At 42.2% G+C, this 60,948-nt stretch overlaps 3 protein-coding genes across 3 annotated transcripts; all 3 read left to right on the top strand.

Moving 5' to 3' along the window:
* The first annotated feature begins 4,283 nt into the window (after positions 1 to 4,283).
* LOC143988201 (receptor-transporting protein 3-like) lies at positions 4,284 to 15,149 on the top strand. Its single transcript, XM_077487582.1, has 2 exons — positions 4,284 to 4,566; positions 8,292 to 15,149. Exons 1-2 carry the CDS (start codon positions 4,412 to 4,414, stop codon positions 8,881 to 8,883), a joined length of 747 nt encoding a protein of 248 aa, XP_077343708.1. The 5' UTR covers positions 4,284 to 4,411; the 3' UTR covers positions 8,884 to 15,149.
* Positions 15,150 to 26,836: 11,687 nt separating this feature from the next.
* LOC143988200 (receptor-transporting protein 3-like) lies at positions 26,837 to 32,170 on the top strand. Its single transcript, XM_077487581.1, has 2 exons — positions 26,837 to 27,271; positions 31,660 to 32,170. The coding sequence occupies exons 1-2, from the start codon at positions 27,132 to 27,134 to the stop codon at positions 32,135 to 32,137; spliced, it is 618 nt and encodes a 205-aa protein (XP_077343707.1). The 5' UTR covers positions 26,837 to 27,131; the 3' UTR covers positions 32,138 to 32,170.
* A 13,857-nt stretch (positions 32,171 to 46,027) lies between these two features.
* Positions 46,028 to 54,942, top strand: LOC143988199 (receptor-transporting protein 3-like). The gene is made up of 3 exons (XM_077487580.1): positions 46,028 to 46,171; positions 51,213 to 51,389; positions 53,550 to 54,942. The coding sequence occupies exons 2-3, from the start codon at positions 51,250 to 51,252 to the stop codon at positions 53,899 to 53,901; spliced, it is 492 nt and encodes a 163-aa protein (XP_077343706.1). The 5' UTR covers positions 46,028 to 46,171; positions 51,213 to 51,249; the 3' UTR covers positions 53,902 to 54,942.
* Positions 54,943 to 60,948: the final 6,006 nt, after the last annotated feature.

Raw genomic sequence — 60,948 nt, 5'->3', positions numbered from 1 at the left:
AATTCGGATGAAAATGCATTCGGACAAAAATGAATGCACATGTCTAGCATGCATTAAAACGGGGATCAACTCCAGAGATAAAATGATAATTCTCCCATTCTACAAGACTCTGGTCCAGCCGTACCTAGAGTATGCTGTCCACTTCTGGGCACCAGTCCTCAGGAAGGATGTGCTGGAAATGGAGCAAGTACAAAGAAGGGAAACAAAGTTAATAAAGGGGCTGGAGGATATTAGTTATGAAGAAAGGATGCGAGCACTGAACTTAAACTCTCTGGAGAAGAGACGCTTGAGAGGGGATATGATTTCAATTTACAAATACCATACTGGTGACCCCACAATAGGGATAAAACTTTTTTGTGGAAGGGAGTTTAACAAGACACGTGGCCACTCATTAAAATTAGAAGAAACGAGGTTTAACCTTAAACTACGTAGAGGGTTCTTTACTATAAGAGCGGCAAGGATGTTGAATTCTTAAGGACAATTTAATGCTAATGCTGAATCTGAAAGACTATGCCTATCAACAAGACTTGTGAAACGTTTTGCCTGAGACTCTCCTGTCATTGATTAATGCAAACCTGCTATGAATACATGTGGTTTGAGGTTGGGGAAGGAATATAACCTGTCCAATCCTTCAGAACAAGAAGTGTAAAATATGTTTTTTTTGTTGGAGGGAGGAATTGAAAGAAGAAAAGCTTTTTAATGTGTGACATGTATTGACATAATGAAATTAATATGGTACAGGTATCCAGAAGGCTAGCACTTATGCATAATGAGGCGTCGGTTGGCCAGACTAGAGGGTGCCAGGTGACACATCAATGGGGTGGAGTCTCAATCTTAGCAGTCCTGTAGAGAAGCTAGGGGTTGCTGGACATGTGGGACACCAGAACTGGACATGTGGGAGATACGCCTGATTGATGTCTCACCTGAGAGATTGGAACCTTGCACAGGTAAAGCACTTCAACATCTCACAGTGGTTGATAGAAGCCAGTTACCCTATATGTGCTGAGTATACACTGAATAAAGTGCGGTCATTGTACCAGTGGCTTACTCCCAGAGATGTGAGGACACAGGATGAGGTTCATTGAGGAAGCTTATTTCTGAGGATTAACCAGAAGAGGAGGGATATGTTCAGCACTATATTGAGGGAATAGGAGCTGGGATGGGTGTTGTTAATGGAGTGGACATTGGTATCCTGAGGAACAAACACTCAGCCATAGCTTAGCAGGGCTTTGTTGCTTAGAGAGATTGGTGACATCCTTAATAACATTCAACTAAGTCACATAAACACCCAGATTAAAGTAGCTCCAGATTTTTTCAACCATGTTGAGAGGTTGGTAGAGAGTGTGATGGTACAGGACAGAAATCTTGGGCTCTGTCGTGCCCGCAGGGGCGGGCGGAGGTATTGGCCAGCTTCAAGATGGAGGCGGGTTGATATTTCCCTCTGTCAGAAGCATGACCATGACATCCTTTGTATGCCAGGTCAATACATGGTGGTGAATGAAAAATGTTGGGAAGATATTTCATTCTGAGTTTTGGATGGATGAAGAGATCATTGCTGGGAAGGAAGCACCTGGGTATTATCTGGGACATAGATGAGTTTGTTTCTTTGTCCCAAAGGATAAGGATGTAACGTTAGTCATGGAACTAGGGTGTTCCTTGAACCTAACAATGGGCAGAGGTGCATGGTATACCCTGGGCATGGTCTCTGGAATCCAGGCACAGGGATGGAATTTTGTGGTTTGTCATTATTTCATGTACAGTATTAAACTTGATATTTATATAGAAGGGTCGCCCATTTATCTATTCAAGTTGAGGGATGAATTGACGGTAAGGTCTCTGCATACAAGTTAGAGGCTTTTCGGCCAATTCAGAGCCCTGAAATACCACTGACCTGCCAAAATTGCGGTGGGAAAGACCATTGTGAGCAAGCCTGCCTAATCCCGACCTGTATTTACAGTAAAGGGTTATAGGAGGTTGGGAACGGGATACGTGATTTGATGGGTCACAAATATAAGTATATATTATGGTAAAGGGTTGATTTATGTTATGGTATAGTAAGACACGTGTGTATTTTAGGTTAGTAATATGGGTGAATAAGGCCCTCCTTAAGACTCTGTATCTGAAAGCTGGTTAATATGTTGCTCTGAGTATGTGCTGGGGAATGGTGAGTGAGTGGACACCCCTTGCCTGTACTGCACCCCGTCCTGAAGATACCAGAAAGGAGAAGATACTGAAGATACAGAATGGTAATATGGAAGCTGTCGCTGAAGAATGATGGTGGCATGTCACTCAGTGGCAAAGCGGCACATGTTGGGAAGCACAACCCATTAAGACCATTATGGACTGTTCCATAGGAGCTGTTTCTTAAGGACCTGTTGAAAAACCTAACACGTTAAGACAGTTTTGAACTGTTCCATAGGAGTCGTGTCTGAAGAAGGGTGGTATGCGCCATTTAGGCACAAAGCGGCGACACAATGGATAGCAATATGGTCTAATGTCGTATTAATGGTATTTTATTTCCTGGTTGATGCAGGCAGGTGGCCTAAGTTGGAATGTAACCAGTTAAACATCAAAGCTTTGTAGCATATCAGAATAACAAGGGCTTGGCTCAAGCCCACCTGGTGTGATATGTGTGATTACAAGCTTCAAAGAGAGCCACTGCGGCCAAGATGACTGATGGGTTGAGCTACAGAAGATCAAAGGCCAAGATGTCTATGAAGGTTTGACTCAGGTCAGACATTGGTGATTCATGGACAAACATTGCCCCCTAGTGGACAATACGGCATGCTTTCTGGAGAACAGGAGGCAAGTTAGGGTGGCTATGAGTGGGTGTGAATGTGAGTAAAAAAGGCACACAGAAGAGAGATAGTCCCTTTTACCTTATCACTCCTGGCTTGTGCCTGAGCCACATGGCTCTCCACCATTCTGAGCCTGATGATACAAAGCCTCGAGGAAAGCATTGTGATAAGTATCATTGATGTTCTTGTATTATATGTTCTGATTGTAAGATTTGTAATATTGTAATATCTTTTAATATCTTGTGCTAGTGAATTCCTATTGTCTTGAGAAATAAATAAGACTTTGTTATTAAGCCGTGTGTTTGGTTTCGTAGCTAACCTTGTATTATTGTGATATCAATAGTAACATATGATCAAAGTTTTAATAGACTAGCTAACTATAGGAATAGACAAGTTAATACATAGGTACAGTAATATTTATTGTACCATTTTACTTCACCAGGTAATGGGGGTTAAGGAAAGGTATGTGCAGAAACCTGAGGGTGCTTTAGTATGGGCCTTTTACAAGCATTAATGACAAGTTATAAATGCTCCCCAAACCCCCTATGGGCAGTTTTGAAGCGTATTATGAGTGTTAAGGGGCATTAAAACCTCTCCACAAACACCTATTCCATTACAGGATATAAACTAATCTTAACGCCCTGCGACCGCACTACAAATGCCTGCCAGAGCATGAAGTGTTACCATAGACTTGAATTGGAGACATTGAAAGGCTTTAAATGCTTCCTGACGTGACATGAGGATTTAATTTTGAAGCGACGCGACACTAACGCTTCACGTTTTGATAGTGTGAACAGCACTGTTTGCTGTCCATTGTTTTATTTGTATAGGGGATTGAGGAGCGCTTTTAACACCTCTCAAATCCCTGCTTTTATTGACAGTGTGAACTTAGCCTGACTGTTATGCTGATCCAGTGGTTCCAATACAGACTGTGCCACTGAAACAGAGCAAGTATGCAGATCAAGGGTTCATACTTCGCTGTGACTTTTTCTAATCTGCATGTTTTTTTCTCCAGGTCAATGATATGAAATCAGAAAACGCTGAATCAAAGACAACAGGGCAACTAGTATTCCTAGATGGATATTACACACCTGATGTAATATTAGTGCAATAAATGACAGGTGGGGAAGTGCTATTTCCATTCACAACCACAGAAGAAAACATCATCAGAACACATGGGCCAACTTGAGACTTTAGTTTAACTCTCAACTGCCCCTTATGTAGAGGGACTGTCCCTCTTTTGAAACAAAATCCTTCTGACCCTCTTTTTTCTTCGGCTGTCCCTCTTTCAGTTTTGATGTATACAGTACACCTCTATAATAATGTACCAATTACCTACCACAACTGGAAACATAGTGATAAAATCATTAATCGGTATTCATTTTTGGAGTCCGTGTAACTGCGGCCATGACAGGAGTGTTTATTTTGCCTGCATACTTTGTGCTAAAAGGTGTGCCTCTCTCTCATGTCATAAAATTGTGAGCTGTGTTTCAGGTTGTAAACCTGCCCAGCACTCATTATAGAAGGAGGTGAATCCTACTTTCGTTTCCTGAACAAATGACATATCACTTCTCTGGAAACAGCAACATACTTTGTAACGATTCGTTCACTCCATGAGAAGAGCAATAATGGACATGGACACATGGAGAGAAATATTTGAGACTGATTTAGAAAGCAGAGGGGTCTCTGATGTGTGGAATTTCTCTGTGGATAAAAATCACCAGCAACGGATGGGCTGGCTGCAGTATGTACAATGTTGTTTTGCCAGGTATAGTAATTTCAATTGGAATCTCTTTAAATGTAGTCTTTTTTTTTTTTTAACTATTTCTTTAATTTATCTTTTTTTTCTGCTCTAAGTGGCACACGTGAGGGCCCTATAACTCTGCAATAGAGACATTGCAATGAATTCCCAGCGCTACAACATGATGTATCACTCTTACTGGTGGGCAACTCTGTCTAAGTCAATTTGCCAAGGGTTCAGAAAAAACATTAAATTGTCAAAATACTGTAGAGTATCCAACAGGGTAAATTGGCCAGCAGCAGGACAGTTTTGATTGGGGATAATAGACCTATCTTGTGTACAGTATGTCTAACTATTATAGTGGCGGCTCGTCCATTAAGGACGCATGGGTGCCACCCTCTCCATCCATGCCGCCGCCCCCTATCCATGCATGCGGGGGTGTTTTTTTAAGCACCCGATTAGAGCCAGAGGCTCTAATAGGCTTCAAAATAGGATGGGCTCTGGACACAGAGCAATGTGTCCAGAGCCCACCCAGGTGTGTTGCAATAGCGAATGAATATTCGCTGTTTTAACACTGATGCTCTTACTGGACCAATCAGAAAGTGTGTCTGAAACCCATCACCCTATTGGATGAAAAGACAGGAGATCCTATTGGACGCCTAGGAGGAGGGGAGGAGACACACAGCGGAAGCGTGGAGAAGACACAGAAACTCGATGCCCACTCCTGCTTGATGCCCACCACTGTCTGATGCCCGCCTCTGCCTGATGCCCACTGATGCCAGCCACCTAGATGGGGTAAGTGCTGGAGGACAGCGCCGGTGGTGGTTGTTGATTGCTGCCCACCCACCCCCCCCCCAAAAAAAACACCAGCCACCACTGTTATAACATATGCACAATCAGATTGTGGGAGACTTTAGAGCACACTGTTTGTAAACTTTAGCAATTAACTTTTCTAATTGTTTCCTTTTTGGACTCTTAAAGAGGAAGTAAACCCTGATGGGTTTACTTCCTCTTTGATTCCCTGCAAAGGTAAAGCATAATGGACTACTATGCATCGCATAGTAGTCCATTATGTGTCACTTACCTGACACAGGAGCCAGCGAAGTCACCGCTGTCCACTGTAGTTCCGAGCGTCCATCTTCTTGGTGGAGCAGCGATGATATCACTCCCGCGCATGCGCACGGGAGCCAACACTCACTGCATATCGCCGCGATCTGCAGCTTACCCAGTGCGCCTGCGCACCGATGTCTACGGCGCATGCGCCGTAGACAGCGGTGGCCGTCTTCAGGTAAATATCTCCTAAACCGTATTGGTTTAGGAGATATTTCTTGGACCTACAGGTAACCCTTAATCTAGGCTTACCTGTAGGTCAAAGTGGTTTGTAAGGGTTTACAACCACTTTAAATATACCACTGAAAGTGTTTTGTTATATCTATTCTATAAATATTCCATAAATGCATAAAAAGCATGTTATTTCTGTCAGCATGATAATGCTGTTCTGTATCATCTTCATACTGTAGTGTTGGCTCAAGAAGTCTTATCAAACCTGCACAAGATACCTCTGTGGACCATAGAACAACCCCTTTGTTAAGAAGATGAGAAGATGAGGCAGTGTTCTGTAGCCCTTAACACACTTCCTGTCCTAGGCTGACAATGCTACACCATATAGAAACACCACAGTGAGAGAATGTTGTCACACTAGGGCAGAAAGTATGTTATTGATATGAGCAACAGGTGAAAATATAAGAAGAAAATAAAATGATTGCAGTCACTTTATGAGGACTGGTAAGCTGCAATAAAATAAAATTTCTACTCTTGGGTTTACACATACTTTATGTCATGCTCTTAAATTGAGCATAGCTTATGATAACTGGGTATTTCTAACTTCCAGTGGTCGGGAACAGTTATTATTAGTTAAAGGTGGAACCCTAAGTGGACTAGGTAGAAGAAGGAAGGTTCAGAGTAGCATATTTTTAAGTAATAGTGAAATTCAAACAGGGCAGGACAGTCCTTGGGCAATATTGAGAATGTTGGCATTTGCATATCAGAACTCTGGAGGTAAAGGGGTCCTGGGAAGTTAAGAAAAGGTATGTGCAGAAATCTGAGGGTGTTTGCGCTTCACTAGGACTGACAATTCACTTTATTTACTGAAGGGTGAAGTTAAAAGGTTACTTTAACTTTTTTACTTTGGTTTAATTGTGTATTCAATATCAGTGTTCTTACAGCTGTGTTTACTCCAATATGTGCTATGATAATGTATTTGTTCATTATTTTCTGCCACATGTTGTATTAGTTAATAATACCACTGGCTACCAATAATAAATAGAGAAACCTGTACTGAGAAATTTTGGAATGCCCCAAAGAGGCAGACATATAGCTCTGATATCCGCAGCATTCACGCAGCCCACTGATTGGAGAGATCTGGCTCAGACTCAGCAGACCTCTCTAAAGAGGTCTATGTTTCTACACAGAACAGAACAAGGGTCCTGCCCTGGGGCATGCTGGAAGAGTTGAGGCTTTTCTACTCACACTGGGGGCTGTTTTTTTAAAGAAAGACTTTGCACACATTTTATTACCTGAAATTGATTTAGCTATTTAAAAAATTCAGTTAGGCTTTATGTATAAGTGGTCTTTAACTATGAACTAAACATTTAACACTTCCCTACCCGTGGCCTTTCAAATGATGCCAACATAATGGGTTACATTTCATTTTCTAAACCCCACCTTTCCTATCTATCATAATCCTAGAATCAATTTTTTTTTTACTGTTGGTGCATGGATGCATTTTTAATAATTTTATTGGGTCCTGGTCTCACAAAGTTTAAAAACTACTGTTCTAGAGTATCAAATGTGGGAAGCCCAAGTATAGGGTGAAACGTATTAGTGGGAGGATCCTGGACGAGGTTGGGGGGGGGGGGATGTCTCTGTTTGTGCATGTGTTGAACAATAAAGTTTATTTTACCCTGTTTCTGGTTTCATGGCATGAGAAGTGTTTCTATCTTCCTGTGGAGGGCACTGTTTGGAGAGCCAACAGACTGCAATCTGTGCTGCCAAGCACAAGACATTTTTTCAGGAAAGATAATCCTTCACAAATAATGTAACACCCTTGATCAATGATAGGTGAACCCCAGTCTAGCATTTCAGATCTCACAGTCTACCCCTTGGTGTATGGTGGGGAAAAATATAAGTTGGGCCCCAGTCACTTTAGTCTTTTTACCTTTAATTGCTGAACTACTTAATAGGAGAATGGGGTTTATAGTTGCAGAATGCCCGAAGATAGCACATAAATTGAGGACAGATATTCCAAAGTAGTAGTAATAGGCCCTTTAAAGACAAAGTAAAATTCCATGGATTGTTTGTACCTATAGGTAAGCCTAAAACAGGGCTTACCTATAGGTACTGTAAATATTTCCTCAATGCACCGTTTAGGAGATATTTACTGTATATGCCACCAGTGACATAATCGGTGCATGTGCTCTGAAGGAACGGCCACCCATGCCATTTCTTCAGAGCTCTGTGCCATGACTGGTGGCTCCCGTCATGCGGTTTCGGCCAGTCACACAGCCGGAGTCCGCAGTCCTTCAGTAATTTGTCCATTAAAGTTACAGAAGCAGCAAACAAAATGTGGTGTTAATAAATATAGAAGTACATTTTAGACTATTCCACACAATGTAGACTGACTTGTGATTATAACTTTCACTATGTGTCTATTCCAAAATCAAAATGTAATCTGAAAGTCTTATTTATTTCAGGTTTTGGTGCTCAATCTGTGGTCGCTCCTGGGGTTCTTCAAAGGTTCACATTTTATTCCACATGAGCCTGAAAAAACGAACGGGGGAGGTGAGGATGTATGCTTTCAAGCAAAAGTGCAAAATGTGCACAGCTGCCATTTATGAGGAGCCTACATTCCTAGAAGAGAACATTGAGATAGCTATAAGCAATTTGGTTAATAAAATAACCCAGAAATTTTACAAATTTCCTATAGACAATTTGCCACGGAGCTTTATCACAGATGGTCAGCTGGATGGTCCTCATGATTACAACAACTGCGAGGCCTGTGCATTGGGGATTTGTAATTACTACAAAGACAGCCAATATTCTGACAATTGGCACATGCTACCAATGAGAACCAATCAAGGCAGTGAACAGGAGACAAGATTTCCTACCTCATACACATACACATTCTCTCATCAAGGTTCTTTGCAATCTCAGAGATTGGCCTTTTTGGATAGGGAAGAACCTAGAGTGGAGCAGACCCCATTCTGGATTCTACCATTGATTGTTATAGCGATTTTTGTATATTTGGCTTCACTTTATTGCCATGACAACAGATGGCCAAAGTGACTCATCAGGACCCTGTTTTATAATACTTTAAATAAATCACTACAATGTTGCACAATAGTAACAAAAACAGAACAGCTTTTCAGCAAAACCGAATAGCAATAAATGTTGTTTGATTTAGGGAAATAATATGTTAACCTTGTCTCCTAAATTACCTTACTTTCATTTATCTCACACCATTTCATGATGCTTTATCTGTAGTCTATAATGGGTTAGTATGGTCAAAGCAAATATTTTCATTTGTAAATAATGAGTGTAGTCACCTGTTTTCTATCATCTCTGGGACTTCAGTAGCAAGTGCTTCTTACCATTGTTTTCAGCTCTGTTCACCTTTTCTTGGAGTCTTCCTTCTCTTGCTGCAACAGACAGTCAATGATTCAACACTCAAGAAGACGTGTCTGCAGCAATTTTGCAGGTCTTGCAGTTCATGCTTAGTGATGTTACTAAAGTCTTTGAAATATTAATATGTTATATATTGAAATGTTAATATAATATGTATTAATATGTTCTTGTGCTCACTGCTACCTGAAAGCAGGATTTAATTAAAGGATGAAAGGATTGCTGATATAGAAGCACTACTTACCTTTCTCAAAAAAGTTTGAGTGTACTTTTATTTTTAGGTGGAGCGATCACATGTGCAAAATGTCAAATTCTTATTTGTTTATAGCATAAGGATAGTATAGGACAGAAACTCCCTATATGGGGCAGATAGACACAACTTGGGGAGAGCTACAGAGTCACATTTTAAACATTCCAGAGCTTACCAGCCCAGCATGACAGGCTATTGGCTGATACCCCATAGCAAGGGGGCTGCTGACCGCAGCCAACATACCCTTCAGTACTTAGGGTATGCTTAAATTGGGGTTGTCCTAAAACAGCCCCCCCAAACAAAAAGAAGCAGCAGTGCATGATGCTGACAGGTACTGGGATCAGGAAGGAGGGGTGCAGCGGGGGGGGGGGGGGGGTCTTATGTACCAACTAACTTCCCACTTATGGTCTCAAGTAGATGGTTGCCACCTCCATAGTGAATTGGTTTAAGGGCTTCCTCAGACTCCTAACCAGTTCACCATAAATTATTAAAATGCTTTTACTTAAAGTGGATGTAAACCAGATTCATGAAATTTGACCTCTATCAGTAATGTTTACTTATCTCTTTCCAATGCCTTGAGTCCAGTGTGTTTCTGCTGTTTCATTCTTCAGTTATCAGCATAAAAACTTCTGAAAAATTCTCAGAGACGGGAGATAAAACCAGCCTGGAATGTGTGTCAGGGTGGGAGCTATAAATAGATTATCAGAGAGCTTCTCTTGTCACAGCACAGCTCTGAAAGTATCTTCGTTCATCTGCCTATGTGGAGGGAGGGAGGGGGTGCCTATTCTAAAGAATATATACAGCTGAAGACAGCAGATATGCATGTAAAACTTATGTGGGGAGATTTGTTTCTTGTTCAGTTTATTGATTTGCAGAAATAGGCAAAATACTGAAAAACATGTCACAAGTAGGCAACAAAACATAATGTGAAAGTTACAGTCAAATCATTATGGGTAGGGAAGGGTATGACCCAGATTTCAGTACATGTATAGGAAAGAATCCAATGGAAACTTTATTAGAAAATATTGGACACTTGGCGTCCAAAACACAATATCAGCCTAATGCTTAGCTGAGGGGGATTTGTTTAACCACTTCAGCCCTGGACCAATTATCAGCCTAAGGACCAGAGGTATTTTTACAATTTCGCACTGCACTGCTTTAACTGGTAATTGCGCGGTCATGCAATGTTGTACCCAAACGAAATTTGCGTCCTTTTCTTCCCACAAATAGAGCTTTCTTTTGATGGTATTTGATTGCCTCTGCGATTTTTATTTTTTGCGATATAAATGGAAAAAGACCGAAAATTTCGAGAAAAAAAGATATTTTCTACTTTTTGTTATAAGAAAAATCGAATAAACTCAATTTTAGTCATACATTTAGAGAAAAATTTATTCAGCCACATGTCTTTAGTAAAAAAATGTCAATAAGCATATATTTATTGGTTTTCGCAAAAGTTATAGCATCTACAAACTAGAGTACATTTTCTGGAATTTACACAGCATTTAATTTATGACTGCCTATCTCATTTCTTGAGGTGCTAAAATGGCAGGGCAGTACAACCCCCCCCCAAATGACCCCATTTTGGAAAGTAGACACCCCAAGGAAATTGCTGAGGGGCATGTTGAGCCCATTGAATATTTTTTTTTGTCCCAAGTGATTGAATAATGACACAAAAAAAAGTTTACAAAAAGTTGTCAATAAATTATATATTGCTCACACATGCCATAGTTATATGTGGAATTGCACCCCAAAATATATTCTGCTGCTTCTCCTGAGTACGGAGATACCACTTATGTGGGACTTTTTGAGAGTTTAGCCGTGTACGGCACCCTGAATACCAATCACTGCCTTCAGGATTTCTAAGGGTGCAAATTTTTGATTTCACTCCTCACTACCTATCACAGTTTCGAAGGCCATAAAATGCCAAAATAACACAAACCCCCCCCAATGACCCCATTTTGGAAAGTAGACACCCCAAGGAAATTGCTGAGGGGCATGTTGAGCCCATTGAATATATTTTTTTTTTGATTGAGGGACTTTTTGGGAGCCTAGCCACGTACGGGACCCCAAAAACCAAGTACTGCCTTCCGGATTTAAATATAAAACGCTACCAAAAAAACCTGTTAGCGATCGCAGGGATCAGGCCTGACTCTGCGAACGCTGCAGTTATGTGTTTAGTGTTTTGCGAGTGACAGTGATCGATCGATACTGCACTTGGGTGGGCTGGGCGGAGGGGCAAAACGCAGGTGCCAGCAGGTATCTGGGCTGATCCCGCTAATAATGTATTTTTTTGGAACCCTAAACTGCTGGGGACGCTAGTATAGATCTGATCAGATCAGATATTGATCTGTTCAGATTCTATACCACTACGGGAGGTTTATGCTTTGCGCGTGGGTGTTGGCACTGACCTAGCGCTGCCTGAGGCAACGCAGACCCTGACCTAAAACCTAATTGATATCACCCGCCGGGTGATCAGGGGGTTAAACCTTTATTGGGTAATAAATGGTGGGTGCCCTGATGCTATAAAAAGCAAACTAACTAACCAGAGTCTCCTGTAACACTTATACGGTGATCACTGGTGAAAGGGTTAACTAGGGGCAATCAGGGGGTTAAAACCATTATTGGGTAGTATATGGGGTACCTAGCGCTATAAAAACCTGGCAGTGAACCTAAAAAAATAACTAGCTACCTAGCGGCACCAGTAACACTAATGCAGTGATCAGAAAAACGATTGCTTAGTGATACTGGCAAAATGGGGTGAAAGGGTTAACTAGGGGCAATCAGGGGGTTAAAACCGTTATTGGGTAGTATATGGGGGTACCTAGCGCTATAAAAACCTGGCAGTGAACCTAAAAAAATAACTAGCTACCTAGTGGCACCAGTGACACTAATGTAGCGGCGAGCAAAAACGATTGCTTAGTGATACTGGCAAAAGGGGGTGAAAGGGTTAACTAGGGGCAATCAGGGGGTTAAAACCGTTATTGGGTAGTATATCGGGGTACCTAGCGCTATAAAAACCTGGCGGTGAACCTAAAAAAATAACTAGCTACTTAGCGGCACCAGTGACACTAATGCAGCGATCAGAAAAAGGATTGCTTAGTGACACTGACAAAAGGGGGTGAAAGGGTTAACTAGGGGCAATCAGGGGGTCAAAACCATTATTGGGTAGTATATCGGGGTACCTAGCACTATAAAAACCTGGCGGTGAACCTAAAAAAATAACTAGCTACTTAGCGGCACTAGTAACACTAATGCAGCGATCAGAAAAACGATCGCTTAGTGACACTGGCAAAAGGGGGTGAAAGGGTTAACTCTAGGGGCAATCAGGGGGTTAAACCGTTATGGGGGGGTAGGGGGCTACTCTGGACCTAACACTAACTGCCCTGACAGTTTTTACTGTCACAACTGACACTAAATGCAGTGATCAGTAAATAAATGATCACTGCAATCAGTGACACTGTGACTGGGAGGGGGGGGGCGATCAGGAGGGTGATCGGGGGGGATTTGTGTGCCTATGTGTACCTACATGTCAGTGTAGTGTTGGTGCACACTTACTTTCTCTGTTCTCCTCGCAGTCCGGTCAAAAAGACCGCCCCGAGGAGAATGACATCCCTTCCTCCCTGCCTGTGTTTACAATACACAGCGGGGGAAGCATCTCATTCGCCAGGAGCGATCGAGAGGGGATGACCAGAAACCAACGGCCATCCCCTCATCCCGGATCGCTCCTGCAGCAAAACGGACCACCGCATCCAGCGGGAGGAGGTCCGATCGGACCCCCCAACCGCTGGAAGGCGAGCATGTACATGTACGTGCTTGTGCCTGTCGGTGCCATTGCGCCGACGTACATTGCCATGCGGCGGTCCTTAAGTGATTAATCTCGGTGTATCATCTGATGCCATTCACTTCACTGGGTATAGGAGAGGGTTTACATCCTCTTTAAGTCAACTAATATTTCCTTTAAAGTTTCAGTGATGCTCAAAGGTGTCCTATGATGCATTGGTAGGACAAAGGATGGAAGAGCTAGAAAAACAGTCAGTGCCCATCGGCATAGCACCAGCGCTATGGAAGGAGCAGTTTTTCAGGAACCCCTTTTAAAGTCCCCACAATGCTCAAGATATCAGATTAATTTGGGCTGCACCTGTATTTAAACACAGGCTCAGCACACTCTGTATACAATAATTACATTTTTAGCAGAACATAACTTGACACCTGAAACAAGGCCCTTTTTTTGTAAGAAGGATGGGTTCAAGTGGTGTTGGCAGCAGCTCTGGGTGTCTGGTGCTACGGACACCCAGAAACAGTACAAGCAGTTGTGTCCTAAACTTGTATTCCGCAAAGGCAGCAAAGAAACACGGCTTCAATGCATGTGGGCTTTGCGCAGCAAGTCCATGCCATAAAACAAACATTTGCACATCTGAGCAACTAACTAAACTCAGGTCAGTTCATGACTATCAGGGTGCCAATGGGTTCCCCAAAACAAACAGGCAGCACTTGTACATTTTTAGTCTTCTGTCTGCTGTCAGAATCTTCACCCAGCAGCAGGCTCCAACAGCAGAGAGAGTGGGAGAAAGAGCCACAAGCATTGGTTAGCTCATATATATATAAAGGTCTGAAGACAGCTGAGACCAATAATGATGTTTGGCACCCATGTAAGATGTGAGCATAGCAATGGAGGCTATAGCCCACTCAAAGTTCTAAAAAGCCTCTACGCTCCAGGACACAAACCAGAACTTGATAAAAGATTGAGAAAACAAAAAGTTTGTTTTCTCCATATCAGGAGCCATTTGTAATGTGTAGGTTAGAAATCTAGGTGACACATCCACTCCATCCACAATTATGCCAGCCAGTGCCTCACATATATAAATATTCTGTAAATATACAAACTATTTATATAATTTCTGATAAGAACTGAATACTGTATAACTGAGCTGAGATAAATAATTTTTATACATCATATAGTTTGTTCAAAGTTGTATCATTTTATATGATTTCACTTCTTTGTATATTTGATTGTGTACTATAGACAGAATTATTTTATTATATTCATACTTGCTTTTTAATTTCACTACAAATATATAGAACATATACACAACATAGAGTAAAACACAACACATACTACATTACATACCATAAAATATATGCACAAATACTTTAATTTGAAGAGAGAAATCACTCTTTTTAGTAAATAGGATGAGTAAATAGGGTGAAGCTGCACTCACTTCAGTCATCCAATCATGTGCAGTCAAAAATACAGTTTTTCTACATCTTTTGCACATTATTAGATATTCCAGTTGAACGCACCTTTATTCACAAAGCTAAACAAATATTTACTTTGCTAATTGAGCATTCTTTTAGTTTTTTAGTTTATAAACCCATAGTATACAGCATATAATGTATGTTCAGTAAAACTTTTGTTCAGTAAAAATAATTGCAGAGGACCTATAGCTTTTTGAATCTTATTTAGATATGCAGAACAGCTAATACTCATTGGAAATCATGGGGTACAACTTGTCATGCAACTTTGCAGTCCCAAGTCGCGGGACAAGTCGCACAAGTGTGAAAGGTGCCTCAATATATGAAATATTGTTATATAATAATGTGCTTTGCTGATTCATGTGAACTGTAATTCATTATGATAAGTCTATTTAAATAACATGGTAATAAATTGTGTGCAATCTCATGAGTTGACTTGTAAATAAAAATCTATCCACTTACAGTATAAAAATGGAAAAATAACCATTGCTTACACATAATTTTTTGTACTTTTTGCTGTTTTGGTTACAACTTCTTGGAAAATATTAGAAATGTTTCTGGTCAGCCATCTGTCAAAGAACTCATGAAGATGATCCATTAAAGATTGAGGGGAAAAAAAATTGCTTAAACAGGAGGGAGGGGGGCACATATCTAGGGTTGCCTCCTCTTCTTCAAGTTAAACCTGAACACTTTAGTAGCGCACAGCAACTTTTTTATAGTATAAACTATACATATATTTTGCGAATAATTGATTTACATCAGAGTCCAGAGTTTCCCTTTTATATCTGAATCCACAGAGTTTCTCCTTTACATCTGAATCAGCAGAGTTTACCATTTACATCTGAATTGGTAGAGTTTACCATTTACATCTGAATCGGCAGAGTTGAATCCACAGAGTTCCCTATCTTACATCGGAATTCACAGATTTCCCTTTTTTACATAGATTAATGCTTAGCTGTAGGTCAAAGTGTGTTGTAAGGGTTTACAACCACTTTAACCAGTAATTTCCATGAGCCTATAGAGGGAGGAGTCAGCCACTCTGGGCACCAGGTCCTCCACCAGCAAGGGCTTACACTGTAAGAGGGGACTCTGCAGACTCTGATGTAAGGGAGAACTCTGGGGACTCTAACATAGGGGATGCTCTGAGAACCCGGATTTAAGGAGGAACATTGAGAACTCTGATGTGTGGAGAGGACTCTGATGTGATGGGAACACTGCGGCCTCTTGTGTAAAGGGGAATGCTGATGTAAGGGGTGCTGAGAACCCTGATTTACCTTAGAGTGCTCACTCAGAGGCAGGAGAGAGAAGGGGGGAGACTTCAGTCACAGACAGAAATGGATGGTGAGCTCACTCATCCCTTGGCAGTCAGCACCTCTCATCCAGATGTATCTGTGGCTGCGATTTCAATTTTCCTTTTCTGAGGCACAGTTCCAGGGATTGGCGTGTGGGCAGACACAGAGGGTCAGGATCAAGGGGAGCAGATCGAGACGTTTCTCCTCTCCCGTCAGTGTGGGGGGTGGGAATTGTTAGTATTCTTAGTGCTGGTATTGGGCAGTGTGAAAGAGAATGTAGCAGACACTCTCGGGTTGGACAACTGCAGATAGTAACCCTGCTGGGAAGCCATAGTCCGGTCTGAATAATGTGTCTGGGTTTCAGGCGGTCTGAAACATGGAGACAGGATTCAAAACCTGAACTGTCTGGGTGAATACCTGGACATGTGGCAACCCTACACATATCAACCAATTAGAAAGTGTTTTTTTTTTTTCAATCAATGGAAATTGAAGCTTGGCTGGTTACTATTTGTAACAAATGCTCATTTTTTTCTAGTTTTTGTGAATCAGCCTCTCTGTACCTGCTGGGTCAATACAATGTGACATCAGTGCTACATTCTACAAACTGTCCTTTCAGGCATTTTCTTCATATTTACATACCTCCCTTCTGGGAAAGAGGAACACCTTTAGCACCTGGTATGCAGGTACAGCACATGACACCCGTGGCATACCTCCTAGCTACATGAAGCATGAAGAATTTACAGTATCTCACAAAAGTGAGTACACCCCTCACATTTTTGTAAATATTTTATTATATCTTTTCATGTGACAACACTGAAGAAATGACACTTTGCTACAATGTAAAGTAGTGAGTGTACAGCTTGTATAACAGTGTAAATTTGCTGTCACCTCAAAATAACTAAACACACAGCCATTAATGTCTAAACCACTGGCAACAAAAGTGAGTGCACCCCTAAGTGAAAATGTCCAAATTAGCCATTTTCCCTCCCCAGTGCCATGTGACTCATTAGTGTTACAAGGTCTCAGGTGTGAATGGGGAGCAGGTGTGTTAAATTTGGTGTTATCGCTCTCACTCTCTCATACTGACCACTGGAAGTTCAACATGGCACCTTATGGCAAAGAACTCTCTGAGGATCTGAAAAAAATAGTTCTTGCTCTACATAAAGATAGCCTAGGCTATAAGAAGATTGCCAAGACCCTGAAACTGAGCTGCAGCACAGTGACCAAGACCATACAGCGGATTTAACAGGACAGGTTCCACTCAGAACAGACCTCGCCATGGTCGACCAAAGAAGATGAGTGCACGTGATCAGCGTCATATTCAGAGGTTGTCTTTGGGAAATAGACATATGAGTGCTACTAGCATTGCTGCAGAGGTTAGAGGGGTGGGGGGCCAGCCTGTCAGTGCTCAGACCATACGTCACACACTGCATCAGATTGGTTTACATGGCTGTCGTCCCAGAAGGAAGCCTCTTCTAAAGATTATGCAAAAGAAAGCCCACGAACAGTTTGCTGAAGACAAGTAGACTAAGGACATGGATTACTGGAACCATGTCCTGTGGTCTGATGAGACCAAGATAAACTTATTTGGTACAGATAGTGTCAAGCGTGTGTGACAGCAACCAGGTGAGGATTACAAAAACAAGTGTCTTGTGTCTTGCCTACAGTCAAGCATTGTGGTGGGAGTGTCATGGTCTGGGAATGCATGAGTGCTGCTGGCACTGGGGAGCTACAGTTCATTGAGGGAACCATGAATGCCAACATGTACTGTGACATACTGAAGCAGAGCATGATCCCTTCCCTTCAGAGAGCATGGCAGTATTCCAACATGATAACGACCCCAAACACACCTCCAAGACGACCACTGCCTTGCTGAAGAAGCTGAGGGTAAAGCTGATGGACTGGCCAAGTATGTTTCCAGACCTAAACCCTATGGAGCATCTTTGGGGCATCCCCAAATGAAAGGTGGAGGAATGCAAGGTCTGTAACATCCACCAGCTCCGTGATGTCATCGTGGAGGAGTCGAAGAAGACTCCAGTGGCAACCTTTGAAGCTCTGGTGAACTCCTTGCCCAAGGGGGTTAAGGCAGTGCTGGAAAATAATGGTGGCCACACAAAATATTGACACTTTGGGCCCAATTTGAACATTTTCACTTAGGGGTGTACTCACTTTTGGTGCCAGCGGTTTAGACATTAATGGCTGTGTGTTGAGTTATTTTGAGGGGACAGCAAATTTACACTGTTATACAAGCTGTACACTCACTACTTTACATTGTAGCAAAGTGTAATTTCTTCAGTGTCGCCACATGAAAAGATATAATAAAATATTTAAAAAATGTGAGGGGTGTACTCACTTTTGTGATATGTATATGCAAAAATGCACATTCTTTATAGCTACTTTTCCCTTTTCCTGGCTTTTCAAGATAAAAACTGGTAGTTAATAACTACATTTTCATAAATTTCTATATACATCAGACCAAAAAGAGAGACAATTGAGGAAAAAAAAGGCCTCATTCACATGAGTGTACCCAAGCGTACACATGTGTGAGAGCTGTGTTTGCCTGCATGGTGTCCCATGCATCCCTTGTAGGTAGTGGTGTTCCATGCATCCCTGTGTAGGTAGTGGTGTTCCATGAATCCCTGTGTAGGTAGTGGTGTTCCATGCATCCCTGTGTAGGTAGATCATTGGGACACAAGGCGGAATGGACATAGCTGTTGCTTCCAATTTCACATCTCTGTGGGTACGGGTGCATTCAGGGTACTTGTCTCCAAACTCACCCTGTCTGTGTTCTGTGCCAAGCACCTGCACCCACATGGATGCCAAATTGGGAGCAGCAGCTGTGTCCCAACTGACATGAATGGGTCTGCCTGCATAGGGATCCACAGACCACCTCTGCATCCCCATACAGGCAAACGTGGCCCTCACATGGGGATACACCAAGTATAACTAAAGGCAAAACATTTTTTTAGTTTGGATAGAGTGGAGAGGGATTAAAATAGGTTGTCAGTTTTTACTGCTGTCTGTGCCCAAATTAGTGAGATTCACCCTCTCTATTTGTTTATGTGTTTATCATTATCATTGAAAGTGAAAGTAAAAGAAAATCCCAAATTTTGAGTTGTCCCTGCAAAAATAATAGAGGTGAAATCTTCCAATGGGGACACTAGTTCTGGTGACCTGGGGGTCCCCCAAGAAATTCCTTTAATTTACAGGGATTTCCTCTCACTGTTTTGGCTAGGGGACAGGAAGTGAAGGGAAATGTCCGCAATGACAAAAAATGTCATTGACAAAAAAAAAATCTGGCAGGGGTTATAACCCTCCCTTGCTCTATCCAAAATGAAAAAAAAGTTTGGGCTATAGTTCTAATTTAAGTATACCCATGTGAACAAGCCCAAAGGCACAAAAATATTTGGTTTCTGTCAATTATTTATGCCACAATGTTTCCTAGATTCAGTTATGAAATGGAAAGCTTTCCATTAAATCACTAAGCTGTGAATGACTTCATACTATTTTTGCCCAGTTTCTCAAAAAACACAGTATGTTCAGCAAATGTTAAAACTAGGATTTGCTGATGGACATGCTACAATATGCTACACATCCACCAGTTAGTAATCACTATATCATTGCAACACGGATGTTTTTAACACTAACATTATCTCAAAATTTCATATTACTTGTTTTTATTCTGGACGTATAAATGATAGCCATTATGATGATACATTTACTAATTGAATATTAGACGAAAAATATAATAATAACATATTTGGATGTTGAATATCTCAACAGTTCAAACATACAGTAGAGTCTATGCTTAATGTGTAGGTCTGTACAAAGTCCCTTCTGCAATAAAAATCTACGTTGCAGCAATGTTCCTTCTTTATGCTTTAGCAGAGGCAGAGTTCCCATCATAGCTAGAGAATTGACCATGGTATGTTCTCCTGCTTACTGTGGTCAGTTTTTAATAGGAAAACATAGGGACAGGCAGGAACACCAGGGATTTCACACAAAGGAAGCAATACAAAGAGAACAGGAAGCTTTTTAATACAAGCACATGGTACAGTAGGCACATCAGGAATATGAAATCTTGGGTTGACACAGTCTTTAATGTCAACATTCAAAATACAAGGCCAAGTACACCATTAAGCAAGTGTTTAACAACCCTATGAAAATTAAGAGTCATGCTTTTTGAATATTTTTTTACAATAATTATTATAGTAACAATTTTAAAATAGCAACAGTAGAGGAAATAAAGACAAAATCATAATAAATGCTTAGAAACATTAAAGCCAAGGTAATTCACTAAACAAACATAAGATTACTCTTCTTGTGTATGAGCACGCATATGAATGTGAACATTTCTAAAACTCATAAATAATTTGCTATACCTCAGAGTCAATTTTGTGCTATGAGCAAAATTATTTTTATCTGTTCTACCTACAACTTAAACTAAACATAGGCCAAATAAATGTTTTGCCGCCATTTCTAACTTACAGTCTGTGTCTTGTTTCCTGTTTTCACAGTTAGATTATGCAAAACTACATGGTACCTCTTGTAAAGCTTAGTTTATTGACTGAAATGAAACCACAATGCTTTGTATTACTTTATTAATCAATTAATTACAGGCACTCTAGGATATTTTGTGTATTTTTGTTTTATTCAGTCTTGTATTAACCCCAGATACTTATAAAAGCCACTAAGATTGGTGCCCACACATCAAAGTTATATATGGTATGGCCCTTTTTAAATTGGGGTGATTACCAGTATTTGATGACTTGAATAGTGACTTGGTCACATTCCAGTAGAGCACCTTCATACAAAATGTGGCCATTAAAGTGGAAGTACACTGCCTCTGAGTTCCATAAACTAAAAACACTATATTGTTTAAAATCAGGAATGTTTTATTGAGAAAATATTACATATTCTAGAGTATACAGCCAGTAAATAGACAAACTGGTACAAATAAGATGCATCCAATGATAAAGAAAACTCTCTCATTCATTCATGTCTCCATTTTTTATTTTGCTGAGGAATTGAAAAACACCCCTAGTATTTCTGGTTGTGGCAATCTTGAGTAAGGGCATGTGATTCATGTAGCATGTACTTCCTGAAATCCATCTGCTCTTAGCTCAGGAATGCATGTAGAATGGTGTGCTTAGCTGAGAAAACCCCTCCTTCCCTCCCGAAGACTCCTGATATGAATGCATGACATCATTTGCCTAGGCCTGGAAACCAGAAAGTTTAAATAAATGTAAAAACAAAGTTTAAAACAAGTAAAGATGGGCAGTACAGTGGCTAAGTGGTTAGCATTTTCACCCACAGCACTAGAGTCGATGGTTCAAATCTCAACCACAGTACTACCTACAGGAAGTTTGCATGTTCTCCCTGTACCTGCATGGATTTCCTCCCACACTCCAAAGACATGCTGGTAGGTAATTTGGCTGTCAAAATTAGGCCTAGTATGTGTATGTATTGTAACGAAATGTCCTACACTCCGCTTCAGTGCTTTCGTCATATACCGCTTCCTCCCAGTCTGAATATAGATATCAGTTATTTCAACCGCTGACAACAAACAAAACAAGACAATACTCGTTTGGTTGCTGAACACGGACTGTTTATTAGAACAAGAATACAGTCTTATATACAGTTGAAGAGGAGGTTTCCCCCTCCTGCTCATATTACTCTAACAATACACATGTAACCAGAAACCTAATTAACATGAGCTAGTTATCTAATCATTTACTTAGACTTGGTGACTCAGTGATATGACCTTTCAGGGTAGACTTGTCATCTCCTCACTCAACTTACAATAAACATAAGTATAAACACATCCTCAATGGTTTGCTAGGAGACAAAGGTGTGTTAATGAGCACAATAAACTATTGGGTGAAAGACCCAGACTTTCCAAATCTCATTAATCAGCATTCCTTTCACATACATCTGTCCACTGAGTCCAAAGCTGGCAGAGACCACCATGGCCGCCTTAATAATGTCCTTTTGTATTACATAACAGAATATCTTCCTAAATGCTTGAAGCTCCCTCAAATTCCAGGGCCCATAGTCAGTAAGCAAGATACTAGCATTCAGCCCCCTCCAAAAGCCTCTGTCCCGGGTGTGTCTGCCACATGTATGAATGTAAGTTAGGGACCTTAGAGTGTAAGTTCCTTGAGGGTAGGGACTAATGTGAATGTGTAAACTGACAGAGCTATATAAGCGCCTATAATAAATAAATAAACTTTCCTTACTATTTACTAATGTTAGCAGCTTAACCACTTGTCAACCGCAATATGTATATATAGGTTGCAGTTTGCAAGTGGTTTACCAGGGTTATGGCTAAAGCTATTAGCCATAAATCCGGTATTTTTTTTTCAGCCAGAGGCTGTCTTTCTCATGAAGGCAGTCTGAGTGGCTCTTTAGCAGTTAGACTGCTTTCAGAAGCAGTGAGAGGGGACATCCCCCCTCCCACCGCTTGTCTGTGTTTCTTGGGCTTACCGTTTTTACCACCGCACCCCAAGAAACTATCTGACAGTGCGGCCCACTGGTCACAGAGGCAGACAGAGACCAGATGGTCCCTGATCACCTCTATGGCCTTGGAGGACCGGAGCAACATCATGACATCACTTCTGGTCTAGAGCGCAAGTAAACAATTATTTTTGATTTATTAATTTTTAAGCAAAAGATCACTTATTTTTTCTCTGTTGCTTTTAACCTCCCTGGCGGTAATCCCGAGTGTGATTTAGGATGAATTTTCACTACCAAAAGCGGTAACTCCAAGCCACACTTGGGATTTCCTCGCAGTATCCTGGGAAAGTTACTTACCTTGTCCCCAGGATCCTGCGATGACCTACTGCTTTGTCTGTGGGCTATGTACTCCGCTCGACTCATCACAGTCTACTACACATGGCGACTAATTCAAAAAGTGCAAAAAACAAAACACTGTAATCTAGATTATATTACTGTATCAAATTATTTCACATCCCCTTTGTCCCTAATGCTTTGTCCAATGCCCTGCATGCAGTTTTATATTATATATATATATATATATATATATATATATATATATATATATATATATATATATATATATATATATAAAATACAGGTGCCTGCTCATCTATCTGGGGAACAGTGTAGAAACTTCCTGAGGAGCGTTCCAAGTCGATTATTCCTTCTGCAGAGCGGGCTGAGATGACGGTCGGCTGCTGGAACAGTGAGTCGTCTGGTCCTGCTAAATACAGCAATGCTGCGGTGATACCCCTCTTGTAACAAATGGTATTGGACCAGCCTGCATCGGAGCTGGGAGCGCCGTGTTTCTACATTGTGGGTGCACAGCAGCGGACGGGGTGTTTACTCGATGAAACCCGGGAAACAAGAGAGCTTGGGCCTGGTTCTCTCCCTGAAGCAGATGGCCTCCTGGGAGGTGAAGTTCATAGATAGTTCTGCAGATCAAGGATGTCTGTTCACGAGATTACCGTTCCCACAACAGCATCTGCTTGGTTCAGGAATATGATGCATGTAAACCGAGCTCAGCACTAGAGGAACACAGAGACAGTCTAAGAAAGGAGAGGGTAAGTCTGCAGTGCTAGATAACTGTAGTTCGCTGTCGGCTACGTAGAAGCTAATTAGAGTCAGTCCTTGGAAGTTATTTCTGCAAGCTACTTAAAGCGAAAGTAAACCCATTGATTTAATCGTTAAAAAAAACGGTTACAATGCCGGAAATGCTAACTGTCACATTGGTTGTGCTCTCAACCAAACTGTCAAACCATCCAATGGCTGGTGTCATAACTGATCACATGTGCAGCATCATGACAGTTGAAGATTAAACAGAGGTCAAGATGGCAGCTTCCTTGGCTGAAAACGATAGGAGGGTTTACTTCCACTTTAATGCTGCAACATGTGAACAGAATGTGACCTCTGGTGCACATTTACAGGTAGGAGAAAAAATCAGGAGGTTTGACAAAGCCTAGCAGCACAGGTGTTCATTATTATTATTATATTATGTTCACCCTCAATATTTTGTGCACAGCTCACATGCAGTGATACATAAATGCATAGTTGCCAAAAGTGTCAAAAAATTTATAGGGACACTTTTTTGTCTGTAGGTGGGGGTCTTATTATAATTAGGGGGCGGGGCATTCATTTGTAGGTGAGCTGGTCTTCTGTAAAATGGCGGTCAACACAAAGTCACCAGTGCCAGCCGCTATGTGTCACCAAAGTCACCAGTGCTGGCAGCTATGTGTGTGGATGTGCAGAATTGCCAAAGATTTTCGGCCATGTCTCAAATCCCGGCAGAGTCCTCCAGCACATCTGTATCTGTGTATCTGTAATTTTTGCCTTACAGCACAAAAATAAAAAAATTGATAAAAAATTAAGTTTTCTGGAGACAGAGGGGGCTGGAGCAAGGCACACACACAGTGTCTTTTGGGGTGAATGCCAAGGGGAAACCCATACGAAAACAAAAAAATAAATTGCACAAAGGCCCCAATTCCATACTAGATTATTTGGATCTGGCAATTTTTTATGGGGAACCCCACAAATAAAAGCAAGAAAAAAAAAATGAGTGTGGTTCCCCCCAAACATTCGATACCAGACCCTTATCTGAGCAAGCAGCCTGGCAGGCCAGGAAAGAAGGCTGACTAGCGTAGAAGGAGGGTATCCATAGGGGGGCCTCCTCGCTGGCCAAGCACCTTGTACCAGTGTTGATGAGGACAAGGGCCTCCTCCCCACAACCCTATGTGAATGAGTAAGGAGTACATAGCACTCCTACTTATTCACAAAGAAAAAAAAAGCAAACAGTAAATATAGACATTTATATAGTTTTTGGTGAATCCTTTATTAATAAAAAAAAGCCCCATTCTGTAAATCTATCATCAATCACGTTGTGCAGAGATCCATGTTAATCATGATGAATAACGCCTGCCAAAAGAAAAAGATCCCACCGACCAACTAATGCTTCTGATCCCATTACTGATTGACCTGATCTCCTGGGCCTCCCAGTGAGGTCATATAACCATGTCAACATTTGGTCAATGTCATGCATTAAATATAACTATATTTAACCCCCCTGGCGGTATTCCCGAGTCTGGCTCGGGGTGGAAGTTTTAGACCAAAAGCTGTAACCACGAGCCCGACTCGGGACTGCATCGCTGAATGCAGGAGGAGGTTTACTTACCTTCTCCCCTGGATCCAGCGATGTCCCCCCCGTTGTACGAGCGGCTCGTCCTCCACTTGATTCATCACGGAGCCGATCTCCGTTCCCTGTGAGCATTTTGACGCACGGGGACGGAGATCGGCGCCAAATTCAGAAAGTGAAACACACAGTATACATACAGTATAATGTAATCTTACAGATTACATTGCTGTATGTAATAATTTCACATCCCCTTTGTCCCTAGTTCTGTCCAGTGTCCTGCGTGCAGTTTTATATTATAAAAACTGTTCTTTATGCCTGGAAACTGGAGATTGTCCATAGCAACCAAAACTGTCCCTTTACATCAAAAATGATTTTAGATCAGCTAGAAAACAGCGATAATAAATTGGAATCACTCGCAGAATTGAGCAATAGCGATTTGTGGGGAGATCCGTCATCAAATATTGAAAAGTAATGACAGTGACAATTCTGCAACTGAGCAAATTTCAGTGTTTTTGATTTGATTACATTATTGAATACGTTTTATTATTGTTATATTATTATTTGGTATAATTATTTATAGTTATTTATTATATGTATGTATATATATATGCATGCACTGATGATGTCGGTGGCAATGTACCGTATATACTCGAGTATAGGTCGATCCGAATATAAGCCGAGGCCCCTAATTTACCACAAAAAAACTGGGAAAACTTATTGACTCGTGTATAAGCCGAGGGTGAGACATGCAGCAGCTACTGTTACAGCTTAAAAGAGTGGAAAAGAGGGTCAACAATGCCCATCTGCAGCTGCATACCTCCCTGTGTCCATCCCTGTGTCCCTCCCTGTGTCCATCCCTGTGTCCATCCCTGTGTCCCGTCCATCCCTGTGTCCATCCCTGTGTCCCGTCCATCCCTGTGTCCATCCCTGTGTCCCGTCCATCCCTGTGTCCATCCCTGTGTCCCGTCCATCCCTGTGTCCATCCCTGTGTCCCGTCCATCCCTGTGTCCATCCCTGTGTCCCGTCCCTCCCTGTGTCCATCCCTGTGTCCCGTCCCTCCCTGTGTCCATCGCAGCCTACCTGTGCCAATCTGCAGCCTCTTTGCCTTCTGCAGCCTCTGTGTGCCATGCCGCACCTCTCCTCCTGACAGACGGCGGCCATTCCACTGTTCAAAAGCCGCGCCTCTCTGTCTGTGATAGGTGGAACACTCAATTTCCCAGCAGTCAGTGTTCCGCCTATCACGGACATCCTCTCATCCTCGTCCGTAGTATGAGAATGAGCGGATGTCCGTGATAGGCGGAACACTGACTGCTGGGAAATTGAGTGTTCCGCCTATCACAGACAGGGAGGCGCGGCTTTTGAATAGTGGAATGGCCGCCGTCTGCCTACCTGATCTGCGTGACTCGAGTATAAGCCGAGGGGGGCACTTTCAGCCTAAAAAAAGGGGCTGAAAATCTTGGCTTATACTCGAGTATATACGGTATATAGTAAATATCTCCTAAACGATGCAAGTTTAGGAGATATTTACAGTACCTACAGGTAAGACTTATAATAGGCTTACCTGTAGGTACAATTAAAAAGGAAGATTTTACTTCCTCTTTAAAATGGTTAGTGAAGGGGCAGTGCTTGAAAGGCAAGGCAGCGTTGGGTGGTGCTTTGGAGGTGGGACAGAAGAGTATGGGCACCTCTACCGGGACAAAAAAAAACACTTGTTATAAACAATGTACAATGTAGCACTGGTGTTAGACAGAAAGGCATTCTATTGTGGAATATCTGCTGATTGGCCACATAAACCGAAATTGGATGATGAAAAATTGTTAGCCTTATCTGTCTTGGACCTTTGGTATGAAACAGTTTTTTGCTCTAAAATTTCACTACTTCTAGAAGAATCCATGCTTCACTTTCATTGATCCAGGAAAAGACTACAGGTATTTCTCACAGCCGTATCACCAATAAACTTTGACCCTACTCACTCAATAAGCAGGAAAAAATGGACGAGGACACTTGGAAAGAAATATTTGAAAATGAAATGCAAGACGGAGGAATCCTTGATCTGTGGGACTTTTCTGTAGATGAAAATTTCCAGGCACAGAAGGGCTGGCTTCAATATTCATTGTGCTGCTTTGCCAGGTGAGCTCATATCAAATGAATTGCTTTTAACAGTATAACGATTACACTTGTTATTCTTCTTATGTCTCAAAACCAAAATAATCTACTGTGTATAAAACGAAATATGCTGTATATTATTATGCATGTTAGGAAATCATTAATAAGAGTTTTCTGATATCATAATCTATGCCCATACACTGTGTGTTTCAGTTTACAGGTCAGAGAATGCTGTAAACAGGCACGTAGGTGTATTTTATTGCAGAAAAGACATTGCGTATCTCTTCTGCAATAAAGTTTGTGATGGCAGCATTTTATTTCCCCTTTAACAACATCACAGGTAAGTGGGGAGCTACTGAAACAATTCACAATATAAAGAGGAATTCAAAGATTCAAAGGGGAGTCAACGGTGTTTGTGTTTCTGAGTTGCTGCGAGCCAATAACATACATCTTGTTAAAGGGATTGTAAACCCTCATCTTTTTTTAAATAAAAATTACAAACATGCCTATACGTACCTGTGTAATGGATTTGCACAGAGCAACCCAAATCCTATTTTACTGGCTGCAAGCCCTCCACTTCATCAGGTGACCCCACGGAAAGGTGCTTTTCCTTGGGGACACCAATGTGGGCTCGCTCCCTTGTCTCACTGCTGCATCTATTGACACAGACAGAGAGACTCGCCCCGTCTCCTGTGTGACTTGATTTGATTGTCAGCAGCGGGAGCTAATGGTTCCCGCTGCTATCAATCTGTCCAATAAAGAGAGAGACAGCAGCTGGAGCCACTGCACTCATGCACATCGCTGGATTGGATGGGGCTCAGCTAAGAAAAAGAGGGGGGTCTGGGACAGAAGGTTTTTCACCTTAATGCATAGAATGCACTAAAGAGGAACTGCAGTCTGCTCACATAATTTGCAATAAAACATCTTTGCCATTCTGAAGCTTCCCTCCACCCACTTTGCATATTATTTTATATATACTGTGATTCTGTACTTGCCAACTATGCTGCAGAAATCTCCCTCCATTGAGTCTGGCTGCAATAATTGTAACTGTGGGCAGCTGAAGCTGCTGCCTGTTCACTTCCTGGATTTACACAGACACACAGAGGCACACCTCTATCTCTGCAGCTCTCATTGGCCATCTTATGACTCATCCCACTTCCCTTCTTGGCAAACTCTCAACAGAGTGAGAGAGAGAGCTGTGCATGATGTCACAAGGGCAAAAGATTTAACTGCTTGCCGACCGCCTCACACCGATATACATTTGCAGAAGGGCTCGTACCGGCAAACTAACATACATGTATGTTTCTCTTTAAAAGGCAGCCTGCGCGCTCGCGGCAAGCGCCGTGAGTTGGGCCGCGAGTCCCATGGACACGATGTCCATGGGGATACCCGCTATTGTCTCACGGAGAGGAAGAATGGAGAAATGCTAATGTAAACAAGCATCTCCCCGTTCTACCTAGTGACAGTGTCACTGATCTCTGCCCCCTGTGATAGGAAGCAGAGATTAGTGACGTGTCACACGTAGCCACGCCCTCCAACAGTTAGGATCACTTCCCAGGACATACTTAACCCCTACACTGCTCCCTAGTGGTTAACCCCTTCACTGCCAGTGTAATTTACATAGGAATCAGTGCATTAGCCACGCCCCCCACAGTTAGGATCACTTCCCAGGACATACTTAACCCCTACATACTTAACCCCTACCCGGCCCACTAGTGGTTAACCCCTTCACTGCCGGTGTCATTTACACAGGAATCAGTGCATTAGTACTAATTGCTGTATAAATGACAATGGTCCCAAAAATTTGTCAAAAATGTCCGATGTGTCCGCCATAATATCGTAGTTACGAGAAAAATCACTGATTGCCGCCATTACTAGTAAAAAAAAAAATATTAATAAAAATGCCATAAAACTATCCCCTATTTTGTAAACGCTATAACTTTTGCGCAAACCAATCGATAAACGCTTATTGGGATTTTTTTTTTACCAAAAATATGTAGAAGAATAAGTATCAGCCTAAACTGAGAAAAAAAACTTTTTTTTATATATTTTTGGGGGATATTTATTATAGCAAAATGTAAAAAATAATGCATTTTTTAAAAAATTGTCGCTCTTTTTTTGTTTATAGCGCAAAAAATAAAAACCACAGGGGTGATCAAATACCACCAAAAGAAAGCTCTATTTGTGGGAAAAAAGGACATCAATTTTGTTTGGGAGCCACATCGCACGACCGCGCAATTGTCAGTTAAAACAAAGCAGTGCTGAATAGCAAAAAGTACTCTGGTCTTTGGCCAGCAAAATGGTCTGGGGCTTAGTGGTTAATAGATGGAAAGATGAAAAAAATGACTGAAGTTCCACATTAAGGTGAAAAACCTTGAGGCTTTACAACCACTTTAAATCTGAGATTTTACTGCAGAAATCTGCATAATAATGCTGTGCAGAAAAGCCAGTGAAAATTGTTTCCTGAATACGTCACAGCTTCAATATACTCCTTGTTTCCTTATAGCATTCACTATGCTGACACTCCTTGTGAGTTGGTCAGTGTATGCAGCCTCATTAATTATCTTCTGTGGAAATTTTGAACAAAATGCAGCTATTAACCACTTACAGACCGGACCATTTTTCTGGTCAAAGACCAGACCACTTTTTGCGATTCGGCACTGCGTCACTTTAACTGACAATTGCGCTGTCGTGCGAAGTGGCTCCCAAACAAAATTGACGTCCTTTTTTTCCCACAAATAGAGCTTTCTTTTGGTGGTATTTGATCACCCCTGCGGTTTTTATTTTTTGCGCTATAAACAAAAATAGAGCAACAATTTTGAAAAAAACGCATTATTTTTTACTTTATGTTATAATAAATATCCCCCAAAAATATATAAAAAAACAGTTTTTTCCCTCAGTTTAGGCCGATACGTAATCTTCTACATATTTTTGGTAAAAAAAATCGCAATAAGCGATTATTGATTGGTTTGCGCAAAAGTTATAGCATTTACAAAATAGGGATAGTTTTATAGCATTTTTATTAATTATTTTTTATTTTTTTTTGTTTACTAGTAATGGCGGCGATCAGCGTTTTTTATTGTGACTGTGACATTGTGGGGGACCCATCGGACATTTTTGACACATTTTTGGGACCATTGTCATTTATACAATAATCACTGCTATATAAATGCACTGATTCCTGTGTAAATGACACTGGCAGTGAAGGGGTTAACCAGGGGGTGGCAGTGTAGGGGTTAAGTGTTCCTAGGGGTGTGTTACAAACTGTGGGGTGGTTGGGCTTTCATTTAGTGAACACTGATCTCTGCTCCAATCACATGGAGCAGAGATCAGCGTCACTAGTTGCTAGGCAGAATGGAGAAATGCTGTTTACACAGCATTTCCTCCATTCAGCCGTCCCGTGAGACGATCGCGGGTATGCCCGCGGCGATCGAGTCCGCGGGTCCCGCGACCAGACTCACGGGGGTCCTGACCAGCGCGGGAGCACGCCGCCGGCGGCACGCTCCCGATGGCAGGGCGGCATTGAAGATTGGACGTACCTGTACGCCAATATGCCTGCCTGTGCCATTCTGTCGACGTACATCGGCGTGCGCTGGTCGGGAACCGGTTAAAGAGCATTTATGGTAAAATATAAACTCATAAATACTTTCAATTATTTATAGCCTACTCCTATTAATCTGAAACATCTTGAAGTTTGTAAACTTACTTGTGAAGTTCCCTACACATTTACTTACTTGAGTTCTGTGACACGCGTTTACTATGTCCTCTGAGTAAGCATTGCTGTGTCACACATTTTACAGAGCCTGCTTTCTGAACTACAGAGATGCTGAAAGGAGGAGTTTCTGGAGGCAGAATCAGTACGGGAATCACTGCTTGCAGGGAGCAAGGAACCATGGGATATGTAGTGCCTAGAAACGAAAAGTATACAGCAGAGGAGACTCTGCAAAACATACATGAAATCCAGAAAGTTGTGGAAGGTGATGGCCAGCAGACAGGCAGCACTCACAGCTTGCATGGAGATTTATAAGCTTATAATGTTTTGTAAATTATAACTACTGTTTGTATTGCTATTAAAATTGTGATGTTAAAAATTAAATGTATGCTGAGACCATAGAACGCCTTTAAACATTTTAAGGAATAGAAAAATCACAAGTTGGAAACAAATTATTTTTACAACATATTAATAGTCTGCATGCAGTCGAGTATTGTTCTGTGCAAAGCCATTATTTGTGGATAACTGCATTGTTTTACAAACTCAAATTAGTCATACATATGTAGAAAACTGCAGCAACACTTTGACGTAACAAAAATATTAATTCTGAAGTCTTAGTCCCCACTGATTATCCTGAAATTATCATGTTCCATTTTTCTGCCAGTACCAAGAAATCTGATGCAACAGTTATCTGTTTCAGGTTTAACTGCTCAATTTGCGGCCGCAATTGGGCATCTTCAAAAGTGCACCTTTTATTCCACATGAAGCTGAAAATGTCTATTGGGCAGGTGAAGATGCAAATCTTCAGGCAAAAGTGCAAAGTATGTAGCTATGGCGAGTATGAGGAACCCATCATCTTAGAAGAGAATGCTGATATAGCTATAAAGTGCTTGGTTAACAGGATATGTCAGAAATTTTACAAAATGCCCATAGAAGATTTCCCAAAGACCTTTGTGAAAGATGGATTTCAGAATGGCCCACATGATCGGAATAATTGCGAAGCCTGCTCAAGGGGAATTTGCAACTATGTAAAAATCCAAGAAAATAAGGCAAAGCAGCAAGCATTCAGGAATCGGGAAGCATCAAGATATTCAAGGCAATCAGAAAGGCCACTCATAAACAATAGAAGTGTGCCACAGCACGAGCCACAATCAAATTGTTGCTGTATAATATTGTAAAAAGAACATGCAATAAATCAGTATTCGTCTCTGTTTAGAGTTCAGTTGTGAAATTATAATTACAATTTTTAAAATATAGCAAACACTTTAAGATTTTATAGACCTTCCTAATAATCTATCCGCTAAAAACTTCCTACCCATGTTACAAAAATTAAGAATGATGATGAAATTATGGAAATCCTTTAATATATCATTTTTGGGTAGAATAAAGGCGATAAAAATGACAATTCTACCAAACCTACTATACTTTTGTGCGCTACCGATTAGAGTAAATAAGATAATGATAACTTGATTTCAATCAGATGTTAACAAATTTATATAGTTAGACTCCTACCCACGTATTTTCCAAAACAGTGTTATATAAATCACAAAAAAAGCGGAGGTCTAGGCCTTCCAGATTTTTGGTTATATTATCTAGATGGTCCCAAACAGCCCAAAACCCTCTTCCTTATTCTATTGTCGGTCTTTTATGGGGCAAAAAAGTTTCAAACCATGCCTTAGCAACTCTTAGCCCTTGTACACATGGTCGGAGATTCCGACTGAATGTGTCCTATTGGATCGTTTTGTCGGATAATCCGACTGTGTGTGGTCTCCATCGGACTGTTTCAGTCGGAGTATCCGACGGACCAAGTTTTCCAACTTGTCCATAACATTTTCTGACAAAATTCTCCGATCGGACATACTCCGATCATGTGTAGCCTACTCCGACGGACAAAGTGCAACGCATGCTCAGATCAAATTCCTAGACCAAAGCTATTGGCTACTAGCCTGAACGTAGTCCCGTCGTAACAAAATAACGTCATTACGTTATGTACAATCGGATTTTCCAACAACTTTGTCCGACCGTGTGTATGCAACAGTTTCGAACAAAATCCGTCGGACAAAATCCGTCGGACAAAATCCAACAGATTTGGTTGTCAGAATGTCCGACCGTGTGTACAAGGGCTTAATCAGTTAGGTGCACATTCTTATAAACTTTGGAAATTACGCTATAAAAATTTAATATGATGTCTACCACACCCCTATATGCTTATTTTATAGGAAATCCCAAATTCCTATCAATCCACCCGGAAACGGAGGGATACACATGGTGGATCAATAACAACCTAACCACCTGCAAAACACGTACAGAAGACACTACATTTACCTCTTTCGCATCACTAAAAAACAAATATAAGATCCCTAATGACGAACTTAGGAGATTCCTCCAAATAAGAAACTTTTATAACACACACTTTCAATTAACGGATACAAAATTACTCATGTTTTATGAAAAAATATGTTTTAGTTCTCCAAGACCTGCAGGTTTGATATCTGCTTTATATTCAAATCTGATTAACTTCCCTATATGCTCAAATGGGAACAAGAATGTGATATCTCCTTTTCCACAGAAAATTGGGAAGACTGTATCAACAATTTACTTAAATGCACAATATCACTCACAATCAGAGAGACAGCAATAAAGTTGTTCACAAGATGGTATTATACACAAAAAACACACAAAACTCCATTCCATTTTCCCCTCAGTCCCTCAAATGTGTTTAAGAGGTTGCATTTCTACAGGTTCATTTTCACACGTTTTTTGGGAATGTGAGAATGTTTCTCAGATATGGAAGCTACTAGAGGAATTTGCATTTAAAATCTCAGAAAATAACATTCATCTTACTCACTCCAATTGTTTATTATTCACCCCTATCATAGGACTATCTATCACATGAGACTGGTTCACACAATATGTGTTTCTATTCACTGGCATATTGCATACCACTGGAAATCTTCCTCACTACCTTTAACCCAAGTGAAAACAAGAATTAACAATATCATCCTCATGGAAAAAATATTTCATACCCTAAACAATACAAAACATCTATTTGACAAAAAATTAGACCCTTGGTTTACTCATGCAGAACACCTCTTAAACCCCAAATAAGTCATTTTTATTACCAAAAACTCACTCCCATAAACAAAGTATATGTATTTCTATAACAACCTGACTGTATGCTATGTAACATTGTTTAAATAATTCTATCACCCACTGTATATGTCAACATAATTTTTTTTTTTTTTTTTTTAACAAAGATTTTTTATTTATATTTTAAAAAGAAAATAGAAAACAAACATGTATCAACAGGGTACATACATATCATGTGCAGACAGATAACCAAATTGCAGCATATATGGATCACAGGCATTTCCTAGCAATGTGTAGAGTCACTAGTCATTGCAGTATAGGTTACAGACACTCCCCGAGACCTCCCCCCTCAATACAAAAACCACAGAAGATAACAAGAAAGGAACCCACCCTCCACCACCCCCCTAACCTAATCAATGGTCAAATGCTTCGCCTCAACCCATGCCGCTCAGATCTTCCCAAATTTCCCGGGGCAGTTCCTGCCCAGATACGTGAGTTTGTATAGCGGCAAAGCCGCGTTCACCAGGGACTGCCACAATTGTTTAGTAGGAGGGAGAGGTTGATTCCATTGCAGTAGTATTGCTTTCCTCGCGTATAGTGTAGTGTAGAAAATAAACAGTTTCTTCCCCCAGCAGATTTCCAAAAAGTCACAGATACCCAGCAGGAGAGGTATCGGGCTAAGTGGGATCGTAAGCTCCCCCACAGCATTAGTGTCGGCCAGGACACCCTTCCAGAATCCCACTACCCCGGGGCAGGACCACACCATGTGAAAAAAGTCAGCATCGTCTTCGTTGCATCTAGGGCAGGTAGTCAATCGGTCAGGGTAAATCCTTGCCAGGCGTGCCGGTGAAAAGTATTCCCGGTGGAGGAACTTCAATTGTATATACCTGTCCCTTGCAGAAATCGCCAGGGTCAGGTATTGCTGTATACCCTCCTCCCAGTCCTCTTCAGTAAGTTTCGGAATGTCACTGTGCCAGAGCTCAAACAAATGGGAGATCCTAGTCTCGTCTTGTATGGCCAGCGCGGTATAGATCGTGGACATTGTGCGCGCCCCCCCCCCCCCCCGCAGAACCAAGCACTTCCTCCACTGCAGACACCCCTAGAGTAACTCTGGATGGGAATTGAGACCGGAAGGCGTGTCGCAGCTGCAGAAATCTGAAAAACATATGGTTCGGCAGGTCTCTAGCTTGTTTAAGAGCGTCAAAGGAGAGTAGTTGCCCCTGAGATACTATGTCCCCTAGTGATGTAAATCCATGCCTGGCCCAGACAATCGGATCAGGGATGGACTGAAAATGGGGCAGGCGGGGGTTCCCCCAGAGGGGAGTCCTAGGGGCCCACACTCCAGTGCCCACCAGCTGTTTTTTTACCAGTTCCCATATCCTAAGAGTCGTGCGCATCGGAAGAGTTATCCCGGGGTTAGATCTGGGTCCCCTATGGATTAGGTTCCTTAGTTCCGCATAAGAGCCCAACAACGCCGCCTCCAACGAGGATGCAGGGTTGGCCGGGCCCTCGGAGAGCCACCACTTAATAGTCACTAGGACTGCCGCCCAGTAATACTTCAGGAAACAGGGTAATGCCAAACCTCCGCTCACAAGGGGCCGTTGGAGGGTTGTTCTAGCTATTCTAGGGGGCTTACCATTCCAAACGAAGGACGAGATAATGCCGTCCAGTTTCTTAAAGAATCTAAGTGGGATATGGACTGGGGTCTGGCGGAAGAGGTAGGTAAACTTAGGAAGAACCGACATTTTAATTAAATTGACCCGTCCCACTGCCGAAAGTGGCAGGGACCTCCACACATTACACTTCTGGGCTAGCTGGGTGACCACTGGACTCAGGTTAAGGGTAATAAACTGTTTCAAGTCTCTGTGTATTTCCACACCCAGATATCTAAATTGAGAAACCCTCGGCAATTGCCCATCCACCCGGGAATCGCCAGCACCATCATGTAGTGGAAATAAAGTCGATTTTGCCCAATTTATTCGTATACCCGAGAACTGTCCAAACTTGTCGATAAGCGACAACGCTGCTTTAAGGGAGGCTCCGTCATCTCTGAGATACAACAAGGTATCATCAGCATATAACGAAACCTTTTCCTGCAAAGGACCCCTGACAATGCCCCGAACCTCAGGGGAGGAGCGGAGGAGAGCCGCCATAGGTTCAATTGCTAGGGCAAAAAGCCCCGGGGACAGGGGGCACCCCTGCCTGGTTCCCCTGTGGAGGGGAAAAAGCGGGGAGAGGACCGTGCCCGTGCGCACCCTAGCTGTGGGAGCCTTGTACACTGCCCTGACCCAGGAGATAAAGGCTGGACCAAATCCAAACTTACGGAGGACTTCCCACAAATAGTCCCACTCCACGGAGTCAAAGGCCTTCTCCGCGTCTAGAGAGGCCACTACCTCCTCCCCGCCTTCTGCATCCCCTGAGGCCAAGACAGTGAAAAGCCTGCGAATATTAATGTCTGTCCCCTTCCCTGGCATAAAGCCAGACTGATCCTCATGGATCAGAGTAAGTATAACATCATTCAGTCGCCTGGCAAGGATTTTGGTCAGCACTTTTGCGTCTGAGTTGAGCAGGGAAATAGGTCGGTATGACGAGCACAGCTGGGGGTCCTTCCCAGGTTTAGGGATCACCACTATAATGGCTTGTGCCATAGATGGAGGGAGATCTACCTCCTGGAGGGACGCGGTAAGCATGTCGTGCATTCTAACTGTCACCTCCTCCAGGTAGTGTTTATAAAATTCCGGGGGTATCCCATCCTCCCCAGGGGTCTTCCCCGGCTGCATGGACCCCAGTGCAAGTGGGACCTCCGCCAATGTGATCGGTGAGTCCAGGCCATCCCTGGCCTCAGAGGTGAGGGCAGGGAGTGTCACCCCCTCTAAAAAGGCATGCAACTCCTGCGGTGAGTACCCTGCCCTAGATGAGTAGAGGGTGGAGTAAAACTCTGCAAAACAAGCATTGATGGCGAGGGGATCCGTCACCAATGTCCCAGCACTATTCTGTATTAGTGGAGATTGGGGCCTGCTCCCTCGAGATCCAGGCCAACAGCCTCCCCGTCTTTTCGCCCTGTTCAAAAATCCTCTGCGTCTGAGCCAGGTGACGTTTGCTTGTCTTAGCCACCCTAAGCAGCACCACCTCCCGATACGCTACTTTCATATCTTGTGCCGTGAGTGGGTTGGCCGTGAGGGTGAATCGGGTTTCAAGCTCCCGGCCCATGGAAGAAAGGTAACACCCCCTCATGTAGGCCTTGAAGGCATCCCAGACCATCCCCCTCGTAGCCGTGCCTACGTTTGAGGCCCAGAATCCCCGTATTTCACCTCCCATCTCAATGGCAATAGTGGGGTGCTCAATCCAGTACCTTGACAATCGCCAGAGTCTATCCCGCTGAGGGGTAGAGGTCTGCAGTGTACACAATAGTGGGGAGTGGTCAGAGATGCCCCGAGGGAGTAACTCTATTCCAAGAACCCTGGGAAGCATGGGGGCACCAGCGTAAACAAGGTCAATACGGGAGAGTGTGTTGTGGGAGGAGGAGTGGCACGTAAACCTTCGATCTGATGGGTGTTTCCACCTCCAGACATCCTCCAGCCCAAACACCTGTGCCCACCGAGAAATTGGAGAGTCTGTAGCCCGGTCAGGCGCCAACCTATCTAGGGAAGGATTGGGAGGGATATTAAAGTCCCCCGCTAGAACTACATTGTCAGTATGAAATTGGGCGATCAGGGCAGTCAATTTATGTAGCAAAGACAGGTTCGCTGGAGGTGGCATATAGAGACCCACCAGCACCATCTCTATCATGTCTATTCTGGCGTGCACCAGCACGTACCTCCCGTCCTTATCTGTAACAATATCAAGAGGCTCAAAATTAAGGGACTTATGGACCAGGATGCTAACCCCCCGGGCATAGCCGGAATACGTGGCATGATAGTGGTATCCCACCCAGGGCCTTTTCAAGCCCATAATCCTTCCCCCTACTAGATGCGTCTCCTGAAGAATACAGATATGCAGAGCATATTTTTTCATGTAGTCGAAAACAAGAGAGCGTTTAATCTTCTGGTTAAGCCCCCTAACATTCCAGGAGAGGATCTTCAACGGAGCCATAACCTGGAAGGGCAGGAGGGACCAACGGATATGACCGCCTGACCAGGGTCAAGGCACAAACATCTCATCTTAAGTAATGCAATGACATACACAGTACATTTGTTATAGTAGAGCTGTCCACAATAGAAAACATATAAGCATGTAACAAAAAAACAACTAAAAAACAAACAGAACTCCCCTCCCTTCCCACCCCACACCCCAGAAAAACAGCCCCAGGGTGTTTGAGAACCCAAACCAAACTTAATTGAACCCATTTAAAGGATCAATCTCCCGTGGGGGCGGTGCGTACCAACCAGCACACCTAGGGCAGAGTCTCCTGCGCAGAGTAAACAGACTCCAGCGCAGCCGCTTCCTGGAGGCAAAACATGTTAAAGGGGAACAAACAGGAGTATAGGTGATGCCTCAGATTGAAGTACATTGTTCGCTTGGAGTGTTCCAAGGGCCCATTCTTAGTTGCAACTCTTCCAGCAAGAAGGAGACAAAAACCAAAAAAGCAGAAAAAAAAAAAATTTTTGGAAGAAGAAAAAGTAAGAGAATAAAGCAAAACCAGGGGGGAGAAAAAGGCACAGCTCTGAGAGCCAGGGCTGTCAGGGTGTCGAGGTCCGGCATCCCCGGTACAGTATGTCCATGTCCAGAGGTAACCATACAAACCCCCTCAGGCATAAACCTAGGGGGGAGGTGAGGCCATAAGGCCTGCAAGACAATAATATGGACCCCCCCTCACGGAGCATCAGTGCATAAGCACCCACTTCAGGTCATCTCCTCGCCCCCTGCCCAAAGCAACTAATGGGAAGCTTGGGTATTCTAACCGGATCCCCAAGTTCAGAGACGGAGGGTCAGAATTGGGGGGGGGAAACTGATCCGCTTAGCACTGGGCAAAGCTGGTGATGTGTGTGGACCTCAGTCAGGTAATCTCCATCCAGGATCATCCTTGCCGGGGGAGGGAATCAATTCATCTGGAGGCCTCACTCGGGGAGGTAAAGAAACGGACGGATTCTCCATCAATCACTCTGAGTTTCGCCTTGACTTGGTCGAATGTCCTGCGTTGCCTTTGCGTCTCCATTGAATAGTCAGGAAAGAGCATTAATTTAACGTTTTCAAAGCGCAGTTCGCCCACCTTCCTCGCCTCCCGGAGAACCAGGTCTCTGTCTCTAAAGTTCAAAAGGCGGAAAATAAATGTGCGCGGCGGGGCTCCTGGCGGGCCTCGAACAGACGGCATTCTATGTGCCCGCTCCACCACAAATTGAGGGGAGAACACAGCTAGCGGGAGAAGTGTGCGCAGCAGATGTTCAGTAAAAGCTTCAGTGTCTCGGCCCTCCGACCCTTCTGGCAGGCCTACCAGCCGCAAATTATTCCTCCTGTTCCTGTTCTCCTGGTCCTCTGCCCTGGATTCCAGCGCCTTCATCCTCACATGTAGGGTGCGGAGGGAGGCATCATGGTCGCGGGTGACATCTTCCACGTCCCCCACCCTCCGCTCCGCCTCGGTAAGCCGCTCCCGGTGTTTATCCATATCCCGCCGGATAAGCCCCATGTCAAGCTGTATCTGCTCTATCTTAGTGGTTAGGGTAGTCTGGCAGCCCGTAATCGCTTGCATAAGAGCCTGGAATTGTTCAGCACCCAGCGGCGGCGTGTCAGCTTGGTCCGTCTGAGACGCCATGTTGGTGTGGGCCTTCCCGCGTGCAGCGCGGGTCTGTAGCGGGGTTCCCGGTGCTGTGTTTTTTTTTCCTATGGGAACCGGAGCTGCCCCTGCGCATCCCCAATCCTCACCACCGCTTCACCGGCCCAACAGGATAGGTATATGTCCCTAATTGCCGGATAAATAGCCTGCCAGGTGCGGAGCTCTCTTCCAACACGTCCTAGCTGGTTGCCATCTTGGCCACGCCCCCCCATGTCAACATAATTTACTGTAATGATGAATCCTTTACTTTGTATTTCTCTCGATATATGATATCACACTTTTGTACCACTATTTTGTACTTAATAAAAAAATTGTAAACAAAAAGATTTTATAGACCTTCCTTAAAGTGATGGATACTCATGGATTATCTTATGGAGTTGACCAGTCAGAATCACTGTGGTCTGTCCTGAAAGTGCTGATAGAGAAGAGGGAGAACAGAGGGGATTTCAAATCCTTAGATCACTGCAGTGGCTGTGGGAGCCATGACAGCTCAGGATCACTGCAGGTAAGTACTGCAGAGACTGAGAGGGTTGGTAGGTGTTCAGTGTTAGTTGACCTTTACATTTTTTCTGTAAAGGTGAACTAACCCTTTAAAGAGACACTGACATTAAATAAAGATATGTAAAGTACAGCCACCTATAGGCAAAACTATGATTTTTCTGGATAGAATTGGGGATTACAATTACCTTACACACAAGAAAGCAGACACAGTGGTAAAACAGTGGTAGTTCCAATTTTTCTATGTCACACGTTATTACTGCAAAGGTCTAGGAAATGCAAAATTTCAGTTAGGGCAAACAAATGCAATACATTTCTTAAATTTTTGTTAAAGTAGTAAAAGACAAGGTTGCACCCAGTAAATAGATACCCAACGTGTCAAACCTTAAATTTGTGTGCGCTCGTGAAATATGGACAAATTTAGTACCCTAAATGTTCTATAGGTGATGCTTAAAAAGCCCCGTTTATGTTATCATTTTATTGTTACAGAGGGGGTCTTGTGTTATAATTATTGCTTTCATTCTGGTGTGCGTGGTGATATGCAACATGTGTAGCGCAATCAACATTTTCATGTGTAGGCGCTGCCCCCAACGCATGCATTTACATCTGTACATGCCTATATATGGGGGTGGGGGCCACAAAACATTTGGAGGGGGTTTATGTGCTTCAGTGTAACTTTCTTCTAACATCTTTTTTACATCACACAGAGGACAAAAAAGTCCCTGATGTGTTGATTTTTAGGTGGCTGGTTCTCTTTAATGAAACATGCAGGGTCTAAAATACCCTGCATGTCTCCTCTTGGGGGGGGTGGGACTGGGGCATGTGTGAGCAATTGGGCCACAGTGCAGCCAGCTGAATGATTTCACCTGACAGGCAAGGGTCTACCTGTCAGTTTTACACACAATCCTGGTGACTTCAGGCAACTAAAAACACACAATATAGGAAACTATACACACAATATTGCTCGTGCAGGGCATGGTGGGACGGCACAGTGTTAAATAGTGTATCCTGTAGAGCCCTGGGTGGAGCCATGCTGAGGGAAGATTACTTAACCATGCAGGTGTGAGAGTGCAGCCCAAGGCTGACACGCAGACCAGGTAAGTAGACAGACAGGGTATGAAGTTATTACTGATGATTCATGACAGTACCCCCCTCTTACGAGGCCTCCCCCGCTTGGGACCAGGCTTGGAGGGGAAATTCAAATGGAACTTCCTCAGAAGACAAGGTGTGAAGATTTCAGATGCAGGAATCCAAGATCTCTTCTCAAGACCGAAACCTTTCCATTCCACAAGATATTGAAGAACACCTTTACAGAAGCGAGAATCCAAAATTTGACTAACCTCGTACTCCTGATCATCTTCAGAGACTGGAGCCAAGGTAGGGAGAGGATGGGAGAACTTATTGGGAACTAAAGGTTTCAGAAGGGATACATGAGGCTTTTAGGGATCTGGAGCTTTGAAATTATACTGTAAGGACCAATGAATCTCGGGGTAAATTTCAGAGAAGGAACCTGGAGTGTGATGTTTTTGGTGGAAAGCCAGACTTTGTCTCCTGGCTGTAGACTTTGTCTCCTGGCTGTAAAGAAAGCAGTTTAACCACCTAAGCCCCGGACCAATTTGCAGCCAAAAGACCAAGCCCCTTTTTGCGATTTGGCACTGTTTCGCTTTAACTGACAATTGTGCAGTTGTGCATCGTGGCTCCCAAACAAAATTGGAGTCCTTTTTTTCCCACAAATAGAGCTTTCTTTTGGTGGTATTTGATCACCTCTGCGGTTTTTATTTTTTGCACTATAAACAAAAATATTTTTCCTCAGTTTAGGCCGATATGTATTCTTCTACATATTTTTGGTAAAAAAAATTGCAATTAGCGATTATTGATTGGTTTGCGCAAAAGTTATAGCGTTTACAAAATAGGGGATAGTTTTATAGCATTTTTATTAATATTTGTTTTACTAGTAATGGCGACGATCAGCGATTTTTATTGTGACTGTGACATTATGGCGGACACATCGGACATTTTTGACACATTTTTGGGACCATTGTCATTTATACAGCAATCAGTGCTATTTAAATGCACTGATTCCTGTGTAAATGACACTGGCAGTGAAAGAGTTAACCACTAGGGGGCAGTGTAGGTGTTATGTATGACGTTATGTATGACGTTATGTGTTTTTTTATTGTAGGGGGCGTGGCCTGGCATGTGACGTCACTGATCGTCCTTCCCTATAAATGGGAACAGACGATCGATGACAGCCACACTAGGAAGCATGGGGAGAGGTTTGTTTACACAGACCCCTCCTTGTTCATCAGCTCTGTGACCCGATCGCGGGACACCAGCGGCAATCAGGTCCTCTGGTCCCGTGGCCACGGTCACGGAGCTCAGGACCGGTCGGGAGTGTGCCGTCCGGCGGCACGCTCCTGACCCACGGCTGGGCACTTAAAAAGCAACGTACTGGTACGTGCTTGTGCCCAGCCGTGCCATTCTGCCGACGTATATGTGCAGGAGGCAGTCCTTAAGTGGTTAAGCCTACGACGGTCAGCAAAATCCTTTAGTTTGTTGGCAGCTGTCTGGAGGGAATCATGAAAGTCAACCCACATGGAATTGAATGATTTCTGAATGGTAGCCAAAGCTGGGATGTCGGAAGAACAGGTCATAGGAAGAGGGAGGTGGGGATGTCTTCCATAAACAATGACAAAGGGTGTCTTCTAAGAACTGATGTTGACATGATTATTGTGGGAGAACTCTGCCCAGGGGAGTAGTGATGTACAATCATGGTGGACCAGTGGACATTCATCTTTTGACTCATGGTCACTGTTGTTGTATTGAGTTATTCAATAGCCACTGGGGACTAATTTGTGAACTTCACTCCAAGCATTTATGAAACTCATATTAAAGACAAAAACATACGTTTACTTTTTTTTAAGTTGACTTGATAGAGAATGCCCAGTGTGGGTGACACATGCATTCCAAATAGCAACATGTGCATTAGCATCAGATAGTTACTGCTGCTCCCCACTCCGTATTACCTGTAAAATTTCAGATACTTGAGTCTCCATAGCTCCCAACTGTCCCTGATTTCGAAGGACTATCCCTGATTAGGGAGAAAGTCCGTCTGTCCCTCTTTCCTCCTCATTTGTCCCTCATTTGGTCTGATATATATAGTTGTATATAAAATGTACTACTTATCAAAAAGTGTTTTACAGTGCTAAACCTTTCATCCCCTGAATAAGCCATGGCGAAACATGTTGGGATCAGACACTACATCACAACTATTTGTCCACAGTGGTCTTGTATTGTGACCTGATACTGGATATGTATATAAAAATAATAATACAGATATCATTTCTGTTGCTTGGCACCACTAATTTCCCACTGGTTACTCCTTGTGCTATCTACAAAATTTTAGGGATGAGGTGCGATTCTAAATTGCTGTGATTGTAAATTCCAAAAGCCAGTATAAAGAAATAATAGTGGTAAAAAAGCACTTGTAGGTTTAACCAATCATTTTTTTTGTACAACTCTCCTTTGGGGGGGGGGGGGGGGGGGCATGGCAGGGGGTGTGTCCTTTGCCTACATACATTTTCTAATAGGTGTCCCTCATTCCCATCTCAGAAAGTTAGGAGGCATGGGTCTCAAAGCAGCTGAATACCAATTATCTCTGCTATCCTAATATCATTACAGCATAAAGGGGCAGCACAGAAGCTTAGTGGTTAGTATTTCTGCCTTGCAGTACTGGGTTCCCCAGTTTGAATCCTGGTCAAGTCACTATAGGCATGGAGTATATACTCTATGTTCTTCTGTGCTTGTGTGGGTTTTCTCTCACACATGAAAGACATGCTGGTAGATAAATCAGACCTAGTATGTGTATGTATGCATGATATATGGCCTTGGATTGTAAGTTCCTTGAGGGTAGGGATTATCGCAAATGTACAGTATATTAAGTGCTACGTAAATCAGTTGTGATATATAATTATAATATTAATATTCCTTAAAATATGCTCATGCACACATTTTTTTTAAATGTATCTTACAGTATATAATATAATGTCAACATACTGTGAAGCACTTTAAAAAGAACATTACATTATTCACATATATCTATGGCACAAGGAGTAACCAGTGAGATTATAGAGGTGCCAAGCAACAGAAACTATCTCAAATATAAAACTTAACAAAGTTTATTTAATACATATTAAAAATTATATACAAAATCTGTATTATTATTTTTATATACATATCCAGTATCAGGTCACAATACACAATCCCTTTGGCAAAGTGACAAAGTAAATAAGCTTGGGTTGGTGTTAACAGAGCAAACATGATGCAGTGAATATTTTTTGTGTATGAATGTTGTACATTATGCTGCCTTGGTAGTCACTGATATTTTTTATGTATGCATTTTTGTTATAGCTGGTTGATTATCGGTGATCTTCAAAAATTCCCTGAAGAAGACAATTATGGGTAAACATGTTGGGATCAGACACTACATCACAACTATTTGTCCAAAGTGATCTTGTATTGTGACCTGATACTGGCTATGTATATTAAAATAATAGGGCTGCTACTGATTAAAATTTTCGTGTTCGATTAATCGCTTTTTTTAATCGATTAATTATAACGCACATACAGGTCCAACTACTTTTAGCTGATCTTCTTGCATTGCAACTCTGCATTAGTCAATGGTAAATGTGGTATACGCTATATACAATCACCCGACACTAGTTAGTTTCCACAATCCATGACTTAACTTCACAGTTCACACAAATACGTTTTAAGTTCAAATTGTAGCACTGACATAAGTCTTTTTTTTCCACAGTAGCGTGACAATCCCTCCACCTCCGGTCTAACTAATCACTCTCACCTTATGGCATGGACCCCTGTGCAAACAGGTGGCCATGCAAGCAGGTATCAAAAGGGTTAACACGGACCATAAACTTCTCTCACATCTCCTTAGATCTCAGCAAGGATGTCAGGTCATGGGTAGAAAGAAAAGATCTAAGTGCTCACCGCTTAAGTATAAGATTTAATTTTTGTGTTCAAACACAAACTACTTACATAAAGATGATAAAAACACAGAATGTAAAGCCGACAATCGTGTTAGTTCTGTAGGGCAGCAGTGGGTGATGTCATGTGTACCTCCTTCCCCATACGCGTTGCGTTCAATCAGAACTTTGACTTTACCAGGCTCCTCCCCATTTCCCTTCGTTAGCAGATGGAGGCACTTGGGGAAGGGGGGAGGAATCCAGTGACGTCACCGGATCTCTGACGGAACTCCCTGAAGACCCGGAAGTCGGCGGAGAGGTGCGTATCGCTCAAAAGAATTTTGTTCGATCAAAAAAATTTATGGATTAATCGAGGAATTTATCTTTAATTTCCACACCCCTAAAAAAAGAATAATACAGATATAATTTCTGTTGCTTGGCACCGCTATAATCACACTGGTTACTCTTTGTGCTATCTACATAATTTTAGGGATGAGGTGCATATTACAACATTGTCACCTAGCCACAATATTACCCATATTCACATATATCCTTACCATGAAAAGATCATATTGTCTAATGTCTCCACAACAAATATACAGATATACAGTATACAGTAATTCTATTACTGACTAGTAGCAGGTTAAATCGTGCTAGTAAATTCCCATTATTGCCTATTCACACATCACTGACTGTTTGTTTGCAAACATCATTACAGCATTGGAAAACTGAAAGCTGACAGTTTCATTTTCCAAAGTCATACTACAGATGATAGAAGGGAGGGAGGAGATGGTGGAATGACGATGCTAAAACCTACTATATATAACAGCTGATTTTCTGGTGTGCATATACCATTCCTAACCACCAGACAGGTAAGTGACCATCTATAGGGACTTAATGGACTGCCTGATCTGTTCATGTAATTATTATATAAAACCATTATAAATACTTCACTTACATATGTGTATGTATAATGTAAAGTTATGCACTTGGGGGCTAAGAATATGCATGCATCATTCATGTTAGGAGAGTACAACTGGGGGAATCCATAATGGAGAAGGATCTGGGGGTTTTGGTAGATCATAAGCTCAATAATAGCATGCAATGCCAAGCTTCGGTTTCCAAAGCGAGCAAAATCCTTTCCTGTATTAAGAGAGGTATGTACTCCAGAGAGAGACAGATATCATTTTGCCCCTGTTCAAATCATTAGTAAGACCTCATCTGGAATATGCAGTTCAGTTTTGGGCACCAGTTCTCAAAAAGGATATCGGGGAACTGGAGAAAGTGCAGAGAAGGGCAACCAAACTGATAAGAGGCATGGAGGAGCTCAGCTATGAGGAAAGATTAGAGGAACTGAATTTATTCACTCTTGATAAGAGGAGATTAAGGGGGGATATGATCAACATGTACAAATATATAAGGGGTCCATATAGTGAACTTGGTGTCGGGTTATTCACCTTACAGTCAACAAAGAGGACAAGGGGGCACTCTTTACGTGTAGAGGAAAAGAGATTTCATCTCCAAATACGGAAAGGTTTTTTCACTGTAAGAGCTGTGAAAATGTGGAATAGACTCCCTGCAGAGGTGGTTATGGCCAGCTCAGTGGATTGCTTTAAGAAAGGCCTGGATTATTTCCTAAGTGTACATAATATAACTGGGTACTGACATTTATATGGAAAGTTGATCCGGGGAAAATCCGATTGCCTCTTGGGTGATCAGGAAGGAATTTTTTCCCCTGCTTTAGCAAATTGGATCATGCTCTGCTGTTTTTTTTTTGCCTTCCTCTGGATCAACTGTGGGTATAGAATTGGGTATATGGGCTGGTATGAAATTATATATATATATTTTTTTTTTTTTTTTTTTTGTGGTTGAACTGGATGGACTTGTGTCTTTTTTCAACCTGACTAACTATGTAACTATATGTATTTATGTGAGCTTGACAGTTACAATATTTGTTAAATGTGGGTTTGCTTTCTAATTATTATTTTTTTTACTTTCAATACGTTTTTATTGAGTATACAAAGAAGCAAAAACGGTATCATGAACATTGCATAGTATTACAGACAATAGTATTGTGTCGCCAAAAGACATTTGCTGAGCAAGAGACCCAGAATGGAACCCAATGATTACAGTTCTAAACTACTGGGTCTTGTCAGATGATTATCAAGAAAACATCAAATAAAGGAAAGTAACATATGCTCATCCCCAATTATTATTATTTTTTTGGATTTCTGTTGCTGAAGTAACCATTACATGAAGTATGATATGTAGAGGGGTGGACTGACCGTTCAGGCATTCGGGTGCTGCCCGAGGGCCCCATGCCACTAAGGGGCCCCATCAGGGTTGCCAGCCTCAATAAAACCAGGAACAATATGTAAAAATCTGTGTTTTAAAAAAAAATCCCAAGATTATAGCTGCTCCGCCTCTCCAGTACCTTTTCAGTGTGTGTATGTGTATTCTGTGCGTGTATACTGTGTGTGTGTATTGTGCATCTGTGTGTGTATACTGTATGTGTGTGTGTATATTGTGCGTTTGTGTGTGCATACTGTATGTGTGTGTGTGTGTGTATATTGTGTGACCCCATAATCTATTGCCTGGGGGCCCCATAATCTCCTATTGCCTGGGGGCCCCATAATCTCTTATTGCCCAGGGGCCCCATAAACTTCTCCTATTGCCCAGGGGTCCCATAATCTCCTATTGCCTGGGGGCCCCATGAGTTGTCAGTCTGCCCCTGGATATGTATCCACATAATCTATGACATAAACTCCAGCAGATTGTTGTCTTTTCTGATATATAATATATGTTTAAGTTTTATCATTTCATGTTCTCTCATAATTCTGTTACCTGTAGCAAGATAGTAGGAAATAAAACTACAGCACCTTTCAGTTTTCTATTGTTGTGATGTCTGTATACCTCAGAGAGTGAAAACTACGTATAAACTTTTCTTCAAGCGGAACTTCCGTAAGTTCCGTTGTAAGAAACGGCGAGCAGACAGGCTTGGAACGCTGTAAAAAGCATCAAAAACACACCAGACCCCAGCACAGTATAAAAAGTGCAACAAAAACGCACTGGAACATATTAAAACCGCAGCTGCAGAAACACATCTGGAGTGCGTCTTTGTGTGGCCCTTAGTTCTTTTTTCCTTTCCCCTGCCAGTAATGTAGTTTTTATCTTAGGGTGACAATATTCACTCTATCTATTCAGCAGGAGTATTTCCCCCCGATATCTCATTAGTATTACATTTTGTGTGTAGTTGTAATTTAATATGCAGCTTTCCTAAACTGTAACACTGTCTAAAGAGCAATATAAACTTGAGGCATAAATATATGTTATAGGGTCTCATAACAAAACCCCCATCTTTCAATCTAAAAGGCAATCTCCCTAATGATAGACAATCTTGCTTTTTAACATTTGTAGAGGTTTATACACTACATATACAATCAACTTATCCATACTTATCCATATTTAGTTGCAAAATACAATTGCTACTTGCATAAATTACTATAATGCCACTAGTGCTAGGTCCCCAATGCTGCTAGGCTCCATAGAGGTCACATAATTTTCTATGGTAATGCCCTTGATAGAGAATTTGCATCAGTTTAAGACAGGCAATATAGTATTCTCTCTTTAAAAGGTAGGACTTGGGCCTTTTCAATAAACACATTTATAATGGTTTGTCCCAGACAGGCAGATATCCCCAATGTTGACAGGGTAGGAGATGACTTATCCTGCTGCCTTCTTTAAGGATCAGGATCACTTAAGGACTAAGCCTCTTTCTGAGATTTGGTGTTTACAAGTTAAAATCATTTTTTTTTTTTGGTAGAAAATGACTTAGAACCCCCAAACATTATATTAATATGTTTTTCTAACACCCTAGAGAATAAAATCACAGACGTTGCAATACTTTCTGTCACACCATATTTGTGCAGCGGTCTTACAAGTGCACTTTTTATGGAATTGAAATCAATTGAATTGAATATTTGCATTAAAAAAATAAGACAGCAGTAAAGTTAGCCCAAGTTTTTTTTATATTTTGAATGATGATATTATGATATTATGTTTATAGTAAATTGATACCCAACATGTCAGGCTTCAAAATTGCGCCCGCTTGTGGAATGGCGACAAACTTTTACCCTTAAAAACCTCCATAGGCGATGTTTAATAAATTCTACAGATTACCGTATATACTCGAGTATAAGCCGAGATTTTCAGCCTCTTTTTTGAGGCTGAAAGTGCCCCCCTCGGCTTATACTCGAGTCATCGCTGTCTGCCTGCTCGATCAGCGTGTCGAGCAGACAGACAGCGGCCATTCTATAATTCAAAAGCCGCGCCTCCGGCTCCGCCTTCGCCTGTGATAGGCGGAACACTGAATTTCCCAGCAGCCTGTGTTCCGCCTATCACGGACATCGTCTCATCTTCGTACTACGGACGAGGATGAGACGATGTCCGTGATAGGCGGAACACAGGCTGCTGGGAAATTGTGTTCCGCCTATCACAGACAGGGAGGCGCGGCATTTGAACAGGGGAATGGGCGCCGACGAAGAGCGGTGATCCTGGGACGGGACCGGACGGAGGCTCGGCTCGGGACGGGACGGGACCGGACGGAGTCTCGGGACGGGACGGGACCGGACGGAGGCTCGGGACGGGACGGGACCGGACGGAGGCTCGGGACCGGACGGACGCTCGGGACACAGGTAGGCTGGACACACAAGGCCACACACACACACACACACACACACACAGGGATGGATGGATGGATGGATGGACACACACACAGGGATGGATGGATGGATGGACACACACACACACAGGGATGGATGGATGGATGGACACACACACAGGGATGGATGGATGGATGGACACACACACACACAGGGATGGATGGACACACACACACACAGGGATGGATGGATGGATGGACACACACACAGGGATGGACAGGCATATCTCACCCTCGGCTTATACACGAGTCAATAGGTTTCCCAGTTTTTTGGGGGTAAATTGGGGGCCTCGGCTTATACTCGGGTCGGCCTATACTCGAGTATATACGGTACATGTTTTGAGTTACAGAGAAAGTATAGAGCTAGAATTATTCTTCTCGCTCTAGCAATCACCGCAATACCTAACATGTGTGCTTTGAATACTGTTTTCATATGCGGGTGCTACGTATGCGTTTTCTTCTGCACACAAGCTTGGTGGGACAGGGAGCATTAAAAAAAATTTTTTTTCTTATTTGTTACTTTTTATTTTGTATTTTTACACTGTTCTTTTAAAAAAAATGGTGTCACTTTTATCCCATTACAAGGAATGTAAATATCCCTTGCAATAGAACAAAAAGCATGACAGGACCTCTTAAATATGTGCTCTGGGGTCAAAAAGACCTCAGATCTCATACTTACACTAAGATGCAATAATAAAAAAAAAAATGTTGTTAAAAAAATATTAAAAAGTTCTCTTTAAGAGCAATGGGCGGAAGTGTCATTTTTGACATTGCTTCTGCCCTGCAATGGTATGGAGTATCACTCAGCTCCATACCACACATGGAAAAAGAACTCGATCGCCTCCGGTAAGAGGCAGAGGGCACCGGGGCCCTCCAATGCCCTGCAATGTTATGGAGTATGGAGTATCACTCAGCTCCATACCACACACGGTATGGAGCCGATACAATTGATTGAACGTATGGAGCCGATAAAATTGATCTTGCGGCAAATCCGCCACAGAGACCACTTTTATCTGAAAACGGACTGCTCACTGAAGAAGAGGATACCGGGGTTATGCCAGCTAGTTGCTGCCATAACAACGATATGCCTCTTCAAAATGCAGACGTATAACAGCGTTAGCCGGTCCGGAAGTGCTTAAACATTTTACACACATCTGGTGGAAATGTAATGCTTATATTCTGTTTTACTCCAGGTAGAAAACAAGAGAAAGTACACACAAAGAATTGAAAATGAGTGTGGCAGTGTGGAAAGAAGAGTTTGTGAATAAGATTAAGGAAGCAGACATTAAAGATGAGTGGAAACTCGTAGTTGATGAAAACCTTCTAAAGGGTGATAGAGGACTGTATTATACGCAGAAAACATTTGCCGGGTAAATACAGCACATGCATGTTTGTAACAACACATTTATAGTAAAGTATGAACAGATATCAAGCATGGTTTATTAATAATGCATTTAGCTACAATACATCTGAACATCATAAACCAAAAACACTGTTTAATTCATAAACATGCTTTATTTTGTGGGAAAAAAAACTTTGAAAAACACCCCTACAATTTATGGTCATGGCCGTCTTGATTAAGGGCAGATGATTTGTGTAGCAGTTACTTCCCGGGAAATCCATCTGCTCTTAGCTCAGGCATGGAGGCAGGAGGGTGTCCTTAGCGGAGAAAACCCCTCCTCCCCACCTGGGATGTATGACATCATTTGCCTAGGCATAGAAACCAGGAAGTAACTGACGAAATGTAAAAAAAAAAAAAGTTTAAAACAAGTATATATAATATACCTTCCTATCTATTTACTAATGCTAGCAGCATAAGGATTAAAGATAGTGTTGAATGAGAGAGTGGAGTTCTGCTTTAACTAAACAATTGGACCCAGTCAGACACAACTACAGCTCTCCATTAAGTAGCAAAGATGAGCATTGTAGTACACTATATCCATGTCTTCATGGACCTCTCTTTGTGCACTGGTCCAAATCATTTGATGGAGAGGGATTATGGTGTGGGGTTGTCTTTCAGGGGTTGGATTTTTCCTTTTAGTTCTAGTGAAGGGAACTCTTAAGGCATCAGGATACCAATATATTTTGGACAAAATCATGCTCCCAACTTTGTGGGAACACTTTGGGGAGGGGCCCTTCCTGTGGCAACATGACTGCACACCAATGCACAAAGCAAGGTCAATAAAGACATGTTTTATTTATTTTGTGGTGGAGGAACTTGACTGGCCTGGACAGAGTCCTGACCTCAACCTGATATCTTTGGGAAGAATTAGAGCAGAGACTGTGAGCCAGGCCTTCTCGTCAACATCAGTGCCTGACCTCACAAATTCGCTTCTAGACGGATGGTCAAACATTCCCATAGACACACTCCTAAACCTCGTGGACAGCCTTCCCAGAAGAGTTGTAGCTGTTATAGCTGTTATAGTTGCAAAGGGTGGGCCAACTCAATATTAAACCCTACGGACTAAGACTGGATGCCATTAAAATTCATGTGCGTGTAAAGGCAATAGTACGTCCCAATACTTTTGTAAATATAGTGTAGAGTGGAATGTAAAAATAAACTGCGCTCAGGTGAGAACAAAACATAAAATAATCTAAAATAAAGGCCGCAGCTCTAAGTGGGATACACACACTCAAATATACTAGAAAAAATTTCAAAAGCTGTGCCGTAACCCCTATATACTACCTTCACAAATAATAAAAAAATAATAAATGTGAATAAATTAATATAGATCACGTTACATACAAAATAAATGAATGAAATAACAGATTATAATTCATCAACCTAAAAGGAAAGGAGCAAACAAAGTTCATAAAAAATTCCTCTATCGCAATTCTTTCCAGGACACCACGGTGAGTCCACACAAAAATAGCAAACAGGTGCCCGTCACCGAGAAGTGAGTGCGCTTACCAGATGGAAGCTTAATTAAAGCCTTGTATGTGAATCATCTGTGTCCTTCTCCTTATAGCTTGCGCTCATAGATCAGCTAACCCCAATGAATGGCAGCGTTCACATAAACTTATCCCTCGTTCAGCGATCCCAAATAGTGCTAACAATGGCTCCAAAGAGAAGAGGAAACCCTCATAGTGTAACGCCGCTTGGATAATTTATTTAAAACACGTGAATATTACACTTACATTAACATCCATTCGAATACAGCATAAAAATAAAAAGCCGGCCGACATTCGGGAGCCCGTCCTCCCCTCGTACAACGTGATGGCGTCACTGCGTGCCTTTCCAGACGCGTTTCGTCACAAATTACCTTGTCAATGTCAAAATATAGTGTAGCTGTGACTGTACAGCAGGTGGGTCAGACCTCTACTCTCTGTTTTTTGTGGTGTGCATAGAACACAGTGGCCCTGATCTTCAGCATGCTGCTGGGGAAGGGATGTCTAATTGGTGGAACTGGAGCAAATCCTAAAATAAGGCACAAGTTTATATTCCTACTGGAGTCTGTTATGTATGTGTTTTATTTCTCTGTGATGGTAACCTGCTCTGAAATATGCTTTCTCTTCTCTCTTTTATTTAGATTTAATTGCTCAAAGTGTAGACACCACTGGAAATCATCAAAAGTGTATATATTATTCCTGATGAACCAAAATAAAATCTTCAAACATGGAACTGTAAAAATGAGGATTTTCAGGCAGGAATGTAAAACCTGCGCAGCTGATGTATTCGAAATCCCCAAAATCACACATGAAAATATTAAAAGAGTTGTCAGGAATGTGGTCACTAAACTCCAGAAGAAATTTTATAGCATGCATGATCCAAATGAAGACTTGAAACCACAATCATATGGCAGGTTGGAAGGTCCACATGATAAAGAGCATTGTGAAGCCTGCAAACATAATTTGTGTGACTGGCAGGTGCAACCTGGTTAATATCAAAAGGAACTGGAACCCCAAGGAATTATCCATCCTATCCTTATACAGCATAGTTATTAAAGTATATGTAAACCTCTACCTTGTAAAACAATATTTTCAGTTTAAAATAGAAATTCAAGGCAAAAATGTTTATGTGCATATATTTAAAAAAATGATTAATACCTTTGTTTTCATTTTTTTCTATGTTATCATATGACTTGTGTTCTTATCTGTATAAGAGGCCGAGAGAGGTGCGGATGGAAACTCCTTGAGATAATGATGGGGGATCTTGGCAGCAGCAGCTTGAACAGAACACGGTCACACTGCAGTGTAAAATACGGAGACAGAAATACACTGTGAGGCGCAGGCCAGGAGGCGTGTCAGCAGGAGGCAGAGAAACAACAGTACACTGAAGTTTTCAGTAGAAGAGCGGGGCGCACGCTATGCATAGCATGGTCAGCTTGAAATAGGAAAGCAGGGGGACTGACAGGATCATCATGGACACAAAGGAAGAAATGCAAAGAGAACAGGATGATTTTTATTACAAGTACAAGTCAGCACAAGTCTGTCCACTGGAGTACAGAAAGGCTGTGCTCCCAAGTAGAATGCAAAGAATAAAACTGACCACACAGGGATAGATGTGGTTCTATGCCTAGCGTGGTCAATTTGAAATAGGAAAGCAGGGGGACTGAAAGGATCACCAGGGACCTCATACAAAGGAAGCAATGCAAAGAGAACAGGATGCTTTTTCTTACAAGTACATGGTAACACAGACACATGTCAGACATATGAAATGTTGGGGTAACACACTTTAAAACTAAATGACAATTAATTGTAAAAAACAAAAGTAGCACCTTCCAAAGGAATGTATTTATAAAATCACAGCATTACACAATAACATGTTATAGAATATCTGTTGTTCAACAACTGCTGTTCAATTTTTTTTGCTTTGGCCAAAATGGGGGAAGGTTAAAACCGCTGTAAGGTTCTGTATATTCTGTTTTATACATGTAAAGAAGATCATTTGACATCAATAAAAGTTACCTTGCTGACACTTTTGATCATTTGAGCGTTTTTGTTTTGCTCAATAAAACTAAAATCTGTCTAACCTGAATGTGGATATATGGCATTAGGAATGAATGCATACTGTAAGTGCCTTATACATATGCTGAACAGGAATTAAAATGGACCTTCAGTCATTTTTTCATCTTTCCATCTATTAAATCTTCTGCCCTTGTTGTTTTAACTTTGGATAGTAAAACACTTTTTTTTCGGCCAGTAAATACCTTATACAGCCCACTTCCTGTTTCTTGTCTGGTGAAAAGCCTAGGCTTATGACATCGTGCACAGCTCTCTCTCACTCTTGTGAGAGTTTGCCAGGAAGAGAGGGATGAGTCATAAGAGGGCCAAAGAGAGCTGCAGAGCTGGAGGTGTGCCTCTGTGTGTCTGTGTAAATTCAGGAAGTGAACAGGCAGCATCAGCTGCCAACAGTTAAAATGGATGAGCCAGACTCAGTGGAGGGAGATTTCTGCAGCATATTTGGCAAGTACAGAATCACAGTATATCCGGTTCCCGACCAGCGCACGCCGATGTACGCCGGCAGAATGGCACGGGCAGGCATATTGGCGTACAGGTACGTCCAATCTTCAATGCCCCCCTGCCATCGCGAGCGCCCTGCCGGCGGCACACTCTCGTGCCGGTCGGGACCCCCGTGAGTCCGGTCGCGGGTCCCGTGGACTCGATCGCCGCAGGCATACCCGCGATCGTCTCACGGGACGGCTGAATGGAGGAAATGCCGTGTAAACAGCATTTCTCCATTCTGCCTAGCAACTAGTGACGCTGATCTCTGCTCCATGTGATTGGAGCAGAGATCAGTGTTCACTAAATGAAAGCCCAACCCCCCCACAGTTAGCAACACACCCCTAGGAACACTTAACCCCTACACTGCCACCCACTGGTTAACCCCTTCACTGCCAGTGTCATTTACACAGAAATCACTGCATTTATATAGCAGTGATTACTGTATAAATGACAATGGTCCCAAAAATGTGTCAAAAATGTCTGATGTGTCCGCCACAATGTCGCAGTCACAATAAAAATCGCTGATCACCGCCATTACTAGTAAAAAAAAAATAATAAAAAATTATTAATAAAAATGCCATAAAACTATCCCTATTTTGTAAACGCTATAACTTTTGCGCAAACCAATCAATAATCGTTTATTGCGTTTTTTTTTACCAAAAATATGTAGAAGAATACGTATCGGCCTAAACTGAGGGAAAAAAATGTTTTTTTATATATTTTTGGGGGATATTTATTATAACAAAAAGTAAAAAATAATGCATTTTTTTAAAAATTGTCGCTCTATTTTTGTTTATAGCGCAAAAAATAAAAACCGCAGGAGGTGATCAAATACCACCAAAAGAAAGCTCTATTTGTGGGAAAAAAAGGACGCCAATTTTGTTTGGGAGCCACGTCGCACGGCCGCGCAATTGTCAGTTAAAGCGACGCAGTGCCGAATCGCAAAAAGGGGTCTGGTCTTTGACCAGCAAAATGGTCCGGTCTGTAAGTGGTTAAACAAAATAATATGCAAAAAATGGTTGGAGGGAAGCTTCAGAATGGCAAAGATGTTTTTATCACAACTGATGTGAGCAGACTACAGTTCCTCTTTAAGGAAAGAAACTGCAGGTTCTTGAATACTAGTACATGGTGCTGATGGAAACTAACTGGAAGCAGGACATTTATGACAGTTAAAACAGTGATCATCACTGTTATAACCAATAGCAGTGTAAAAAAAATCCCTGATCACTACCACCCCCCACTATGAAAAAAGAAATGTTAACGAAAATCAATAATGATAAAAAAAATTACATTTTTTTTTACATATTTTTACCAGTCAGTATCCCTGAGCACCACCACATCACCATATGACCACACCAGTCATATGATAAAGCTTTTAATGCCTTCTACTAAATATCTTTGACTATCTACTTTCAAAAAAAGGGTCACTTGGAGAGTATTTTTACTGTCCTGGTATTTTAGGGCCTCAAGAAATTAGATTTGCCATCAGTGCACCAGGTTGATCAATTTTCAATTATATATACCATAGCGTAATAATTTGGGTTATTTTTACCAAAGAAATGTAGCAGAATAAATTTCTGAAGAAAGAAAATGTGTTTGCAAAATTTTACAAAAGAGACTAAGATTTTTTTTTAAACGTTTGGTATTTTTAAGTTATTTAGCAAAAAATAAAAACCCTCCAGTGGTGATTAAATACCACTAAAGGAAGCTCTATTTGTGTGAAAATTATATAGCTTGAATTTGGATACAGTGTTGTATGACCAAGCAATTGTCAGTTAAAGTAGCACAGTGCTGAACAGCAGAAAAATGCCCTAGTCATGAAGGAGGTAAAACCTTCAGGTGGTCAAGTAGTTAAAAAAATATATAATAATAGATTAAAAAAACATAACAAAACAATAAAAAAATTTAAAACTATCTTCCCTCCAACCCTACATACAGTATATTACAAGTATCAACACACGTGTCAGAAGTACTTTTGGGGCCATCTCTTCATAGATTTTATAATCATTTAATAAAAATTTGCACAGATGTCATGTGACAAAAAATGGTGACTTTCATAGCGGTCATAAACATTTATACATGCACAAGGGCGTAACTACAGGGGTCACAAGGGTCGCCACTGTGACCCAACCCCATGTTCCAGGGGGCCCTTGCGCCTCCCTCTGCACCCGGGCAGGAGGGGTGGCATACAGAAGAACCGATGCCCTCCATGTTCCTCCTGCAGGCATTCAGTTGGTGCAGTAGGAAGATGGTGGCCATTGGTTCCTCTATATGCCGCCCCTCTTGTCCAGCTTTCTTCTGTTACCCATGGCCCCTCTGTTCTCTCCTGATCCCTCTGTGATCTTCCCTGGCAACATTTTTGCTCTCTCCTGACCCCATCCCCCTGCGCTCTTCTCCGGTCCCTTGCACTGCTCCAGTTCCCTGCTGTTCTCCTTTACCCTGTAATCTTCTCTGATCCCCTGCTGTTCTCCAGTCCCCCTCTGTGCTCTTCTCTGGTCCCCTGCTGTTCTCCAGTCCCCCTCTGTGCTCTTCTCCAGCCCCCCTCATAAGCTCTCCTGCCCACCTACAATCTTTCCCAGTTCCTCTTTTGCTCTCTCCTAGCCCCCACAGCTCTGCCAAGTTCCCTTCTCCCGCTAGCTGCTGTGGGGGAATATGTCAAGATGAAGAGCGTGGAAGAGGCCAGTAAATGTAATTTATGTATTTACCCTTCCTTGTCTGAAATGAACCAATCACTGACTGCCGTGGATGCTGAAGACTTATATCAATGCTACTTTGAGCTTCAGATCATCGAATTGCCCATTTGTGATTCCCACGGGTTAACACAAGTTGGCCAGATCCTTGAGTAAAGTGATTTCTTCTTGGCTTGTGAATGTGATCTTCCTGGAATATAAGGATAGGGGGTTGGCCCTCTCGTTAGGACTAACATTGCACTCCACAAGAATCGTCTCATCCTCCTGGGCAGACGTCTGTAGAGTTTTGCAGGAGACAAATTTGTGAGGTGGCAACATGGTCATCCCTACACAACTTTATTTCTCATTATCACAGAGATCTGTCATTGTTGAAATTTTTTAATTTTGGTAAAACAGTTATCTCTTCAGCCTAAGGCTATAACAATCCTTATTTTGTTTTTGCATCATCCCCCCCTGGTTATCTAGTTACTTCCCTGTAGTAGGCTGACATGAAGCCTTCAGGATAACAGAAAATTTAATCAAATACTTACCACAGTTTTCCTTTTCTGATAAGCTCTACGTCAGCACAAACTCCAACCCAGGTGTGGAAATCTAGCTACGTAACACTGGGGGAGGGAGTCAAATTTATGAGTTGGGTCTGCAGGTGGGGCACACCCAGTGGTAGTGTAACATGGAACTCGCAAGGAAAGGAAAATTGTGGTAAGCATTTGATATCCAATTTTCCGTTTTTCAATAATGTGCCTTTTAGCATGTGTGTGAAAAATTAGAAAATTGGTCATCCAGCTAAAGGGTTAATGAAAATGTAGTTTGTGTAAGACCTTACACATTACACATTAAAACTAATGTAGAATTTTTTTCCTAAGACTATAGTTGGGTCTTGGGGTTAATTTCACTAAATTGTGATTCTGGCATCAGTTTGGCTGGACTGTACTATGTTCTGCCTGGTCATAGGTGCATGTATTATCTCTGACAGGCATTGGAACGCAGTCTGGTTGGACGCATTGGGTACCAATCTCTCTCTCTGAGCCAATCAGTGGGTGCGTTGTCTCGCTGTGTATTCCGGGAGAGGGTACTTAAGGTGCTGAGGTCACGTGGTTCTGGGTTCCGGTCCAGAAGTATGTTCTGACTCCGTGGTCCTGGTCCTCCTGACCAGCCCCCAGAGTCCCTCATGGCCTGGGGTGTGGATCCATTCATTCCATAACTGGAAGGAGGATTTCAAGGTGGTCCGGTGCTGTCTCGGGTTTGGAGAGGCCCAGCAACTCAAAACGTAACCAGGGGAGGACTCTTCAGAAGAAGGCCATGCACGAGGCTGGCTGCTCGGTAAGAGCCTGGAAGCTGAGCTAAAAGGACACCAAGTAAATCTGCATTCTTATGGTATCGCCGGACCGGCTGTAAGATTCTGGTACTGTAAGAAATTTCCTGATTTCATCCTTCGGTTACAACTAAGTTTCTGTGAGAGACTTTCTGTGTTCATCTAAAGTTTTACAACCAAGTCTGTGGCCGAGACTTTGCTAAGTTTGAATCACTTGTCGGCTGCTAAATCCATAAACCAGGATTTATCCGACAGCTGAGGTATCCAGTTGCGAGTGGCTATTCCCTGGATCATCTAGAGAGAGACATTTTTAAGTGTCAACAGTTCCAAACAAGTGCCTGAGCTTTTCTACCCATACCCTCTATTCCCAGCTGAGAGACTGTGTTTTGTTCAACATTTTTTTCAAATAAAAATTCCTCAAAAAGGGATTCAAGTGTCGGTCTCTGCAGTTATTGGGCCATCAACCTCGGGAACCCCTAGACAAGAACAACGAGGTGGAGAAGGTAAACGGTAAGCCCAGCAAAACCAGTCACTCCTTCGGGGGTCAGTGCTACACTAATATGAAGTATTAAAGTGGATGTAAACCCTCCATATACCCAGTGAAGTTAACAGCATCATATAATACACAGAGATGAAACAAATCTCCCTACATAAGTTTTACATATATATCTGCTGTCTTCACCTTTATATGCTGTTTAGAAAGTGCACACCCTGTTAGAATTTTCTCTTCCTGTTCCAGCGGGGGGGGGGGGGGGGGGTCCTTCCCATACACTATAAGACAGCTGATTGAAGGAAAGGCACACACTCCCCCTCCACATAGGCTGAGACTTGCAGAGCTGTGCTGTGAATTGACCAGCTGTTTAATCTATTTATAGCACCCACCCTGACACGAATTTCAGCATTGACCAGCTGTCTAATCTATTTATAGCACCCACCCTGACACGAATTTCAGCATTGACCAGCTGTCTAATCTATTTATAGCACCCACCCTGACACGAATTTCAGCATTGACCAGCTGTCTAATCTATTTATAGCACCCACCCTGACACGAATTTCAGCATTGACCAGCTGTCTAATCTATTTATAGCACCCACCCTGACACGAATTTCAGCCTGGTTTTATCAAGTGTCAGAGAACGTGTCAGAAATGATCATGCTGATAACAGAAGAGCAGAGCAGGAGAAAGCCACCAGACTTAGGGCTTTGGAGAGAGATAAGAAACACTGTAGATAGATGAGTCCAGCTCAAATTTAATCAATCTGGTTTACATCCACTTTAAGTCTGGACACTTGCTGCCCTTCACTAAATAACTCATAGAGATTTATGTTTGAAAACTGATTTCTATGTATCATGTGTTGTGTAAGTTTCCGTTTCCATTTCATTTCAATAAAACATCTAAAAAAATGTTTGTAGCTTTTTGTTTAGAACATCTGTCTTATTTAGTCAAACAATGAAAAATTTTTCATTTCCTAACACCTTTTCT

Source organism: Lithobates pipiens, unplaced genomic scaffold (assembly GCF_037356315.1).
Source record: "Lithobates pipiens isolate NorthernLeopardFrog02 unplaced genomic scaffold, aLitPip1_a1.2 Scaffold_18, whole genome shotgun sequence".
Lineage (NCBI taxonomy): Eukaryota > Metazoa > Chordata > Amphibia > Anura > Ranidae > Lithobates > Lithobates pipiens.
The sequence above is the reverse complement of the archived record's forward strand: the minus strand, read 5'-3'. Positions and strand labels throughout refer to the sequence as shown.

What these genes read in the sequence shown, in the direction of transcription:
- LOC143988201 (XM_077487582.1), top strand. Translation starts at nt 4,412, where the DNA reads ATGAGAAGAGCAATAATGGACATGGACACATGGAGAGAAATATTTGAG. An exon ending in GTACAATGTTGTTTTGCCAG is followed by an intron (nt 4,567 to 8,291) that starts GTATAGTAATTT and finishes TATTTATTTCAG; the next exon opens with GTTTTGGTGCTCAATCTGTG.
- LOC143988200 (XM_077487581.1), top strand. Translation starts at nt 27,132, where the DNA reads ATGGACGAGGACACTTGGAAAGAAATATTTGAAAATGAAATGCAAGAC. An exon ending in TCATTGTGCTGCTTTGCCAG is followed by an intron (nt 27,272 to 31,659) that starts GTGAGCTCATAT and finishes TATCTGTTTCAG; the next exon opens with GTTTAACTGCTCAATTTGCG.
- LOC143988199 (XM_077487580.1), top strand. Translation starts at nt 51,250, where the DNA reads ATGAGTGTGGCAGTGTGGAAAGAAGAGTTTGTGAATAAGATTAAGGAA. An exon ending in ACGCAGAAAACATTTGCCGG is followed by an intron (nt 51,390 to 53,549) that starts GTAAATACAGCA and finishes TCTTTTATTTAG; the next exon opens with ATTTAATTGCTCAAAGTGTA.